Source organism: Saimiri boliviensis, chromosome 10 (assembly GCF_048565385.1).
Source record: "Saimiri boliviensis isolate mSaiBol1 chromosome 10, mSaiBol1.pri, whole genome shotgun sequence".
In the NCBI taxonomy this organism is placed as follows: Eukaryota; Metazoa; Chordata; class Mammalia; order Primates; family Cebidae; genus Saimiri; species Saimiri boliviensis.
The window spans coordinates 103,982,740-104,054,828 of record NC_133458.1 but is presented as its reverse complement, the minus strand read 5'-3'; the positions used below and the strand labels follow the sequence as shown (position 1 = coordinate 104,054,828).

The 72,089-nt window shown below is 38.4% G+C and overlaps 1 long non-coding RNA gene across 1 annotated transcript; it reads left to right on the top strand.

Moving 5' to 3' along the window:
• The first annotated feature begins 42,329 nt into the window (after window positions 1-42,329).
• On the top strand, window positions 42,330-64,929 carry LOC104650215 (uncharacterized). Its single transcript, XR_005577289.1, has 3 exons — window positions 42,330-42,449; window positions 62,986-63,057; window positions 63,982-64,929. It is a non-coding gene; the product is annotated as an uncharacterized LOC104650215 (long non-coding RNA).
• Window positions 64,930-72,089: the final 7,160 nt, after the last annotated feature.

Below are 72,089 nucleotides of genomic sequence, written 5' to 3'. Positions count from 1 at the left end.
AAAAGAAGTTTCATTGACTCACAGCTCCACAAGAAGCATGGCTGGGAGGCCTCAGGAAACAATCATGGTGGAAGGGAAAGAGGAAGCAAACGTGTCTTACCATGGCAAAGCAGGAGAGAGAGAGAGAGAGAGAGAGAGAGAGAGAGAGAGAGAGAGAGAGAGAGAGACATGACGGGGAAGTGCCACACTTTTAAACCATCAGATCTCATGAGAGCTCACTCACTATTATGAGAATAGCAAGGAGGATATCCATCCCCAGGATGGGTTCACCCTCCTACCAGGCCCCTCCTCCAATTCAACATGAAATTTTGGCAGGGACACAAATCCAAACCATATCGCTACTTTTCCTTAATCTCCATCAGTATTTGCTGTTGTCACGGTTTTTATTTTAACCAGGCTAAAAGTGATGTAACAGTATCTCATTGTGCTTTTAATTGTCATTTTTCTAATGGCTAATTATTCAACATCATTTCATGTGCCTATCATCTTCATATTCTTATCACTGAAATAGTTCTTCATGTGTTTTACCCATCTTCTAATTGGATTGTTTTATTGTTTAGTGTTGAGTTTAGGTCAGTTTTTATGTATATAGTCTAGATACTAGCTTGCTGTTAGAAATATTTGTGGTTCACAATATTTGTCTGTAGCTTGTCCTTCCATCCTTTAAACGCGATCTTTTATATAGTAAAACTTTTTAATTTTGAGTAAATTCGTTTTGTTAGTTTTTCTTTTATGAATCATTTTTTTGATGTTAAATCTAAAAATTCTATGCCAAGTAATAGATCCTGAAGACTTTCTCTCACGATTTTGTCCCTAAATGTTTTATAGTTTTACATTTTACACTTGTCTATGATTCATTTCAAGGTAGTTTTGTATAATAATTTTGTAAAGCATTAATTTTTATATAAGTTCTGATGTGATGTAGGTGGAGCTGCTGCTACTTCTTTATTTATTCATTTATTTGCCTTTGGATGTTCAATTACCCCAGGCCCATTTGTTGAAAAAGCTAATGTGCTTCCCTTGAATTGCTTTTGAATTTTTGCCAAACTCAGTTTGAGTATATTTTCTTGGGTCTACTTTGGGATTCTCTATTCTGTTCCCTTGATCTCTGTATATCTCTTTCCACAAATACACACAATCTTTATTACTGTACATTTTCCTATTGGGCAGGCTTATTCCTCTCACTTTATTTTACTTTTTAATTTTTTAGCTATTCTAGTAGCTTTTTCTGAATTGTTTTAGTTATGCTAGTTTCTTTGCTTCTTCATATATATTTCATAATAACTTGTCTTATAAAAACTATTTCTGGTATTTGGACAGGAACTGTATTAAATCTGTGTATATTTTTGTAATGAGTTGATATCTTTACTATGTTAAATCTTCCATTGTATAATCATGGAATAGTCTCCATTTATTTAAATCTTGAATTTCTTTCATCAGTGTTTTATAGTTTCAGAATATAATTGTGTGTAAGTGTTGTTAGATTTGCACCTTGTATTAGGCTGTTCTTCCATTATTATACGGCAAGACCTGAGACTGGGTAATTTATAACAAAATGGCTCACAGTTCTGCAGGCTGTAGAAGAAACCCAGCAGCACCTGCTTCTGGGGAGGCCTCAGGAAGCTCACGATTATGGCAGAAGATGAACCAGAAACAGGCATGTTACATGGCAGAAACAGAAGCAAAAGAGAGAGAGTACATGGGTGGGGTGGTGTCACACACTTGAGAACCACCAGATCTCATGTGAACAGAATGAAAAGCTCACTTCTCACCAAGCAGAAGGCCCAAGCCACTCATGAGGGACCCACCGCCATCATCCAAACACCTCCCACGAGGCCCACTTCCAACACTGAGGATTAGATTTCAACATGAGATTTGGACAGGGGCAAATAGCCAAACTGTAACACACCTATTTCATGTTTTAAACTATGGTGAATGCTATTATTATGATTTCAGGGTCCACATGGTCACAGCTACTCTACAGAAATGCTGTTGAACTTGTATTTTGTGGCTTTACTGAACTCAATAGTTCTAGGAGTTACTGTGCAGATTCCTTGATATTTTCTATGTGGACAACCACGTCATCTGCAGGGACAGTTTCTTTCTGTTGATTCCGTGTGACTTTATTCTCGTCCTACTGCCTGGGTTGGAACTCCAGTCTTGACTCTCCATAGATTCTCCCTTGGTAGCACCCAGCAAGAGGCTGAAAGGTATCTTCTTGTAGCCTCTTTAGGGTGAGAAACTATTCTCCCCATTCAGCCTTTGTGGCCCAGGTAGAAGTGGAGCCACTGTGTGTACTGTGATGTTTGGCAGGAGTAGCCATTATCATCTAAAAACATTCTGTCTTGCTAGGCTGCTCCTTTCTTCATCCGTTGGCTAAAGAGAACAGGTTTTGGTGAGGGGGTCGGGGTCAGGGATTTTCTCTCTGTGCCAGTTACCAGCTTGTTCAGCACAGAGGCAACAATACAATCCAGGGAACTCAGGCTCACGTCATTCTGAGTCCTGAGGTCCCTAGCCAGTATCAACCTTTCAGCATCTTCTTAGAAGCAGATTCCGTTGATTTGTATGCCATGACTCATTTTATAGATACCCCAGGGCTTCTGTGGGTACTTAGTGAGAAGGAATAACAAAACGTGTCTACTTAGTCTTGCAGGAAGGGAGGTCTCAGAGTGGAGGGTATTTTGAAGATACTATCAGATGCATATTTCCTCATTCCTTTTGTTCGAAGATGAGAGCAACTAAAATACTCATTTGGCAAATAATGTGGTGAGATCATTTTGTGCAAATGACAATTGACGAATGTTCTTTATCATCCATACCTATTGTATTTTGAGAGTAAAGCATTTGAGGAAGTGTTTAAAGACTAAAAGTCCATGAAATGTGTTTTTTACATAAATATTAAACTTTGTAACACTACATAAGAAAATGTTTGATAATTTGAATTTGTAAAACGCATAGATAAAAGGCAATTGGATTTAAAAACATAATAAAGCAGAATTTGGTCACTTTAGGGTTTATGCAAAACAGGAATAGGATTCTGGGTTAGTCTTTCAGTCAACATAACAACATATATCCTGATTCTTACTCAGTGTGGCTATTGAATCCTTACAGTATAAACCTGACATTATCAGGGAACTATATTACCTTTTAAAAAGTATCATTGTAATTGTAGATAACGTTATAGTTCTTCAACACAGATACTTATCTTTTAATGAAATTATGATTTGAGTATGTATGAAAAGATAAGGAAGTGCCTCTTAATACAAAATGGCATGTTAATATCCATGAATAAATATCAACACTTAACTAAGTTCTCTAAAGCATTAATATAAACAGAGATGCAGTGGCTTATATGTAATTGCAATTTGAATTAATTTTGACATGTATCCTTCTTACAGCACTTCAAGTTTTATTTTTGAAATGACTAAATGTGTCTATTAGAACCATTTCCCAAATCTTTAAATTCTGTGCCTTCTTTTTCACTTCTTACCTACATTAGAAATGGAAAAGCCAATTTTCTTCCAGGATTTTCTCCTAGTTCAGGTTTATCCAAGAGAGAAGAGAAATGATGTAATGATCAATAGACGCCACTGTTCCTATAGCGTAATTGTAAAAGTCTCCGATATTTATGTTCACATAAAGAGGGCAACCTTTGGAACGTGCCCTGAAGAAACATTAAAAATAGAGAGCCTGTGGGACAGGACGAGAAAGCTGCAGAGAAAAAGAGAAAGGGAAAGAGAAAAAAGAAGTAGGAGAAAGACAAGGGTGGGAGAGGGGAAGAGGCAGGAAGGGGTATTTGCACTCGCAAGCCTGGGAGTGGAACCAGGAACCCTGTCCCTGGAAGCTGAGGATTGAGAGGGAAAAGAGGAAGAGAGAGTGGTGTAGAGGTCGAAAATGCAAGAATGACAAGGACCACCAGCACCGAATCCTTCTTTACAACCTAGAATAACAGGCATGCAGCAATTTTTTTAAATATATATTTTATTGTCTTTTAGGTTTTGGGGCACATGTGAAGAACATGCAAGATTGTTGCCTAGGTACACACATGGCAGTGTGGTTTGCTGCCTTCCTCCCCTTCACCTATATGTGACATTTCTCCCCGTGTTATCCCTCCCCAACTCCCCACCCCCTGCCCCGCTGTCCTTCCCCTTGTTCCCTGCCACAGACCCCAGTGTGTAGTGCTCCCCTCCCTGTGTCCATGTGTTCTCATTGTTCAACACCTGCCTATGAGTGAGAACATGTGGTGTTTGATTTTCTGTTCTTGTGTCAGTTTGCTGAGAATGATGGTTTTCAGATTCATCCATGTCCCTACAAAGGACACGAACTCATCATTTTTTTATGGCTGCATAGTATTCCATGGTGTATATGTGCCACATTTTCCCTGTCCAGTCTATCATCGATGGGCATCTGGGTTGGTTCCAGGGCTTTGCTATTGTAAGCAGTGCTGCAATGAACATTCGTGTGCATGTGTCCTTATAGTAGAACGATTTATAATCCTTTGGATATATACCCAGTAATGGGATTGCTGGGTCAAATGGAATTTCTATTTCTAGGTCCTTGAGGAATTGCCACATTAGGGTGGCTTTCTTCTTGGAATCCCATCCTGGGGTGTGTCTGCATAAGTTACACTTCCTCCTGTTATTTCCCAAAAGAAGAACTGATATTTCAAATCCAAGACCCCCTGCAGGGCATTGCTAAAGGGATGGGTATTCCTGGCCAGGCTTTTCCTGATCTGACCCCGAATCTTCCTGCGTCCCCACACCACGCAGTGAGAGAGGGTTTTTCAACCCAAGGGGCCATGTGAAGAGAACTCAGCTGGTTCACAAATCTGGTCACAAAAACATTACACCTTCATTTTCACTAATTTAACTTTACAGGGTAACATCAGTAAAGGCTGATTTGGGAACCTAAACTTCCCTAAAAGAACCCTACGGCCCATCCTTGTTATCCTCAGCCCCCAACCCCATGTCAGTGAAGACCCTGTTAGGACTGGACCTCTACCCACCCCCCCGCCCCCACACACACACACAGCAGCCTCAAGGAGCACACACCCAAAACTGCAATGGAAAGTGAGAAGAAGAAGCCAGGATTTTCCAGAGTTGAGAGGATTTCTTTTTCCCTAACTGCAATACAAACAAGATTGTAAAAACCAAAATAATAACCAGTGGCCTGTATTTCTCATACTCTGAAATGCAGTAGCAACAGTGTGAGCATAAAGCAGGAAAATGCAGGAATATGTCATGCTACCTCATATTTCATCACAGCTCGGAAACCTCAGTTCTAAGCCACTCGAAGAACAGGCAGCCACCCGACAATTTAGGAATACCACCTCTTTCGTATCGTACTGGAAATGTCCTGTCCAGGCCTCAGGACACCAGAAAGAGAGACTGGTGGTGATTTAGTCCACCCTGAGTTCTATAGTCTAGAATAGACTGGGAGGAGTGCATACACATCGCAGATTTTCATGCACTGAATTTTGTCAATTACAGAACCCCTCATAGTTTGAATATATTAGCTTTATTTCTTATTGATGAAACAAGCGGTGAACGAGGGAAGATTTTTATCATAAGGTTGGGCAGAGCTGTATTCTACACCTGAGGCAAAAGGGGAGCTGGCCAGGTGCGGTGGCTCAGACCTCTAATCCCAGCACTTTGGAAGGCCAAGGCGGGTGGATCATTTGAGGTCAGAGGTTCGAGACCAGCCTAGCCAACATGGTGAAACCCCATCTCTACTAAAAACACGAAAGTTAGCCAGGTGTGGTGGCTTACACCTGTAATCCAGCTATTCAGGAGGCTGAGGCATGAGAATCGCTTGAACCTGGGTGATGGAGGTTGCAGTGAACCGCGATTGCACCACTGCACTCCAGCCTGGGGCAATAGAGCAAGACTCAGTCTCAGAAAACAAATAGGGAACTAACTTGTTACAGGCTGAAACAATGAGACAGAGAGCAGATGTCTGCAAGTGTGTAGTCCCTGTTCTCTTTGTGTTCTGTGGAGAGATGTGCTTGGCCACAGCCCTTCAGGACTCACTATGGATTTGTAACCCATCAGAGGGACACCTGGCCCCTGTGGCTTCTCTTTTGAAGAGGCATACCTGATAGTCACCTGCAGAGATATACCAGCCATTCTAGGCTCAGGCAGGAAGCCGTATGATTTTAGGTGTCCCCTAGTGGCAGAGGAAGTTATAGGAAGGGGGTCTGTCTCATCAAGCTCATTTCTATGCAACTCCAGATGAGTATTTTGATGTAATTGACCAGATACCACTTTCTACCATCAATCCGTATTGTCATCAAATTTGATTCTTTCTATTAAAGCCACACATTTGTTGACCTCTCTTTATCTAAAGTAAAAGACAGAGAACTAGTTGCTCAATCCACCTTTGTTTTCTGCATAAACTAAGTGGGCTGTAACTGAATTTGTGTCCAGTAATGCAAACAGCACTTCCCCAGCTGCTGAACAGGCTAGACTTAGGCCAACTCCTGCCTGAGCAAGTCAAAGGATAGGTTCCACCCAAAGGGCAGGAAGCTCCTGATGACGGGTTGGTGTGGATAAGTTCAGCCCTGCTGGGGAGCCACATCACCTCCTTTCCCTTGCCCTCAGGATGCTATGGTCCATGCAAAGAAATCTGAGCCCCAAGTACCCACATCATTCTCCACAATAACCAAAGTCAGTGCCCTAGCATGTAGGATCACACTAGAAGCAGAGGGTATGGTATTGGCCGGGGCACTCATTTCCACCCTACCTAAAAGGCACTTCACAACGTTGAAGGCCAGGATTCTAATAATGGAACAGGATTTTCCCCCATAAAAAGCCCCAGGAATTCAGGCAAATGCAAAGCAACTGAACTGTGAGGGACACCATCAGCTATGCCACAGGAGAACATAAGTTCTCCCATCTTGCCCTTGGAACCAGGGGCACGAGAGCTCTGCCAGGTCAGAGTGGGCTGGGCCCAGAACTGAAATCAAGGAGGGCAAAATCTCAAGGAATGAACAGTAGTCTGACCTGATGGGTTCCTTCCAGGCATTTTATGGCGTAGCAGGAATACATTTTAGGAGTATGGAGAAGATTCCTGCTTGCCTGATACCTGGGGAAGAAAGGAAGGACTGGCTAATCTCTAGGTGAGACTCATCATTCTGTTGCTGATTCTCTTTTGTCCTTCTTTACATCTCTCTTGATTTTGTCTTTTCATCCACCCGTGAAGAACTTGACCTAATGAGCATGGCTAGTGATTCATACTTGTAACAGCCCAGAGTGACGGAGCTCGAGGCACTACTAGACAGGTGTACTTCCATATCCCCAGGCTCTGCTAAGCCTGCTTTCCCATCTGGGATTTCTGTGTTTCTTCCATTGCTTTCTTTCGGAGCAAATCCTCCATTTAAGAACCAGAGGTACACTCTTCAATCTGGGAATTTGATCAGGCTCTTCCTTTGTCTTGCTTTGCCTCCTACTGTTTCCTCTGTCTCATTTTTTCCAGATGCTTGGAATTTTTAGACTTCCACACTCACACACAAAGTTGCCTCTTTGCAATCTCATCAAAATTACCTTATCAGAGCAGCCATGTCTGCCCCACCATGATTTCCAGTTAGATTATTCATTTTCAGTAGGCTCCCCTTTATTTACTCTGCACTAACCACTGACTGTTCACACTGTTTCCCAGGAGAAATGTTATAAACAAACAACTCAAGCCTTGATGTGACAACACAGGAGTGTGAGGGAGGCCAGTCCCTCTCCAGGTCTCCCCAAAGCCCAGCTGGTATCAAAAAAGGCTACTGCTTCAACCCCTTGCCTGGCATCCTAGAACTTGGAAGTCTTGTACCTTCTTCCTTTTTCTTAGTAGGAAAGTTTAATAATTGGGGGGGAGGGGGAGGTGGCGCTACAGACACATGAAAAGGCATTAACAGACAAGGACAGGAAGGCAATTCTGTGTCCTCCTTCCCAGTAAATGTATTGCTTTGGGATTTCTAAGGTCTGTTTCCTCAGGGACATAAGGGCTCAACAGAGAGAACTTGGAGCCAGATTGTCACCAACAATGCATCCATTCTCAGATTTAGTGACCTCTCATATGCCCCAGGGGTGCTGTCCCCCACTCCTGGGATAGCCCCTTCCTCAGGATGGTATTATGCACCCTGCATGTATCATGGCTCCCTCCAGCAGCTGGCTCAGGAAAACGCTATTAGAATCACTTGATACTGCATAGGCTTCTGACTCTAAGGTGCATGGAGACAGGGATCTCTGTCATGCCAGCTGCTTGTGAAGAGGTGAGTATGGTCTAGGACAAAGTGCAGGTGCTGTGCTGCAGCAGACAAACCCCATCTACACGGGATAAGCCTGGGAGTCACTATCATGATGAAATAAGCATGCGGGTCTCCATTACTGAGCACTCTGGGACCAGCACCATCTGTTTAAGATGTCTCCTTGAGCCGGACTCCCTTAGAAGCTGAGCCGTGGCACATGCATTCACCTTCATTCAATAGCTTATTTGGTAGGCATGGAAGATTGCCAGCAACATGGCTACCAATAATTATTTGAATCGCTGTGCGGACATGCCACTCTTATCACCAAAAGATGGAGGCTGTTTCTGCTGTCTTTGAATCTGGGCTGGCTCCGTGATCTGTTTTGACCAATAACAAATAGCAAAGATGGTGTTCTGAAGGCTTCTGGCTCAAGCTTGAAGAGAAGAACAAGAAGGATTTCTCATAGCATTTATTTTTTAAAAAACATTTTGTGGTTTTTTGTTTTTTAGTTGACAAAAATTCTATATATGTATAATGTACAGCATAATGTTCTAAAATATCTATACATGAAAATAATGCAATTAACATACACATTACCTCACATAGTTATCTTTTTTTCTGGTGAGAACCCTTAAAATCTCTCAGCATTTTTCAAAAATGAAATATATTAGTAATTATAGTCACCATGATGTATAAAGGATCTTTTGAATGAATTTCTCCTGTGTAAATGAAATTGTGTATCCATTGGTGAAGCCTCCTAACCTCTCTGCCCCCACCTGCTAATCATTCTTCTCCTTTCCACCTAAAGGAGGTTAAACTTTTTCAGATTTTACATTTAAGTGAGACGCTTTGTGTGAATTACATTATTTACTTTCTGTGCCTGGCTTAATTCACTTACTATAACGGCTGCACTTTCGTCCATGTTGTTGCAAATGACAGAGTTTCTTTCTTCTTTGTACTCTTGGGTCACTTACCTTCACATTGCATTCATTTGGGCTCAAGCTGCCAAGTAAAGATGCTTGGGTTAGACCACAATATACTAAGAGATCACAAGGAAAAGCCCCAGCCATTCCGGCTACCCAGTATTCCAGCCCTAGCCGAGCCCTCTATTAGAGATTGTTGTGTGACTGAAACTAATTCACGCTACATGTCCGGAAACACTGCCCAATAGAGCCCAGCAAACCCACCAATAGAAGAAATTGCTTAAGGCCATTAAGTACTGGAGTCATATGTTGCATAGTAAGAGTTCACAGATCCAGTAGGTGATATAAGGAAACAGTAGCAGGGTCCTGGGTGTGGGAAAGCAGAACTGGGGAGGGAAGGGGCCAAGGAAGTGGGCATTGGTGAGAACTCTCCTGCTGCATGCAACTGAAGCTTGGTCTTCTGGAGAACTCGAGCAGATAGAGCTGAATACACCTCAGTATTGTCTGACCTAGGGAAATAGCAAATAAAGCAATTATTCCATCAACTGCTATTGGTCATTGGGTGGGGATGCCATATGGAAGATTACCTCTCTAGGATGTTGGCTTGCCTTAGAAAGAAAAGAGTACTCATGGTCATAAGTGGCATAGTACGACTGGCATGAACAGGAAACACAGCTGCCGAGGAGATGTGAGTCGGAAGTGTCAGCTGATTCTCACCTGTAGATGTTAGGAATATTGTTCCATGGAAATAAGTGAAGACGGATTGTTCTCATCTCAGCTTGGTCATTGCTAAAGAAGCCAGGAAATATCTGGAGACTGTCTTGCTTGCTCCACAGTGACTCTGCTCCAGGAACCCAAAACTGGGCTGAGAATGATACAGTCCCACGAGAACTGAGAAATTTTGATGTGAAAGCATGACTTTTTCTACATCTAGATGGGCAGTGAGCAGCACCAGAAGAATTCCTCACAGCACTTCTTTGTACCTCTGAGTCACTTAGTTCTTATATCCACAGATGGCTGAAAACTGAAAAATAATAGCAACATAGCATGAGTAGCACAGGAGAAATCAAGCCCTGCCCAGGAGAATCACAGATACATATGCAGCTAAAGGGAATATCCAAGATAACTAAACTGCAAAGGGGCTACTCAGTGGCATAAGAATAATGAAGGGTCTGTCAGAAACAAGTTGGGTATTGCATGGTGAGACGTTGATCACCACCAGCAGAGGTCTGTCCTGCAAACCCTGACTCGGCGACAGATGAATAAAACACACTCTCATACATGGAGTTCAGTAAACAAGAGGGCTAGGGAGGTCGTCAGCTGCTCTCTGGGGGCGACTGAGGCCACCTAACCCCCACTCACTGTTCCTCCTTATATTTATTCAGTGTGGACTTAATAACAGCAGTTCTAAGTCAACAAGCTTATGGATAATTAACATGGTTAAAAAAGTGGTTTATGAATGATAAAAGCTTTGGCTCTGGAGGCCAGAGTAAACACCATTAATGGGTAATTCCCCTTTGACCTCCCCCTGAAAGGACTATCCAGCACAAAGTTTACATGAATAAATAAGTAGATGAGACAAAGGAATGTGGGGTAAACAGACTTAACTGGGGAAGCTTCTATTATTCCTAATCATTACCCTGTGGCCTAATGCTCTAAGGTAAAAACTGGCTGCCTTCAGCCGGTCCCATTGTTACAAGATAAGGAAAACCTTTTGGCCTTCCAAAAGGTTTAAGACTATAATTTTACAACTTTCCCTAATATTTCCCTCAGTATTTTGCCAACGACCCTGAGTGAATCCCAACACTACAGCAAGAAAGCAGACTGAAGTGCAAGCCAGAAAGACACATGGGGAGCTGAATTAAGAAGAAATAGTAGTAAAGTAAAAACATCATTTTAGAAAGTAAAATCCAAATTAGAAGTAGCTTACAACATGGAGTATCACTAATCAGTCTGTGACAGAAGACATGTGAATCAAAGTTCACAATGATAATAATTTTTAATGCAAAAATAATAGAGGACATAGAAAATATGAAACATACACAGTAGTAGCACTTTACAAAAAGAAACATGAATAAATACATTAGAAACAATAGCTCAATTTAAAATAAAACATTTTTTGAAACAGATAGGTCTGAATCTCCCAAGTGCTGTTCATCTGCTTGCTCTCTGCCTGCCAAGCTGTCCTGCCCCAGCTTCTTCTCAAGTTAGATGCACAGAAGCTTGATTCTGAGAAAATGTAGAGAACAAGGAGCTAAGGTGTGGTGGGGTGAGTGAATGCCTTCAAAAAGGCAGCACAGAGGAGAGGTGGACAATCAGGCTGTGGCTTCCAGGGTTTTAACTAAAGCTCCTGCAGTTATTATATGTGAAGACCTTGGGCTGGTTCCTTTTCCTCTTTGTCTGCATTTCCTCATTTGTACTTGATATGATGTCAGTTTTCTTAAATGCACTAAGACTTTACTTGTGGTCTAACATGATGTATCTAAGAGACTGTTCCATGTAAACTTCAGAAGCATGTGTATGTTGTTGCTATTGGATACAAAGTTCTATATATATCTGTTAGATATATTGATCTACAGTGTTCTTCAAGTCTAATGTTTCTTTGCTGATTTTCTACATATATGATCTGTTAACTACTGAAAGAGGAATATTGCAGTCCCCTAATATTATTGCATTGCAGTTTACCACCCTTTTCAGATCTTTTGATATTTTCTTTATATATTTAGATGCTTTAATGTTGGGTGCATGTGTATTTACAATTGTGATATCATCTTGATAAACTGACTCCTTTATTATTACATAATGATGTTCTTTGTCTCTTGTGCCAGTTTTTTACTTAAAGTCTCTTTTATATGGCGGAGGTATAAATACCTCTCTTCTCTTGGTTTCCATTTGCACTGAATGTCTTTTTTAATCACTTCACTTTCAGCTATGAGCAGCCTTAATGCTGAAGTTAGTCTCTTCTAGAAAGTATACAGTCAGGCCTTGTTTTCTAAGTCAGTCACTCTATATTTTTAATTGGAAAATTTAATGCGTTTATATTCAAGGTAATTATTGATAAACAGCTGTCATTTTCTAAATTGTTTTCTAATACTTTGCTTCTCTCTTCGTCTCTTGCTGTCTTCCTTTGTGGTTTGATGACTTTACGTAGTGATATGCTTTGAGTTTTTTCTATTTGTGCTTTGTGGTTATCATTAGTCTTACATGGAACATCTTTTAATAGTCTATTTTATGCTAATGACAACTTAACTTTGGTTGCATACAACTCTGCACTCCTCCTCCAATATTTTATGCTGTTGGTGTCAGGATTTACATTATGTTATAATATGTATATCTTGGCAACTTATTTAAGCTATCATTGTTATTAATAGTTCTATCTTTTAACCACACCACCATTTCAGTACTATAATGTTCTGAATATGGCTCTGTTTTACTTATACCATTGAGTTTTGTACTTCTGTAACTTTTATGTTACTGATCAGCAGCATTTTGTTTCATCTTAAAGAATTCCCTCTAGCAATTCCTTCAAGGCAGACCTAGTAAACTCCTTCAACTTTTATTTGTCTGGGAAAGTTTTTATTTCTCTTTCATTTCAAAAAGACAGCTTTGCTGAGTAAAATATTATTGGTTGGCAGGTTTTGTTCCTTCACCACATTAAATATATTATCCCACTGTCTCCTGCCCCACAGGAATTCTGTTAAGAAATCCGCTGACAGTCATTTTGGGATCACCTTTTTACGTAATGTGTGTATCATCTTTAGCTGCTTTCAGAATTGTTTCTTTGTCTTTGATAGTTTGATTATTTTATGTCTATCAAGCTTCTCTTTGGGTTGAATTTGAGAAAACCTCTGTGTTTTCTCTAGATTAGAGAAGTTTTGAGCCATTGCTTCCTTAAATATACTTTCTGGCTCTTTTTCTCTTTCTTCTCCTTCTTGAAGCTCCATTATGGGTTGGTAAGGTCTCTTGATGGTTTCTTATAATTCTCATAGGTTTTTTCATTCTTTTTTTCTTTTTGGTCCTCTGCCAGAATAATTTTAAATATTCTAATTTTTTCTTGAGCGTCATTAAAGCTGCTCTTGAAGCTTTCTATTATTACATTTTTCAGTTCAGTCACTGTATTTTTCATCTTTAGGGTTTTGATTTGTTATTTCTATCTCTGTCAGACTTCTCATTTTATAAATGCATTGTTTTCTAATTTTTATTTAATTTTTAACCCAGATATTCTTGTAGCTCACTGAACTTATTTATAAGGATTATTCAAATTATTTGTCTGTTGTTTCATAGGTCTCCCTTTCTTTAAAGTTCATTGTTGGATCTCTGTTAGTTTCTTTTAGAAGTGTCATGATTTTCTGAGTCTGTAACCCCTGTGATGTTGCACTGACATCTACACATTTGAGGAAGCTCCTTTTGCATCTTTTACAAGTGTTCTCTGTCAGGGATAGTTATTCACTATTTAGTCTAGCCTATGATTCTGGATAAGTCAGCTGGTAGCAGCCCTGGGCAGGAAGAGGTTGCTTTTAGTTTCTCTAGATGCCTAGGCTGCTGTCTTTGCCTTGGGTTTGGGTGGGAGACATGGCTGAGATCTGCTATTCAGCAAAACAACAGCTGAGCTCTGCAATCAGGCTGAAATGCTAGATGGGCCCTGCAATCACCTCTGATTAAGCTGGCCATAGAGTACATTCCCTGGCCAGGTGGCACCATTCTTTGAGTTCAGCAGCTGGACAGGATTACAAGGGGGCCCTGAGGTTAGGTGGAGTTACTGATCAGAATGGATGGGACCAGTTGCAGTAGAAATGCATGTTTGAGGTTTGCCTCTCTGTGTAGGCTGGACCACGGGGTGGGCTTTGAGGCTTATCTGAGTGTCATTGAAATGTCCATGTGTGGCAAATCTATCTCCTAATCCTTGCCAAAAATTGCTGCACTGGCCATCTCCCTCCCTGGCTAGGGCCCCAGGACAGGGTCAGAGCTGGTCCTGGAGACTAGCTATCTGAGATTTTAGGCCAGGTAGTATATCCCTCTACTTCTCAGAGTGACCAGCTCAGCTTTACACGTGGGCCATGCTGCTAACTGGTACCTCTGACCAGGAATCACTGCTACCAACTACACAGACTTACCACCAAGATCTGCATGCTGGTTGCTGTAGGCTCTACCTTCTCATTTTGTTTCTACTTGACCCCAGGTGACCTAGCTGTGCTGTTCCTCACTGTGTTTCCCCTCAGATGAGACTGAAGTGGGCCTCCTGGGAAGCATCTCTGAATGCTAGGGAGTCTGGATTTCCTCTTCCAGTTCTCCTTTTCCTCCATAGTAATCATGATCCTAGGAAATTCTCTCCGTGGTGCTTTTCTCAAAACATACTTTCCTTGGGAGAAATGCCTTCTTGGGGGGGAGAGAGGTGTAATTTGATCAAAGCGGAATTATTTCTCTTACCTTTTCCATGCATTTTTTTACACAACTCTATGGACCATGCGGTTGTCTCAGGTTTACTCCCAGTTTGGGAGGTTTTCACCAAGGTGTTTTCATCTGTGTGTCTTGCTGGTTGAAATTTATGCAATAAGTAGTAGAGCCTGAGACCTCCTATTTTTCGATCTTGTTGAGATCCTGGTTCCTAATATATATAGTACTGGTGATATACTGCTATGTACCTTATGGAATTCTATGTGTTAATGCTTGAAAAAATAATTACAACTGGTGCATAGTCAGTAGTAAATAGATGATTGGGAGGCATCAATATTCTGTTTCAGAGGGAAAAGCATATAGTTAGCAGTCTACTAATTTTAGTATTCTGTTAACCATCAGCGTTAAAGTTAGTGAATATTACAGGTGGGCTCTGGCCTAAAATATTCTCTATACATTTTGGTACTATTTTGGGGACTACCTTTACAGTAATGATAATGGTTATTATTGTACTTTTCATGAATATTGTAATGGAACATTTGGAAAATGGAAGTTAAAATATATTGTCTGATACTATATTCTGTTAATCCAAATCTTCCAAGTCAAGTTTTCAGCAAAACCATTAAGTAGAAAATACTTATCTTTATAACGTTCTTATACTACTCCCTCCTTTACATTTTTCCCCAAAACATCGTTCAGATAAATTATCTACTCTTAACAATAAAGAGCCTCTTGTTCTGCCAAGTAACAGTTAATCGGTTAAGCCAAGTCCTTTCCACATAAGTTCCAGATGACAAAGTCACCCATATAAACTAAGAAATGGCATCAAGAAAATAAACATTCCTAGCCTGGACGTCTAGGATAGGACACAGGTAAATGAACTTTCATAGGTTAATAAGCTGACACTCAGTGTAGCTGAAAGTGCATCTTAATCTCAAAACTGTCCCTTTGGTCTTGTTCAGGACCAAATGTCTTTTTGTGAATATATTGGCTTCTGTTTATATTTTTATCACAGCTCATGCATTACAATCTGTTTGCCAGCACTTTTATCAATGTGTTAGTTAAACCTTTATTATTACTCATAAAATTACCAAGACTAAATATTTATTTAGCTGTCTCACTGTGGCTATAAATTTTACAAGGTGACTATCTGTTGCATGAAGAAATATTTATCTTAGTATGCTCTAAATTTACTACGCTCTTAATTTCCTTCAGTGTCTCCATGAGAAACTTTATACCCAGGCGTTTGGAAACCCACACTCATTTATCCTGTTGTTCATAACTCATTTAAAAACCATAATAACATTTATGCTCTCACCAATCTGTGAGAGCTGCCCTAGACCTTAGCAGGATTAAATGACAAATTTTAAAATCACAATTAAAATATTTCATCAATTCATGAGGCTTATCTCTTTCTTTTTCGTAAGTGCTTGCAATATCAGGGATCTTTTTTTGTCATATTTTGAACATTTTGCTCAAGCATGCTAATAAACAAGATTATTCCAATAATTGCTCATTTAGATGTTCAGTTATGCTTAAAATAATGAAAGTAAACATATTTACACTGAATATTGAAAAATTGTATCTGTGCAATTTATATAAGATTTTCTCAACCTGTCTTCATTTAATAAATATCTTAGTAGAGAATAATAGTTATATGTGAACATTTGAACTATAGCTATTTCTTGGTGATATTTTTTTCTCAATGATTTCTACCTTTTTATCTGTCTTATCATTCTTTTAATTTGTACTGTGAATTTAAAATATTTATAAAGGAATAATATAATTGTGAATAACAGAAGTGAGTTTTGTGAAAACTATCAATTTATAGAAATTGATATTCATTTATATTTCTTGATCTGAAGATACTGTTCCTGCTTATGTCCTTATTTTTTTCTTTGTTTTTAATGGCATATTGAGATAAAATTTCACTTATCAAGCAAGTAATCCATTTAAAGTATACAATAGATTTTAGTATATCCACAGGGTTACATAATCATTGCCATAATCAATTTGAGAAAATTTGTGTCACTCTAAAAAGAAAACTCATGCTCAGGAATAATCACTCCTCATTTTCCAACAAACTCCTAGCAGGAGAGAAGGAGATGGGACAGTGGGAGCAGAGGCTGGAGTGAACCAAGGGAAAAGCCATTAGTCAAGGCTCACAGGCAACCCATACCATTGAAATATGCCAGGAAACAAATGATCCACAAGGCCTCCAGCAAGGCTGACAGCTCTGATGCCACTGTGATCTCAGCCTAGTGAAATTCATGCCGTACTTCTGACTACAGAACTAACAGATGGTAAGTATATGTAATGTTTTAGCCACCAAATGTGTAATAATTTGTTATAGCAATGGTAGGAAAGTAATACACTAGAGTAGAGGGGAAAACAGCTTTCGTACACTGATGTTGCAGCCTGCTGAACTCGTTTATAAACAATTTTTGGGGTAAATTTCTTAACATGTTCTATGAACACGATCATCAAAAAGGAGAAAGCATAACAGAAATATAAAAAGACATTTAATATACCCTGCATTCGGTTAATATAGTATACTACATTAGTTGATTTTTGAATATTAAATCAATTTTGCATTCCTAGGATAAATTCCACTTGATCATGTTTATAATGATTTTTATACGTTGCTGGAATTTATTTACTAGTAGTCTATTGAATATTTTTGCCTCTGTATTAATAAAAGATATTGGAGTATAGTTTTCTTTCTTCTTTTTATTTCATTTTTCTTATTTTCCTTTGCAATGTCTTTGGTTTCAGGGTGATGATGACCTGATAGAATGATTTGGGAAGTGTATAGTATTATTCTCTTTTTTTGAAGAGATTGTTAAGGACTGGTTTTCTTTAATCGTTCGGCAGAATTTACTCATGAAGCTATCTGAGTCCGCTTTTTTTTTAATGTGAAGTTTCTCCTCCTCTATCTCTTGATTGGCTTCCTCATGTCTAGAGCAGTGAGGGTCAGTCCCACTTTACCTATGTCTCAGGACAGCTGTAAACGTTAAATAAGAAGTTATGCATACTATCTTATGAACGAGGGAAGCCCTTCCAATATTAGGTGTTGAGACAGCCAAGTGAAAAGAGGTCCCTGGACAATCTCCAGCTGGCCTGCACACTAGGAGGACAGGTGGAGCATCGGGAAGTTCAGGCTGTTTCAATCAGATTCAATCTGCTAGGCAGGACAGGACTCTCTCACCTTGCCGAGACCCTGTTTCCAATTTTTTCCTTTTCACCCAGTAAACTCTGCCCTGTTCACCCTGAAGTGTGTTTAGGTGCCTAAATTATCCTGGTCTTGTGGCAAGAACCTGTTTTTCCTACAACGGCGTCATTATGTAGAATAAATGAATAAAAAGGAAAAGTAGGTCTTTAGTAAAGACAAAGTCAATCACACAGCAAGAAGAACATGCAGCTGTTAAAGATTATATGAGAAAAAGAAAACACCAAATGTTTTCTCTAGATTAAATATGAATTGCATTTTTAAACACCTTAAGCACCATTTAATCCTCCATATTTTAAATACACTGTTTCATTTTTTAAATAATTGTTCTTTGAAGAGAGCACAAAAGATTCAAACAGATTTACATAAGAAAATAAAAAGCGTTTATGACTTATACTGACTTAGCATATTGAAGCTGCCCACAACTATATGCGTATTTTTCACATGCACATACCATTTAGCTTCTTTTCTGGCTTTTTAAACATACACCTTCACATTGTGAAGATCCTATGCAAACGCTCACTTAATGGCCTTCTATGAGTCTTACAACTGGAACTGCCCGATGGCTTCACCTTGCCTGCTGCCTAGACAGGGCCTATTTATCAGGACGGGAATTGCAACAGAGAAACCGTAGTTCACACAGAGCCGGCTGCGCGGGAGACTGGAGTTTTATTTTTGCTCAAATCAGTCTCCCTGAAAACTCGAGGATCAGAATTTTTAAGGATAATTTGGTGGGTAGGGGTCCAGTGAATCTGGAGTGCTGACTGGTTGGCTGGGGATGAAATCTTAGGGAGTGGAAGCTGTTCTCCTCTGCTGAGTCAGTTGCCGGGTGGGGGAGCCACGGAACTGGTCAGCAGGCCAGGTAGGGCCATCCGATAGTTAGAAATTCAAAAACCCGAAAGACGTCTCAAAAGGCCGACCTTAGGTTAACAATGGTGATGTTACCTTCAAGAAGAATTAAGGAAGTTGCAAGTCTTATGACCTCTGGAATAACGGATGTTAATACTTGGAATTCCAGCCTCTCTCATCTTAATTTGGTTGCTGGTGGACTTTCCTTTGTTTCACAAGAACAGTTCAGCTTTAAACTCGAAACTGAATTCCTTTTCAAGGTTTATTAGGCCTCTGCCCAGAAATGAACAAGGTCAGTTTGGAGGTTAGAAGCAAGATGGGGTCAGTTAGGTCTGTTTCCATTCACTGTCATAATTTTCTCAGTTACAACTTTGCATATTTTACTCTTATTTTAATTAACTTTTTTTTTTTTTTTTTTTTTTTTTGAGATGGATTCTCACCTCTGTCGCCCAGGCTGGAGTCCAGCAGTGCGATCTTGCCTTACGGTAACCTCCGCCTCCCAGGCTCAGATCCTCCTGCCTCAGCCTCCCAAGTAGCTGGGATTACAGGCACGCGCCACCACGCCCAACTAATTTTTGTATCTTTGATACCAGTGCTCTCTCATTTTAGCTCAAATATCAGACACCTTTTTTTTTTTTTTTTTTTTTTTTTTTTTTTTTTTTTTTGGACCTTAGCCCCCTGTTTCTTATTCCAGCCTTTACTCTCCTTAGGGCTCCTGGTTACTGATTAACAGAAAAATACATCCCTATAAACAGCTGTTTCACCAGTTGTGTTGTTATGAAGGAACACCTGAGGCTGGGCCATGTATCAAGAAAACGCGTGTATTTTGTGCACGATTTTGCAGGCTGTACTGGACGGCACCAGCATCTGCTTCGGATGAGGGCCTCAGGATGCTTCCAGGCACCGAAGGACGGTAAAGCAGCACCCACGTGTGTGGAAATCACATCGTGAGACAGGAAGCGAGAGACACAGTGACAGTGGCAGGCCCTTTTTAAAAAGCAGCTCTCCAATAACTCTCTCAGAACTGATAGGGTAAGAGCTCACTCACCACTGCAGGGACAGCGCCAATGCATTCACGAGGAATCCCCCCCGTGAGCCCGACGCCTCTCACTAGGCCTCACCTCCAGTGGGGATCACGTTTCAACATGAGGTTTGGAGGATAAAATCTAAGCTACAGCAGACCCAGCTCCTGCCTGCTGCCTGGGCTCACTGCTGATGCGACTAGGAGACTTAAGTCAGTGGGAAAATGCGTCATGAAGACACATTCGCAAACACAACATCATTCTTCCTTGAATGGTAGCCTTGTGGGTCTCTATCCTGATCCTCCTTCCTTCCCACGTGACCCCAAACCCTCCGGCACTCAGTTTCCCCTATGAAGATTAACAGCAATGTCTCTGCTGCTGACTCACTTTCTAGGCAACCAGGCTGTTCTCTCCAGAAGCTCGCGTGATCTAAAACATTCGAGGAACTCCAGGAGGCCCCGCTCCGGATCCCAGAATCCAAGGGGGCAAGCCGATTTTTCTCTCTGTGTCCTCTGCTCTGTCCCTGAGCGTGGGTTCCTCAGAAATGTGGAATGCTGAGCCATGGTGGGTAACACGGGACTCAGGACTGTGGGCATCCCAAATGCAGAAAAGGTGTGGCTGCCTGGTTTGATGAATCTGTAAGCTGGAGTGCTGGAAACAGGGAGGACTAAATCCTGCCTGTGTAGGACTAGACACTTGCTTTGATGAGGCCTGAGTCCCCCAGCAACTGTGCGTTCACTTCCTCTTTCACTGGCCCCTCGTTTGGTAGACATCCTTTCCAAAATCTAGAAATGAGTGCACTGGTAACCTTTACCTTCTTTGTTGTGACTCTTCAGCTTTTTTTTTTTTTTTTTTCTGTCCCTTCCCAAGTGTGCAAGCACCTTTCTTTGAGATGGGGTCCCACTCTCTTGCCCAGGCTGCAGAGCAAGTGATGCAATCATAGTTCACTGCAGCCTGGAACTCACAGGCTCAAGCGACCCTCCCACCTCGGCCTCTGGAGTAGCTAAGAAAACTGATGCTGCATTTTGATGTTGTTGTAGAGATGGGGGTGGGGGTGCTCCCTACATTGCCCAGGCTGATCTGGAATTCCTGGCCTCAAACAGCCCTCTTGTCTCAGCCTCCCAAAGCACTGGGATTGCATGTACTTGCTAGCATGTCCAGCCCAGATGAAAGAATATTTTGAGAATCCACTGCCGTCTAGATCTATTTTATCCTGGAAGTTTAAGTCACGTTGTTTGTATGTGGGAAGAAAATATTCATTTGGCTAGGAGATGAGATGAACTGTGGCACCAAATTTTTAACATGGTGTGGTTTTTAGAAGTAAAATGGCAAATAACTTCCTATCATTACTTTTACTGTGTCACAAATAAATTGGCACAATGACAAAAAGAGCCATTCAAAATGATTTCTAAAAAATTGATTAATATAATAGTATTGCATTTTAATGAAAAGATAACTATCTGCCTTAAATACTTACTGATTTATTTTAAATATAAATTCATACAACATAATAATACATTCTTATCCTTGCTACTAATTCACCAAATACTATGCATTCAAGTATTTTGCTTCAAGCTACGCATTCAAGTATTTTGCTTCAAGTTCATATCAAGATCATAAGTATTCATTATCAAGTCAAAATAAAAATGACTTGGTACCAGAAAAAAAAATTCCACTGGCTTTCATAAAAGTTGCTTTAAAATTTAGCACTCAGAGGATAATCAAAAGACCTAGTGCTCTATATTCAGAAACCAATTCCCTATTTGAAATGTGGACAGATAAAATGACTTCAAGGGAATGTTTGTAATTATTGTACTAACATGCTTCAATATTCAGCATGTTAAGGGAAGGCAATCACATCTTAAGTAATAGAATTTCAAAACCAAAGTCACTCTTACACCATTATCAGCATTCCTATGGTCCCTTGCCGACAATATGCCAGGAAATTTTTAAAAGCTTCACACACCGAAACAATAAATGAATGCTTTTTATCATTACTAAACGAGAAAGCCACAGAAAAGCGTTTAAATATCCAAGTTAAAATATATAACAATCTCGACTTCCAAAATAACTCTATTACAAGAATTAATAAAAACAAGTATAATTGGTATTTCTAGAAGGAATAAAAAAGTTCAGACTGTCTTGGGAATTTGAACATTAAATACAGCTTTTATAGTCATATAACAATTTTTTGTTCTGAGATTTTTTTAACTTAAAATTCTTCAATATTTATTAAGGTGAATTTTCGTATGGCTAATATTTTTTGTTTATTATAATGGATTATTTAAATATTAAAATAATAATAAATAATAAATAAAATGGTTATTTTAATGTTAAACTATTTAAAAACCTATGTGAAAGTCCAGAAGTGAAATCAGGAATATCCAACACACTGTTGGAGCAAAAAAAAATCTAAGAATACATGTATTGAAGAGGATAATTAGAACAGTTTCACTTTGCTCCTGTCACCCCTCCCACAGGTGGCACAGCTTAGTGTCAACAAACGCTCTTGAACCGTAATTTCCTTCACACACAATCCTAAGCAAAAAAAGACAGAGCTGGAGGCAACATGCTACCTGACTTCAAACTATACTACAAGGCTACAGTAATCAAAACTGCATGGTATTGGTACCGAAATAGAGATATAGACCAATGGAGTAGAACAGAGGCCTCAGAAATAATGCCACACATCTACAACAATCTGATCTTTGACAAAGCTGACAAAAGCAAGCAATGATGAATGGATTCCCTATTTAATAAATGGTGTTGGGAAAACTGGCTAGCCATGTGTAGAAAGCAGAAACTGGACCCCTTCCTTACACCTTACACTAAAATTAACTCCAGATGGATTGAAGATTTAAACATGAGAACTAACACCATAAAAACCCTAGAAGAAAACCTACACAATGCCTTTCGGGACATAGGCATGGGCGAGGGCTTCATGACTAAAACACCAAAAGCAATGACAACAAAAGCCAAAATAGACAAGTGAAATCTAATTAAACTTAAGAGCTTCTGCACAGCAAAAGAAATTATCATTAGAGTGAACTGGCAACTAAGAGAATGGGAAAAAATTTCTGCAATTATCCATCTGAAAACAGTTAATGTCTAGAATCTATAAAGAACTTCAAGATAAAAGCAACCCCATCAGAAAGTGAGCAAAGGATATGAACGACATGTTTCAAAAGAAGACATTTATCCATCCAACAAACATATGTAAGAAAGCTCATCATCACCGGTCATCAGAGAAACGCAAATCAAAACCACATTGAAATACAATCTCATGCCAGTTAGAAGGGCGATCATAAAAGTCTCAGAAGACAGCAGATGCTGGAGAGAATGTGGAGAAATAGGAACACGTTTACACTGTTGGTGGGAGTGTAAATTAGTTCAACCATTGTAGAAGATGGTGTGGTGATTTCTCAATGATCTAGAAATAGAAATACTATTTGACCCAGCAATCCCATCACTGGTACATACCCAGAGGATTATAAATCATTCTATTATAAAGACACATGCACATATATGATTATCATGGCACTGTTCACAATAGCAAATACTTGGATCCAATCCAAATGCCCATCAATGACAGACTGGATAAAGAAAATGTAGCACATATACACCATGGAATACTATGCAGCCATGAAAAAGGATGAGTTCATGTCCTTCTCAGGGATATGGATGAATCTGGAAACTGTCATTCTCAACAAACTGACACAGGGACAGAAAACCAAACACCACATATTCTCACTCATAAGTGGGTGTTGGACAATGAGAACACATGGACACAGGGAAGGGAACATTATATGCCAGGGCTTGTTGGGAGGAGGGGGGATAGGGGAGGGATGGCAGAGAGTAGGGGGGATTGGGGAGGGATAACATTAGGAGAAATACCTAATGTAGATGACAGGGGGATGGATGCAGCAAACCATCATGGCATGTATATACCTAGGTAACAAACCTGCATGTTCTGCACATGTACCCCAGAACTTAAAGTATAATAAATAAATTTTAAAAAAGAAAAAGATGAAAACATTTTCAAAGCATAACTAATAAAGGGTTAATATCCAAAATGTATACGGAACTCATACAATTCAGTAGAAAAAGAGACAAATAATTGATTAAAATAAGCAAAGCTTCTGAATAGATATTTCTTAGGAGAAGACAAACAAATTGCCAAGAGATAATTAAAATGAAATATCACCTCACCTGTTAGAATGACTAAACTAAAGTTAACTGATCTCCATCAAGGTCTTTAAGAATTTACATTGGGGAAAAAACATCTCTTCAATAAACGCTGCTGGGGAAACTTGACAGCCATGTGGAGGAGAATGAAACTGGACCCCTGCCTCTCATATACAAAATCAACTCAAGATGATTGAGTTGATTTTGTATATGAGAGATTGACCATATAGAAAATCAACTCAAGATTTAGACATAAATCTAAAACTGTAAAACTAGTAGAAGAAAACACGTGAGAAATTATTCAGGATATTAGTCTAGGCAAGGGTTGTGTTGCTAAGACTTCAAAAGCACAGGAAGCAACAACAAAAAATAGACTAATGGGAAACAACAGAGTGAAGAGATGTTTTCAATGGGAGAAAATATTTTCAAACTACTCACTTGATGGGAAACTGATATTCAAAATATAAAAAAAAAAACTCAACAGCAAAAAGAAAAATTAAAAACAGGCAAAGGACTTGAATAGACATTTCTCAAAAGAAGGCATACAAGTCGCCAACAGGTGTGTGAGAAAATACTCAATATCACTAATCATAAGGGAAATGCAAATGAAAATCATGAGAAGATATTATCTTACCCAAGTTAGAATGACTATTTTCACAGGCAAAAACCATAACAGATATTGGCAAGGGTGGAGAGAAAAGAAAATTCTGGGAATTTAAATTAGTATAATCACTATGAAAAACGGTATGGAGACATCTCAAAAAATTAAAAATAGAAGTTCTATAGGATCCAGAAATCCCACTGTTGGATATTTATCCAAACAAAGAGGAATTACTATATCAAAGGGATACATGCACTCTCTTGTTTATGGTAGCACTAGTCATACTAGAAAAAATATTGAATCAATCTAAGTATCCAGCAGTGCATGAGTGAATAAATAAAATATGACATATATACCTGGTGAGATATCATTTGGCCATAAAAAAAAGAATGGATTTATGTCATTTATAGCAACATGGATGAAACTAGAGATTACTATGTTAAGTGAAATGAGCCAAACACAGACAAATATCCCATGTTCTCATTCATATATGGGGCCTAAAAAAACTTGATCACCTGGAGGCAGAGGGTAGAATGATAGATACAAAGGCTGGGAGGGGTGTATGATTGCAAAGGGAGGGGAGATGAAGAACCGTTGGTTTATGGGTACAAACAGAGTTGGATGAAAGAAAGAAGTTTTCATGTGTGATAGCAGATTAGGATAACTGTAGTTAGCAATAATGTAATGTATTCTTCAAAATAGCTAGAAGAGGGGTCTTGAAATGATTCCAACACATAGAAGTGATAAATACTCAGGTGACTGATGCCCTAAATACCCTGACTTGATTATTGTAAATTGTATACATGTAACAAAATTCCACATGTACTCCATAGATACATACAAGTGTAAGGCATCAAAAATACAAAAATAGGCCAGGTGCGGTGGCTCAAGCCTGTAATCCCAGCACTTTGGGAGGCTGAGGCGGGTGGATCACGAGGTCAAGAGATCAAGACCATCCTGGTCAACATGGTGAAACCCCATCTCTACTAAAAATACAAAAAATTGGCTGGGCATGGTGGTGTGCGCCTGTAGTCCCAGCTACTCAGGAGGCTGAGGCAGGAGAATTGCCTGAACCCAGGAGGCGGAGGTTGCGGTGAGCCGAGATCGCGCCATTGCACTCCAGCCTGGGTAACAAGAGCGAAACTCCGTCTCAAAAAAAATAAAATAAAATAAAATAAAATAAAATAAAATAAAAATAAAAAATAAATAAAAATAAAAATATTTTTTATGAAAGACAACAAGTGATAACAAGGATGTGAAGAAAAAGGAACTCTTACATGCTGCTGATGGGATTGTAAATGTGTGCAGCCATTATGGAAACAATAAGGCGGTTACCCAAAAAATTAAAAATAGGACCACCTTATAATCTCGTACCAGTTTGGGTAATTATTCAAGGGAAATAAATTCATTATGTTAAAGAGATATCTGAACTGCCATGGTCATTGTGGCATTTTTCACAATAGCCAAGATATGGCAACAACTTAAATATCCACTGATGAATGGATAAAGAAAATACGACATAAGAAGAAAATTCTGCAATTGTAACAATAGAGATGAATGTGGAGAACATTACGCTACGTGAAATAAGTTAGTCAGACATGGGTGATGGGGAAGAAGGCAGCAAATCACACTGCCACGTGTGTACCTATGCAACAATTTTGCATGTTCTTCACATGTACCCCAAAACCGAAAATGCAATAAAAAATAAATAAATAATAAAATAAAAATAAATTAAAAATTAAAAAAAGAAATAAGTTAGTCACAGAAAGACAAATACTGCAAGAAAAACAAATCACAGAAGAGGTTTAGCATTGTCTTGTTAAAGATATTGCATTGCTTCTCATATTTGGCTATTAAAAATTGTTCAATAGATAGCATTGTTTGTGATTTTTTGTAGTTGTATCTCTAGATATCAAGCTAGAAATTATATTTCAGAGAGAAATTATTTATTATTTCTTTCCTCTTGAGAGAGGTTGTACCAATTTAATCTCTCATAAATCAGAACTTAATACAATCAAAGTTTAAGCTGTCTTGTTTTTATCAGTGAAAAATGTTATTTTATTGTTCTAATTTTTATTCTACTTTCTGAGGTTGAGATTTTATATATAAATTTATCATTTATGTTTATTTTTTTTAATTTTTATAGCTCCATTGTTTATATTAGTGTTTATAAATTATTTATATAATTTGAATATTTACTGAAGAATACAATGAATGAAACAGAAAATGCAGTTTATATCACGCAGAGATATAAAATCATGGGGATAGAAAAAAATCTTTCTCCAATAGCAAAAATTCCAAAATGAAAACCAGTTATTATTATTAATTTCCCTAAATTAAGCAACAAATTTATGCAAAAAGGACTTCACAAAATTTAAAACAAATGAAATATTTTGAGAAGACATATGTGTGTATGTGTGCATATATATGTACTCAAAATATACAATATATGGTAAATACAAATTTTTGGCTATTAAATTTTGCTATATTTGTACTATGGAATACTTTTTTGCAGTTGGTAATAGATAGCTAGATCCATATAAACTTCCTTGGATAGCTTCCCAACATATAAAAAATATGTGTATGTTACAACATATAACATATCCTTCAAAAAGACACCTGAACACAGTAATATATATGAGTACACATATGCATAGATATGAATCTAAATGTATCACATGAAACAAACATATATGATCAGCTCCAGAAAATAAATATGGAACTGCAGTTACATTGGAAGCCAACAGAGAGAAGTAATCATCCTCTGTAATGAATTTTGTACTTATTTGCTTCTGTTTATGCATATGTTAATTGTGTAATTTAAAAACCTTTTTAAAATAAAATTTTATACTGTGAATTTAACTTAATGTGCCTTATTTGGATGTTGAACCAAATTTATTTATTTACTTAGAAAGATTATAGAGGTGAGGTCTATGTTTTCCACACTGGTCTCAAACCCCTGGGCTCAAGCGACACTCCCACCTCAGCCTCCCAAAATGTTGGGATTACAGATGGGGGCCACCACACCTGGACTGAAACAAAACTTATCTCCACCGGTTTTATTTTTATCATTATGGCAAAATTAAATGTAAAACTCTTGGCTTTGGGCTGTAAAATGTAGGCAATTCCTAGCTATGTTGTCAATAACATACCCACTTCATTAATACAATGACTATGACCTTGATAAGCATGGAGTGAGCTAATGAGAGAGATGGAAGGAGATGAAGATAGGTGGTAACACTATGCTATCAGGGAAGTCAGTCTTTCACTGCCCCAGCTGCTGACCTCAGCTTGAGGGAATGCATTCTCTTCCCGGGTCCACAAGGGTGGTGGTTTCAAAGGCAAGAACTTCCCAGCGCCATACCTTATTCCACATCTCCATCCTGGAGCTTAGAGGTCTTTGTTTAAATTTTGCACACACAGGAAAACGGAAAGATCAACCACTCCAGTAGAAGTTTACAGGAACTCCTTTCATAGGACAGAAAACTTGAATGGGGTAGGACTATCTCCCCGGTTAAAAGTTCCCTTCTCCCACATCCAAGTGGACTCCATTTCTGGATCCCCTGTCACTCTCTATTTCTTAATCCTTTTTTTCTCTCTCTCTATGCCTAAATAAGTTACTTTCTGCAAAACTCTTTGGGATTTGATATTTACTTATAAGCCCACTGTGCCCAGCGGGGTCCTCTCCCCCATTCTTGGGTGAGTGAGGGACCAAGAACCTGGAAGAACACATCCTATCAGGGAGCTGAGCCTCCCCCACATCCTGGAACCTGTTCTCAAGTTTATGTTCCAGTGACTTCTGTTAACAACATTTCTTTATTCTTTTTTCATTTTTTGAGTTGATACTTTGTAATTGTACATATTTATGTGGTATAATTTGATGTTTTGATACAGGTGTCCCATTATATAACATTTTTCTCTAGTCTGCACAAGGAGTTTGCAATTGCTTCCAGTCTGTGTGGTGACCCACTGAAAACTCAATTCTATGTGAGATGTACCGAGACTGATGCTTTGTCAGCGATGGTCATGAAGGCTTTCTGCTGAAACTTTGCTAAGGAGCCCCCTGGAGTCTCACAGATCCTTGTCAGTGCTTCAGGTGTCTCAAACACAGCCACTTAGTTGCATTGCTTTACATTTCAAAAGCAACTTGTAAACAGGTTGAAGGTAAAGGCACGTTTTCCAGCCTTTTTAAAGATTTTCAAAAACAACTTGTTCAAAAGCAAATTTTGTATCAATATGCCTACAATATTTCTTAAGAACTCCCTATAATTTGGCAAAGCGAGGAGAAAACACCATTCAACAAGTCCACTCGAAGAAAGGGGGTATCCTTTAAACATTCCTCCACAAACCACACATACCACATGGCTGATCCACGTGCTTCCCTTTCCCTGAAGGAGCACAGCTTTAATTTTCTCTCATGATCTATGTTGCTGCTAACCAAATTCAACTAGAAGCTAGACGGGAGTACACAGCGTACAGAAGTTAGCTTCCCAGGGCTGGGCTTGGGATAAAGTCTTTGGTAAAGACTGGACCAAAATGAATAAAATGAGAACACCCAATGCATATCCTCAGTGTGAGATTCCAACTTGATTCACATTTTAAGGTCAGATTGCCAGTGTGAAGGAAAAACCAAATTCTGCTGAAATATTTTAAGACTTCTACTCTGAGCCGATTTGAGTGACCATGGCTCAGGTAACATAATCTCAAGAGGTTCTGAGAAAGACCGCCCAAGTGGTGGGGTTACAGTTTACTTTCATACATTTCAGGAAGATGGGAATTGCAGGCAAAATCATTAATCGATACATGGAAGATAAACATTGGTTCAGCTTAAAAAGGTGGGACATCTTGAAGTGGGAAGTTACAAGTCGTAGGTGGGCTTTAGAATTCTTATTTGGCAATTGGTTGAAAGAGTTCAGCTTTAAAGACTTGGGCTTACTGGAAAGGAATGGGTAAGTTGAGTTAAGGGGGTCTGCTATCCATCATGTGCTACCATAGCAGAGTCAGATTGGAAAGTCATCCATAATATTCCAAGTCAAAAAACAAACATCAACAATAACAAAAAACCTGTTTAATGAGATTTTATGTTATATAAGGCATGACTCCCCAGGCCCCTTAGAAAGGCATTTGAGTAAGAAAAAAAAGATCAGAATTCAGTCCTCACCAAATTGCACTTTACTAGAATAGTTTATTCAGAAAACTGTATGGAAGGACTAATCTCAAGCCACTCTTGCAAAAATTTAATCTTGCACTTATAAAACTCTTCATTTATGGTATCTGCTAACACATCCACGCATATCAGCAGTGGCACAGGGGGTTCATGTGGCTCCTGTCACTTGTCCACATGATCTCAACTTCAGAGGAGGAGGTGTCCGGTTCTGTCTCACAGAGCATTCCCACTGCATGCGGACATTGCGTTCTGTCTAGTCTGCCTGTGATCCCAGAGGTTCCGTCTTCTCTCAGCATTTCTGCAATTTAGCCTATTTCCAAAGCACCTGTCACACTTTTTTTTATAAATGGAACTCTGATTATGAATGTTTCCTAGTTCCGGAATAAAAGGCGTTTACTGATTCTTGTGATCTGTGTTGCATGTGATTAGTTTGAGGGAACAAAGAGAAACAGAATTAGTATTTTCTTCTATTATTATCCAGGCAATCTACTGTATTTATATGTAGCCATAACCCATCTTTTACTTATGTAAATGGTTGAAGGAACAAATAATTTGTTGTGAATTATAATAATTTGGAAAAACATTTTATAATTGAGATCCTGGGTTTAAGATGTACATATCCTATATGTTATGTAATTAAATAAGTGCTCAAATGTAACTGTATATGCTAATATACATGTGTGTATACTGTGTGACAATTACAGAACAAAAAGCCAATAATTATCTACAGTAGACAAATACACTTAATTTTGAATTTCTGAAGTCTTTTATTATTTGAAACTCAGACTTACATCTTAATTTCTGAATTTTTTAGGCAAATTGTTAAAAGTATTATATACAATTAGTCATTTAATTTTACTACCTTCCTCTACAAAAGTCAGATTCATTCTTTGACTAAGAATACCAAGCTTTATTCACTATAACACTAATAATAAAATGAAAGTATTGCACATTAAAGGGTCTTACCTATTTTTACCTTTTAATGAGTATTTGTGCACTTTAGTGATTACTAGTGTTCCTCTGAATCAAGAACTGTATAGTCACAGACATTCCAAGTTTGCCTCTCAACAGAAATTTTTTTTTTTTTAAAGATGGGGTTTCAGCATGTTGGTCAGGCTGGTCTTGAACTCCCTATCTCAGGTGATCCACCCGCCTTGGCCTCCAAAGTGCTTGGATTACAGGCGTGAGCCACCATGCCTGGCCTAACAGAAAATTTTAATTAATAGAATCCAAAAAAAAAATTTTGCTTCTAAATATAAAATAATACTGAATATTATAACACAAGTTTTAGAATCAGACTATTATTTTAGAACACTCAATGTAACGGATAATCTACATACTTTAGAAAGTACAATTTCCAATTACAATGTGCACTTTGATGTGAAGGTGAATAATCAGGCTTCTCCAGTGCGTAGTCAGTGCATATCACCTTCCACCTGGGCTCCAGATTTCCAGTATTAACTCTGACTGGGAAATTTGGGCTGTGTCATTAAACAACCACCGTTGTTCGTATCTAGATAACTTTAAGGTTGATCTGGGCCTTGAGGCAAGTTATCCAAGATTTCCAGAGTAGGGTCTTACTCGCACACAAAACCCTTTTGTACCACAGAAAACTATGGACCCTGAATTCTTCCGTGATCTCAGTGAGGTTTACCCAGGAATGCCATCTTATTTTGAAGCCGGACAAAATGGCCAGAATCATTTTCTGCACGGTTTGCTACTCTTACTCCCTACGTAAGGTTAGATTGAATTGCAGGTCCTATATCTTGTTTAAATTTCTATGATTTGTTCTTCTTTATTTTGTATTCTCCTTAACTTTATTTATTTTTCTCTCTTTAAGCTTTAGGCTTGTTGACAGTATGTGCTGTCACTGACCTCTGCTTTACAATGAAGAGAGAAAAATCACAGAAATGGGAGTTCTCTTGATGATTTCTTGCTTTAAACATTAAAAACATGCAAGCTTGAATATAAAAGAGCTAATTTAGTTAATCCAATTAACTTCATAATGCAAGTGCAACATATCATTAATGCTATTTCCTCCCATTTGTTTAATGGATTATCTAATTGGTTTAATATAAAAATGTAGAACAGAATTAGAGTCAGATGTTAGGGGATTTTATTGAGAAAGTGTGGGATAGAAAAGAAACAACCCAGGATTTTGTAATGACAAAGCTAAGATGTGAAACAAGTCTGATATTTCACAGAACTTTAATTAGATTTAATTCTAACAGAACTGAGTGGTGCCATTTACAGAAATTGCATGGAAGGCTGGTTCTGATGTGCCAGGTGCTCCTTACACATAGGTTTACAGGGCCTTAAGATCATCTTTCCTCAAAGCTCAGGATTTTAGCAAATTTAGCTCCAAATTATGTGGCTAGACATTACAGCAGTTGGCTGTCTTTGCTCCATTTCTCTTGCTCCTTTGATCTACCATTAAATTATTTCTGAATTTTGAAAACTAGGCTCTTGGGAATGCTTCTCCCCCCACACACTAGGGTAATTGAGACATTCCTGCACTCTCTCCCTCACTCTCTCTTCTCTTCTTTTTCTCTTTATTTTCTTCATTTTGCAAATGAAAATACATACTTATGCAGGTGAACTTTAAGTTTTCAGAGTACAAAATATTTTAAGTGAAAATAAACGTATTTCTATATTCTGACAAAACAGAAAACTTCTCCCAAAACTTTGGACCTAAACTGTAGTGATTCATTTTGTTTTGATTTGTTTCCCTTTTAATTTTATGAAAAAAAAATAATATAGGTGTTTTATTTTCTAGGTCATTACATCCTAAATATGTCTTTTGCATATAATCATTTTTTGCTATATATAAAGAAATACCTGAGGCTGAGTAATTTACCTTTAAAAAAAGGTTGATCACCACTCATATTCAACATAATACTGGAAGTCTTAGCCAGAGAAAACAGGCAAGAAAATGAAATAAAAGACATCCAAATAGGAAGAAAAGAAGTTAAACTATTTCTGTTTGCAGACCATATGATTTTATACCTAGAAAACGGCATAGTCTCTGTCTAAAAACTACTAGAACTGAACAACTTCAGCAAAGTTTCGTGATATAAAATCAGTGTACAAAAATCAGTACAATGACAACATCCAAGCTGAAAGCCAAATCAAGAACACACTGCCATTCACAATAGCTACAAAATAATAAAATACAGAGGAATACAGCTAACTGGCGAGGTGAAAGATCTCTACAACAAGAATTTTAAAACACTGCTGAAAGAAATTAGAGATGGCATAAAAAAATGAAAAAACATTGCATGTTCATGGATAGAAACAATCAATATTGACAAACGGCCATACTGCCCAAAGCGCTTTACAGAGTTAGTCCCGTTCTTATCAGACTACACATGACATTCCCCACAGAATGAGAAAAAAAAATCTGTTTTAAAATTTATACGAAACATAAAAATAGCCCAAATACCCAATTCTAAGCAAAAAAATAATAATAATAAAACCTGGAGGCATCACGTCACTCAACTTCAAATTATACTCTTGATACAAGGCTACAGTTACCAAAACAGCATAGTATCAGTACAAAAACAGACACATAGACCAATGGAACACCATAGAGAATCCAGAAATAAAGCCACATTTAGAACTATCTTATGTTTGAAAAATAAGCAATAGAGAAAAAACTCCCTTTCAGTAGATGGTGCTGGTATAACTGTCTAGCCGTATGCAGAAGATTGAAACTGGGCATCGTCCTTATATCATCTACAAAAATCAACTCAATATCTATTAAAGACTTAAATGTAAAACCTAAAACTATAAGGTTGGTGCAAAAGTAATTGCCAGGCCAGGTGTGGTAGCTCACACTTGTAATCTCAGCACTTTGGGAGGCCAAGGCAGGTGGAATCGCGGGGTCAGGCGTTCAAGACCAGCCTGGTTTAAACTGAACTACAAAACTCTACTAAAACTACAAAAATTAGCCAGGCACGTTGGCAGGTGCCTGTAATCCAAGCTGCTCAAGAAGTTGAGGCAGGGGAATCACTTGAACTTGGGTAGCAGAGGTTGCAGTGAGCTGAGATTGTGCCACCGCAATCCAGCCTGGGCAACAGAGTGAAATGGCAAAACAGCGATTGCTTTTGCACCAGCCTAATTCAGATACACTGGAAAATAACCCAGAAAATACCATTCTGGAAATAGGAACCGGCAAAGATTTCATGATGAAGATGCCAAAAGCAATTGCAAGATAATAAAATTTGACAAATGGGATCTTTTAAAACTAAAGAGCTTCTGCACAGAAAAAAAAAACAAAAAACATCGACATAGTAAACAGCCTACAGAATGGGAGAGTTGGCAGTTTCTCACAAAAATTACATACTCTTCCTATAAAACCAAGCAGTCATGCTCCTTGGTATTTACCAAACTTAGCTGCAATTTATGTCCAGGCAAAAACCTGCATATGAATATTTATAGCAGCTTTATTCATAAGTACCAAAACATGCAAGCAACCTAGATACCCTTCAGTAGGTGAACGGATGAATAAAGCGTTGTACATCCAGACAATGGAATATTATTCCATGCTAAGGAGATATGAAGCCATGCAAACACATGGAGGAAACTTAAATACATAGTGTTAAGTGAAAGAAGCAAATCTGAAAGGGCTGCATATTGTATAATTTCAATAATATGCAACCGTGGAAGAGTCAAAACTACGGAGATCATACAAGGATCATTGGTGTCAGGTGCTGGGTGGGGATGTGTAGGTGAAACACTGAGAATTTATAGAGCAATGAAATGCTCTGTGTGATAGTACAATGGTGGATACACGTCATTATACATTTGTCCAGACCTCCAGAATGTACATTACCAAGAGTGAATCCTAAAGTATGGTACAGAGTTCAGGCACTGATTGTGTCAGTGTAGGCTCATCAGTTCTGACAAATGCACCACTCTGATGGGGGATGTTGATAATGCAATAGGCTATGCATATAGACAAGTTAGAGGGCATATGGGAAATCTCTGTACCTTCTGCTCAATTTTGCTGTGAACCAAAAACTGGGCTAAAAAGCTAAGATCTATAAGATACAATACCAATAATTTTAAAAGAAGCAAGTCATGAAAAGACATGGATGGTTCTTAAATGCATATTGCCTAATGAAAAAGCCAGTCTGAAAAGGCTATACACTGTGTGATTATAACTCTATGACATCCTAGAAAATGCAAAATTATAGAGACAGTCAACAGATCAGTTGTTTCAAGGAATTTGGGAGGGTGGGATTGAGCATGTGAAGGACAGGAGATGCTTTGAGGTGGTACATTATTCTACATGATGATATAGTGACGAATATAATACATTAAGCATGTGTCAAAGTCTATAAATCTTTGTTTTCTTCACTAACATTTGTTTTTATTTATTTATATTTAAATACAGACATATTTAAATATTTTATTTATTTGTATTATTTCATTTTTTGTTGTGGTGTAAACACATAACATGAGCTCTATATACTTAATAAATTTTTAAGTACACAATATAGTATTGTTGAATCTAAGCACAGTGCCATACGGTCCTCTAGAACTTATTTATCTTCATACCTGTCAAACATCGACTCCCCTTTTATGTCGTATCTTATCAGTTCCTGGCTACTACCATCCTACTCTGTTTCTGTGGGTCTGACTATTTAAGATACCTCACAGAAGTTAAATCACGTAGTGTGTGTCCTTCTGTACCTGGCTTATTTCACTTGGAATGAAGTCTTCCAGGGTCATCCACGTCATTGCAAATGGCAGAATTTCTTTCTAAGACTGAATATTATTCCATTGTATGTGTGTATGACATTTTCTTTCTCCATTCATACATCAGGGGACATTTATGTTCCTGATGTATTTATGTATTAATATATTTATTATGTTCCTGGCAACATTTATGTTGCCATTTCTAGGCTATTGTGAATAATTCGGCAGTGAACCTGGGAGTAGAGGTATCTTTTCAAGATATATGTTTGTATACATCTTTTCAGATATGCATACACACATACGTTTCTTTATTCTGTCAGCATAGAAACAACACCCTGGAGACAGTCTAGTGCTTGATCTTGGTTTCTAGCAGTTCTCCAGTGAAAAGTATCAGGATTCCTTGGAGAAATGGCTGATTATATTCCTGTGTTAGGAAATTCACAAGATGAATCTGGAGTATCTTGTTGTGCCAGAAAGTAAAAGGGTGCTAAAAAACAAATAGAAAAGACCCACGATGATACAAGCATATCGAAGGAGCTCAGAACCAAACTGAAGAACTCCAATGGGCCAAATCTGGAACAATTTGAGCAAGAAAACAAAGCAGCATTTGGAGTATAATGTTAAGTATAAAAGAGATATCCATAAATCAATATAGAAAAAAACAAACGGCTGAATAATTAAAAACAAACAAAATGGAGAAAGGAGAAATCTTCTATGCAGAAAAATTCCAAATGACATACTCTGCCTTCTTCTTTCTAAGAATACAGTATAGAAAATTTATTGGTTTAAAAACATAACTATGCAGAGAAGAGAGCTGAAAAGAGCTACTTCAAGCTAGGTGACAAAGTTTAGCACCAGCAATTGTGGGTCTTACTGATCAAAGGTGTTATTGATACAATGTGATGAGGATGACATGGTTTCTCTGTTCTTCCTCCAATAAACACATTAGCCCAGTGTAATCATGAGAAAAACATCAGACAAATCTCATTGTAGGGACACTCTGCAAAATACCTGACCATTACTCCTCAAAACTGTCGTGGTAATGAAACACAAGGAAAGTGAGAAATTGTCATAGTCAAGAGAAGCTTAAATGTCATGTGGCACCCTAGATGGGACCCTATAACAGAAAAAGGACATTATGAAAAAAGCTGAGGAAATCTGAATAAAGTAAGGAATTTAATTAAAATTCAATAGTAGTCCTTTAGTTGCGACAAACGTATCATCCATACATAAGATGTTTCTACTGGGGGACGTTGGTATAGGGTGTATGAAAATTCTGTTATCTTTACAATAATTTTGCCCATCAAAAGTTTTCTTTAAAAATTAATTTAAAAAAAAAGGACCTGGAAGAATGAGCAATAGGACACACTATTAATAGTGAGTCATCAAGAGGGTCCTTGCTGATAGGATGGCGTTTGAACAAAGCACTTCGAGGAGCTGATGAACGGTTGTTAGTGAAAAAGCACACAAAATCTGGGTTACATTTCAGGAGGTCACTCCCACAACCGATGGGAGAGGGTGGAGAAAGGGTTAGGACTGCAGGGTTCACAGAAGGGCACCCAGTGAGGAGATCGCTTGGATAATCCAAACAAGAGACAGCATCAGCCTGCCCCAAGGTAGTGACTTTAGTGGTAAGAAGAAATTCTAAGACTTTTGGTGTATGTGAATGTAAAACCAACAGGCTTTGCTTATGTTTTGGATATAGAATGTGAGGGAAAAGAGTCAAGGATGACTCAATAACAGATAACTGACCCAAACAACTGGTGGACAAGTGTTGTCTGGCCTGAGATGAGCAGCACGCCCATAGAAGCTCTTTGGAACGGAGATTATAAGAATATAAGAGGAAGGCTGATTTGCAGCAGAAGTTGAGGAGCCTTTCTGATCATGAATATAAGGAATGAACCATAAAGTAAAATGTTAATATCATTGACTAGTTAAATTAAAAACCAATATTTGACCCCCCAAATTGAAAGATAAACAAATTGTAAAACATTTGTAACACTTTTATAGAAACAACATCTTGCATTCCCCTGTAATCCATGTTTCATGTTTGTTTTTTTTTTTTTTTCATATGCCTTTGTTTTCTCAGGACTGCATTATTTCACCCAGTGCTGACAAATGAGATTTTGTACAGAGCCTTGAGACCACAGGCTCTTCTAATTAGCAGCTGCTTGTAAGAGAATCTCAGAACAGACAAGACGGAAAAAAGAATTGTTGATTCTGCTGGATGAAATAGAATTTTAAATAATGAAAGCACACTGAAAGAAATAATTTAACAGAGTTTAAAAAATGAAACATTACATATATAAGACTATTCTTTTTCAGCATATAATAATCATAAAATACTTATCCTTGAATCTTTAATCTTTAAGGGTATTTTCCCCGTTAATCATGATAAGTAATATTCAAATTTATAAATTTGTGTATATACTATTATAAGATATATAAATAACAATTTCTCTTTTCTAATTAAGAGAATCTTACCTTTTCTTCTCTCCCATTATGCCAAGAAAAGAAATAAATTGATGCTGTCTTGTTTTAAAATAATAGGTATGCATGAATGATTGTCACATCATCTGTGACACAGAAGAAATTTACAACTTCAGACACATTGTTCTACTTCAGAGAATTGTATTTGAAATGAATAACCTTAAAGGATCTGTAACATTGCTGGCTTTTTATTGACCTTTGATTCCACAGCAAGTAATCCCAATAACATTTCCATACATATGGAATCTATACTATGGGAGTAATCTGTGGACAAGTCAATTAAACCTTTCTGCTGAGATAAAATATTTGCTGATATTCTGGTAGCATCCTCTTCTCACTGTAATTTGTTTCTAAATCACCTAATAATGTTTTGAATGAAGGCCTGCTGCAATGTTAAAAGATTTGTGAATTGTAAACATAAATGACAGAGAAAGCCCAGGATGATTGAGTCTGAGAATTGTACACACTTGCTGTTTTGTTCTTGAGTTCTTCTCCTATTCTACAACACTTGTAACACACGAGCATTGTAAGAGAAAAGATTGAGGTCAGTAGAGCACGAGGAAAAACAAATGACCATCTAGTTATCTGGTTGCTAGACTCTTAGGGCAGCTCTATCTTGGCAAAAAGCTGTGTCCACTTGAGCTGTGTAATTCACAAGCTCTATATTGGAATCTGCAGCTAAATCCCAGCTGTGTTTTTTAAAAAGGGTCATGTTCTTGTCTTTACCTTGTGTACATGCATTTTCTTTCTGGGAATGAAGATAATGAAATTCATGTGTTCTTGAGTTGTAAAACGATTTTATTACCTCGCACCTCTCTTTGACGTAAAAAAAAAAAAAAGCCCTATGCATAAATTGACTCTGTGATTCCATTGAAAAATACAGTATATAATCTCTGACTTACCATCACTCATTATTTAAGAGAAGCTCAGCTGAGACATGCTTTTCGAAGACAAGATTTTGACAGAAAACAACCCACTTGCCCTATATCCTAAAATTTCCTTTTCCATATATCTGACTTTAGAGATGAAAAGCAATATGAGCAATTTGAAAAAATCACATAGACCTTCTGGAAAATTAATTTTATGGAATTACACTTTAACTTGTTTCCAACACTTCATATTCATAATTATTAAACCACCCAATAAATACTGCTTCTATCAATAATAAATATGCATAATCAATTTAGCTTCTTCCAAAAGATTTCCTTTTAAGAATTCCTATTGAATTTCTGGTCGTGGTATCACGAATTATATCATCATAAGTTTTCCCTGTGCCATTTGTTGCTTGCAAGTTTAGAACCAAATTAATGCCCATTTGCTTAATGGGCTCATTAGGCCTAATTTCTAAATTCACTTTGCCCTTTCACTCTTAGTATAGAGTAGAGGTCATTTTTAGTGTTCAGTAGAGGTTAAGGAAATGACCCATTTCTTGATGAAATTATATGCTATTATGTGTAGGTGTGCACACATGTAAGACAACATGTTAATATGTGTAAAAATTCTTAAAATGTTCATGTACTTTGACTCAATAATTTAATATCTCAAAACATAGCCTAAGTGTGTAATTGAATATGCACAGGATGATTTATGAACCATGATTAATTTCATATTATTGAAAGTAGTTAAAACTATAAAATAGTATCATGATCCAGCAGTAGTAGAATTCTTAATTAAATCCTGTGCAAAATTAGCTCTTATGATATATATAAAGACAGGAGCAAGTTCTCATGCTATGTTGTTGGTTGAACAAAGCCAAATATAGACATGAAACTACAAGGTACTATGAGAGCCATGTATATTTTAAAGGAAGAAAAACAAAGCATTCTACACAAAATGTTCTCAGAGGTTCTCTGAGTGAAGGGATTTTGGATAAAAATGGTGGCTTATTAGATTGTCTTTATTTTCTAACCTTTCCAAAATAAATGTGCATTATATTTTATAAACAGAAATGAGTATATTTAAATGATAATTTTGCTGGGACAAAGGAAAAGAAAGAGAATAAAAGAGTGAAACAAGTATTGGCAGCCATTGCACGTATTGAATGACTACTTTGTTACAAAACAGTCATAAATTATTTATGAATTTTTAGGATATTTTACAAATTGCCCACTTGCTAAAACATTTTCTGGGAGCTGCACATATATTCAAAATATAAAATCAATCATAATTAGAAAAATAACCAAGACAAGACATTGGATTGAAACATTAGCATTTGGACAACTGATCAGGCAGGGCAAGTACAGCTAAAATACTATGTTTTTGAACATTAAGAATTGACTTTAATGACATCAGTGAAAAACAGTAAGAATGAGAACCTCTTAAATGTCTCACTCAACTTCAGAAAGTCAACATTCTGCACATAAATTGATTTGTCTTGAGGTTATGGTGAAAGGCAGTGTCCACCAGCCCAGCCTTTCCGCTATGTACTCCTGGCCTTAGCCACTTCCAGGTCCCAGGATCCTGAGTCATGCACTCCAGTCTGCAAAGCCTGCTCTCAGCATTTAAGAGGCTACACAAAAGAATGTGAAAACCAAACAACAGAATACACCACATCCTGTATTTTAGCCTTAATGGCAAAAGCAACCACAAATATACAATCAAAAGCTTATGATACCATTCTTGTTAAAACAAAGGAGTGCATATCCACTCCTGCAAATTCAAAACAGTTTTTAAAATAATGCCTTTTCTTTGATATCTATTTTCATGTGTTTCAGAAATAAATAAGCAAAGATGAAAATAGAATAAACATATAAAGCCTCTTTAGAAGTACATAATACTTTTAAAAAGGCATTTTACAAGCAAGATTCAGAGAATTCACTTTATCATTTATAAATTCACAAAAACAACTTCAAAATACAGGAAAGAAGAAGGGTAACTAAAGTAAAACAAAAATTATTTTGCTTTTTGTTTTCATTTTAAAACCCATACATTTTGTTTTTCATTTTTAAAGAAATATTTATTATTCACATGGTAAAATTACTTTATTACACATCACTAAACCAAGAGTTATAAATATAATAATAGGTGAATACAAATTTATTTAGACATAAAATTTGCTTTAGTATAACTAAAAACCATATTTGTATACTTATTTATTTGTACAAGGCAAACTACAAATAATTAAAATGAGATCTCTATTACAAGGCTGAATGATGGTTAGAGCTCACTTATAATAAACGCAATCTAAAATACTTGAGTCACTGACACTTAGTATTTCAAATAATGCTAAACATTTCAGCCGAGGGGTTAGTTAAGTTTGACAGTATAGGAAATACATCCAAAATTAGAAATCACTTTAAGTGTATTTCTGTGTGATGATAGCATGCCCAGCTCTGTTAAGGGAGTCTAATTAGGCGTCAGCAATATGCTCTCCTGAAAATTGGGGACATCAGTGTCCTATGTCCCAAACCCGCCTGGCAGTGTTTTTATTATTAAAATCATTGCTTGGTGAAAAGAACAGATTCTACATGTCCTGTTTTTTAACCACAGATTCCTCTAAAACTAGTAGACATGGTTTTAGATGGCCTTAAAATTATACAAAACAGAAACTTAGGGAAATGCTCACAAGGCATGGTTCTCATAGTACCAGTCTAAAGTTTCCTGAGGGATGGCAGGATCAATTATCTGAGACAGCAGGCAGGCAGAAGAAATGCTGGATGGCACTTGACTCTTTAACATATATCTGGTCTATATAGTTGATATTAAATTTAATTTAGGGCTTCAGAAGAAACTTACGTGAAAGATTTCAATGATATAACACATCTGCACATTCATAGTAATTTAAAGAAAAAACAAACAAAAAAACCTGTTTCTCTCCCTACATTCTTACACAGTCAATCACACTCAACGTAATACTTCACCTCTGGTCACCAAAATGCATGTGAAGGTTTCTCCCATCAGCACAGGCAGTGCTTCCATGAACACCAGCGGGGTGTCCTGTGATTCAGTTCAATTCCGACTCTATCTGGAGGAAGCACCGGACCCCGCACGTGAGGACTCAGTCCCAGAAGGTTGCCCCCACTTCAGGTGACAGTCCTAAGCTTCTGACTGACCAGCTATACACCAGGGTTTCCAGCATCCCTCCTTGGGTTCCATCAGTTTGCCAGAGCAACTCAAAGAACTCCGCTATGCACTTACTTATATTTTCCTATTTATCATGCAGGACATTGCAAAGGATTCAGGTCCCAGCCAGACAGAGGAGATGAACAGGGCAAGACATGTGGGGAGAAGCAGAGCTCCATGCCATCTCCAGTCATCCCCACCTAGTCAGTGATCTGGAAGCTTTCTGAACTCAGCCTTTCAGGATTTTCTGGAGGCTTCATTATGCAGTCATAATTGATTAAATCATTGTCCATTGATGATCAACTCAACCTTCAGTTTCTCTCCCCTTCCTGGAAGTTAGAAAGTAGGGCTGAAACTTCCAACCCCCTCATCACACAGGTGGTTTCCTGGGAGACCAGCCTCCATCCTAAGGCTACCCAGGAGCCCACTGAGAGCCACCCTGTTAGAACAAAAGACTCGCCTGTTACTCAGGACTTGACAAAGGAGCTCTTTCAGAAACCAGGGTTAAACAACAAACACAGAACAAATGATTCCTCCAGCACCCCTACTGTAAGGATTTTAATAACTCTATCTCAGAATAAAGACCTGAGGGTAAAGACCACTGTAAGTATTTTGTATTACAGTTACCAGAAATATAACACCTTAATGGTAAATTAGTACTCAAAAATTATGTAAAAATAGTAAAGGATGGTCACTTCTTTTTTTTTTATTTTTTTTTATTTTTTTTTATTTTTTTGAGACAGAGTTTCGCTCTTGTTACCCAGGCTGGAGTGCAATGGCGCGATCTCGGCTCACCGCAACCTCCGCCTCGTGGGCTCAGGCAATTCTACTGTCTCAGCCTCCTGAGTAGCTGGGATTACAGGCATGTGCCACCCATGCCCAGCTAATTTTTTGTATTTTTAGTAGAGACGGGGTTTCACCATGTTGACCAGGATGGTCTCGATCTCTCGACCTCGTGATCCACCCGCCTCGGCCTCCCAAAGTGCTGGGATTACAGGCTTGAGCCACCGCGCCCGGCCTTGGTCACTTCTAATATATTAAAGTTAGAAATCTAGAAATATAAATATAAATACTCACATGAAACCTTTAGCCTGATGCAAAATCTTTTTAAGGTATTTTAAATGTAAAAAATACTTTTATTTATGTGTATTTATATGTTTTATATGTATATGTCATATTTATATGTTTGTGTATATATGTTTGATATATATCTATGTTACATTTTACATTTAAATTACTTTACTCTGTCATTATGTGTATAAATATATTCATATTCAGAAATACACATACAGAAATCTACCTACAATATTTAAACATTTACTAATTAAAGTTTTACAAGCAGTAGAGTTTAGTCATTGTAAATCAATGAAAAAGAATTTTCTTCTACTAAAGGTCATCATTTCCATATAAAAAGGATCAAAATCCTTATTTGTTTCTAAATACAGCTAGGAAAAAAAAAATATTGTTTAATAGCTAAGCATTTTGAAAGTTTGTGATGTTAAGCAGACTTAGAAGCTACATTAGTACATCAGCTTAGGCTATAATGAGCTGACTATGCCTGTCTCCTTTGACTGATGGTAGTCATTTGAACAAACAAACAAACTTAGCCTCAAGGCAGCTGTTGAAGTAGATACAATAACCCTTTAAATTATGTTAAGATAAAACCATATTAAATGTTTCAGACCGTAGATTGTTCACGTAAGATTTCTCTTATTTTGTTTTAACCAGAGTAAAATTACATACTTCAAACCATCATGTTAAGAACATAGTTTTCATTAAATCTTGGTTTTATTTTGAACCAATTAGCAAGCTGGAAAGCAGAAAACAGAGCTGGTGCTTATCATTGAAAAATTAATATATATGAAAATGAATGAATTATGAAACTAATAGTTTAATTGTTAATACAAATAGTTTGTGATTCTATAAGCATATGATGTCAAAATACAAAACAAAATATTCATTCAAAATCTGCATCACATTGTTGGCTGGTAACCCAAAAAGGGCACAATATTTTTCTTAGTAACTTGACATGAGATTCTATTCTAGGAAACTCTGAGATCCTGCCCTTTTAATTACGGGTGCAAGAGAAAGTGCTCCTTCTCCTGTCCCACCTTAATCTAAGTTGAAGCACACATATAAAGCCAGATGATTACTTGGAACATTTCAAACTAAACTGCCTTCATTTCAGGCTCTCTCTCAGGAATACCTCATTTACTACTCCGTATCTCTAAAATCATTTTAGAAATTGTCTTTGGGGCAGTAAGAATAAAAAGGGAATGAAGGCCCATAAGCTGCAGATATTTAACATATAAATATGCTATTTATAAGCAACAAATTTTTGCACTCCAGAATTTTAAGGTAGGTAATGGTTTATGAGGAGTGATATGCATTTAAGCTAAAGGACCCAAATGCTTTGAGGGATATAATACTCCAGAATGTTCTGCTTCAGAGAACACTGTTTCTAAAAATCACTTTCAGGGAAAGGGCCTATTTTGGCTCAGTGTTTAAGTGATTGCATTTCCAGTTCATTCATTTGACATCCACGGGAATTCTCTGTAGAGTCAGAGACTGAAGCAAGCTGCAGTTAGTATCTCAGAAGACACATAAGACGTGTACGTCAATTGGGTCCATTCAAATCTACAAATATGATCAGGAATATTTGGAAATTGTCTATCACACCAAGAAAGATAATAGCTTTCTGAAAGCAAATGGTTTAAATGCTTAGAGTACAACATGGCAGAAATAAAGGCCGTATTTATCTGTGAGAGAGGACACAGTTAATCCACTGAATCTGAATTTGAATTAAAACCACTCTGCAAAGGTATTCCAAATTATTCAGCCAATCGTAAAAGCAAAACTTTTTTTATTTTTCTCTATTTTTGAATAAATTAAAAATGCTTTGAATTTCAGAACACGAATGACTAATGAGCCATGGTAATAATATCATAACGACATTATGGAATAATGGGCAAAATTGCCTCCTTCAAATGTCCTCTACCTTTTATTATTTTTAAATTATTAAATATATCAAAATTACAAAATATTTTATCTAGATGTTTTAAGCTTAAAAAATGATGCTAAAAGTAATGTATCCATTTTAAGAAATGATGTCAGCAGCTCCTTTAAAATCTGCCCTGCGCACCTCACATCACATCACCTCCCTATCCCCACCCTGGGGCAAATGACTGCTAGCCTAGATTCCTCTGAAATACTCCCTTGAATTTCTTTAAAGCATTCCAGAATGAATGATTCTTGAGTGATTCTCTAACCCACATGTTAGATTCTCTAAACACCTATGAGTTATTCTCTAAACAATATGTTGTTCCGATTTGCCTGATTTGACCTTACAATAAAGTAGTCATTTTGTGTATTTTCTTTTCAAGTCAGGATCTTGCTCTGTCACCTAGGCCAGGTTGGAGTGCAGTGGCACAATCAGGACTCCCTGCAGCTTTGACCTCCTGGGCTCAAACAGCCTCCTGAATAGCTAGGACTGCAGATGCATGCTACTACGCCCCGCTAATTTTTGTATTTTTTTTTTTTTTTTTTTTTTTTTTTTGGTAAAGAAGAGATTTTACTATGTTGCCCAAGATAGTCTTGAACTTTTGAACTCAAGCAGTCTGCCCGCCTCAGTCTCCCAAAGTGCTGGGACTACCACGCTCAGCCTTTCTGTGACCTTTTTTTTCTGTTCCCCAACATTAGATTTCTGAGTTTGTCCAGGCTGATGTCTAGCTGTGACTTACCATTTTCCCCTCTGGATTTATTATGTCAATAAGCCAAAATGTATTCATCAGTTGTTAGGCATTTGAACTGTTTCCACTTGAGGCATGACAACCAGTGTTGCCGCAAATATTATTTTATATTTCTACTGGGACACAAATGCAATAAATGCCTTACACTATGTATATAAGGGTAGCATCTTTCATATTCATAAAATTGGCATAAAATTCTAAGCATTTGTGTGCTGAATGTTTGGTAAAAATCACCTATAAAACTGTCTGGACAGGGTATTTGTTTGGGGAAGAATTTTAACTATGTTTTTTTTTATTTTGATAATTATACTGCTTAAATGTAAAGTTGGGGTTCTTGAAAAGCAGATTCGGTTACGTTCCCTGTGGATATGAGGTGTCTGGCCCCTGTTTCTAATGTCCAGCACAGCTGAAATGAGCCCAACAACAACAGTCGCAGTGTTGAGGCCCATTTCCCAGCTCAAGTGTGGAGGATGCATTTCTCACTTGACTTCTCACCCTACTCTGGGGCCCCTGGCTGTCATCACTACTGCATAACAAACCTCTTTCCCAGAACCCACAGAGGGACGAGCTACCTCAATATGGGACTGTGAGCAGTCACAACAATAGCTTGATTTAGCATGTATTATTGATTTCCCGTCTACATTTTGCAGATATTCTCACACTTTAATAAAGTGTAATTTTTTTTGTCATACAGCTTTTTCTAAAAATTTCAATTTCATTTTTTCTGCAGTAATTAGCTAGTCACAATTTGACTTCATTGTTCCTCTGTTAGTGATTTGTTACACACTTATTATTTCTAAAGGCTAACAGAGCCAATGAGCCATTGTTGGAGAAATCTGTAGCTTTTAAATGAGATTTTTTTAAAAAGAGCTTTCTATCAGTTGTTGATTCTTTTTCCTATTTCCTTTTGCAAATATATTTTCTATTTCCTGTCTTCTATTCTGAATACTGAATATATGTTTGCAAGTTAATCATCACCACATTCTTTGGAGATAGAAATTAATACTGTCTTATACAGATATTAAAACTGAGACTCAGAATGATCAAGGAATTGTTCAAAATCACCTCACCAGTAAGTGGAAGGGTCAGAATTTAATTCTGTGGGCAGAAGTTGTGCGCAGGACTTTCCTCTAAGGCAACTATAAGGATATTCTATTTTCAGTGAATCTACGGGTTTTTCTTTGTGGTTGAGCATCACAGAAGGTTTTTGAGTGATCAGTTATAGAATATGCAGTAAGATTCCTTAATACTATTTTTAAATAAACAAAGGTTTTGACTAAAAATGAAAAGATAGACTAGGAATTCAGCATAGCAGAATGTGTAGCAATATAATAAACAGCTAAACAGTATCTGAGACAGTTACTAAATTGGAAGATAGAGTTAAAGAAATTATGTAGAAGGCAACCCCAAAAATAAGGAAATAAACATATAAAAGAGACACAGAAAGCTATAGGGGAGAAAATGAAAAGATCAAGCATACTACTGATCAGAGTTTTAGGAGAAAATAAAGATAGGGGTGGGGTCGGGTCATAGTCTAAGAGGTAACACGTGAGAATTGTTTAGAATTAATGAGCAAAATGAATTCTTAAATTCAGTAAAGCTAAAAAACATTACACCAGGTACACAGAAAGAGTAAACTACAAAACAAGAAAAGTGAAGAAAATAATTTAAAACAGCCAAGAAAACAGAGATTTCCCGTAAAAAAGTGGCGATTAGGCCAATGGGTTTCTCAACATACTAACGAAAGCCAGAGACAGCAGAATAATATTTCCTGAAATCCTGGAGCACGTGGCTTCCAGCTGGGAATGGCTCAAGGAGATATCCTAAATATGTTTTGCACAAGTATATCAGAGGGCATATGTACCGGGGGTTTATTGTAGCCTGGACTTAAGTAAGAGACTATATGATTTAAAATGCATTGAAGGCATGTGGGAGTAGCTATGTATGAAGATAAAAGTAAATGGTTAAATTTGGAAGATGACAAATAGGAAAGATTCAAAGATATTGGCAGGGATTCAAGAAATTTCATGGTTCCTTGTCAGACAATGAGGCTGTGTCACCAGTGGGAGAAAATGAGAGGGAACCTTAAAACAGAGTTTTGAAAGACAGATTCTTAAAGAAACAAAAGACTATTTCAGGGATTATCTAGAAAGAAACATTTTACTTAGAACCTAGGCTATGGAATTACAACGGAACTGAAAGACCCAGTTATTTTGTTAGAGAATGAAGCATTCTTCACCATTACTTTATGATAGGGCTTGGGCATGCCCTAGATTCTTCAAATTTCATCTTTGTCACCTGATTCTTTCATGCCAATGTTATAGTAAAACTAATATGGCTAGAAATTTAGAAGCCAAGAAATAGCAATTCTGTTTATATGTCAGGTGTATGTGTGTGTAAATCTATTCACTTTTTCCATACCACTTCTAAGTACCTAGACCAAACAGCTACTAACTTTTCCAGAAACTACATAGTAGCTTCTTAATTGTTCTCTGTACTTTCAATTTTGCTTTGTGACAATTAATCAATCCTCTACATAGAAAACATAATTATCTTATAATATAACTAAGATCACATCATACCCCAGGTCAGCATGTCTCATAAAATCCAACACATCAGCATCCCAACACCTAAAAGTCCTCTTGGAAAGTGAATCGACCTCCTTCTCCAGCCTGCCCTGGGCTCCTTTTCTCTATCTCACAGCTTCATTCTATTTCAGTGTCTCATGAGGCAAAATGCATGGTACTTGATAGTTCTCTTACTTCTGCTCACAACACTCTCCGTAGCTCTCTATCTGGCTAACTGATGCATCCTTCAAGTCTCATCCTAAATACCCTTTCCTGGAGAGGCTCTCCCTAGCCACCCAATTTAAATTACTTCTTGCTGTTTAACTCTCTTATAGCACCTTGCACATTTTCTTGTGTTAAAGGAATGTTATAATATAGATATTCTACTTTATATCTTTTATATGCATATTAGAGTATTATACTAATTTGTCCTTCTCATGCCATGAATCATTGCTCTCATTCATTTCACTTTCTCATAAGTTATAACCATAGAAAGCATTGTTATTATCTTGAACAAACTGTTGTCTGTTGGCTCAATTGAGAATAAGGAAATAGAAGATTTTATTTTATTTTCACTTATTTCTTCCCTAATCCTTCTCTTTCCTGATGCAGCTCCAAGTTTCTGATCTGTATAATTTTTTTTCTCTCTAAAGAACTATTTTTAAAAAACACTTTCTACAAAGCAGGTCTACTGACAATACAGTCCATCAATTTTTGTTTGTCTATGAGAGTTTTATTTCTCTTTCACTTTTGAAGGGTAATTTTGCATGGTACCGAATTAAAGGCTGGTGGATCATTTTTCCTCCAACACTCTGAATTGCTCACTCTCTTCTTGCTTGCCTGGTTTCTGAGAAGGCAGATGTCATTCTTATAATTACTCCTCTGTAAATAAGATGTTATTCCCTCTGGCTTCAGTCAACATTTTGTCTTTATTTTCGATTGTCCACGTTTTGGATGTTATATGCCTGAATATAAGTGTGGGACTTTTTCCTTCTCTCTTCTGGCCCTTACTTTTCTTTGTGGCATTCATACTGCTTGGTGTTTTCTCTGCTTCCTGAGATTGCGGTTTGGTGTCACATTCATTGGTGAAGTTCTTAGTCATTCTGATTTCAAATATTTCTTCTGTTCCTTTTTCTTTCCTTTCTCCTTCTTGCTTTCCCTATGTTTATACACTATGCATTTGTAACTGTCTCAAATCTCTTAATATTCTATTTTAACATTTTCAGTCTTTTTTTTTTTTTTGCTTTGTTTTTCAATTTTGGAAGTTTTTCTTAACATTTCTTCAACTATGAAGATTCCTTTCTCAGCCACGTCCAGCTCATTAAAAACATTTAAAATTTTTCTGTGATGGTGTTTTTGATTCTAGAATGTGTTTAATTCTTTCCTGGAATGGCCAGCTCACTGCTTACATTGCCCATCTGTCCTTGGATATACTTTTGCTATCAAAGCCTTTATTGAATTCTTATATGAATTCTTTCATATTCCTGATCTTATAATTCCCACATCCCTGCCATATCTGAGTCAGGCTCTGATGCTTGTTCTGTCTTTTCAAATTTATGTTTTGACTTTCAGTATGCCTTGTAATTTTCATTGAAAGTATAACATGAAGTACCTGGTACTGTTTCCTGCACAGATTTCTGCTTTGCTATATTGTCATTCTCATTACCTGTCTGCCTGTTTCTCCACTTTTAGAGGTAGTGGTTTGTCCTGAGTCTTTACTTTTCTGTGGGTCTGAAAAGGGTGGTTGATTTTCCATCCCTGCAGCTTTTCACTTGTTAGGATGACGTAACAACTTCCCAGCTTAATATATGCCAGGCCGAAGGCCAGAATCACATTTCCTTTTAAGTACACAGTTTATACAGTTATTTTTGTGAGTTTGTTTCTGTTCTTTTTAGCGTTCTAGGGGAGACGTTTGAAAAATAATCACCATTCTACTTAGCAACTTGTGTGTAATACTACTCTCAGTTCCAAGTACATCGTAGAAAATCTGTCAGTATTTCAGATTTAAGGAAAAAAATAATAAAGTCCCATATCTATGTAGTCACTGCAGCAAATATGTGCTACTACTTTTGTGATCATCATTCTGCTTAAACATTCTCTATTGAGCTGCAGCTTAAAAAATACTCCTAACTACTAGTTAAAACTAAGAAACTTTTGTTTGTGCTTAAATACACTTTCATCTCCACTGGGTGTTCACATGAGTAACAGTCGCTTTTGAAATTTGCATGCCAAACTACTCTCTCCTAAATGGCGTTGACTTGTAAGAATACCAGGCTGTGTTACAGTCATTGCCTTAAGGTTTACAGTGGATTTGACTCCTGTAAAGATTAATGAGAATCACTTTGCTTTTTCTATGCATAAAGTACTAAAATCTGCTCCACAGGTTATGTTACTTTTGCATTTGTGTGGCTAATATATGTCATTAAACCGTAACGGTAAAGATAACTACTTGGAAATCACGTTTCACCTTTTCCTCCTGTGGATCCCAAATTAAATTGCAAACAATTATTTGCGGTTACACTACTGTAGAGTAATTTTGAACAAAAATATATTAAGAGAGCCCACGCCACTTCTGAAGTTTCAGCTGAGAAGAAGTGACAACTCCTATAAAGGCAATCTTTATAAATCTACCATATCCAATGGTAGGAAAAGTAAATATGATCTTCAATATAATTAGACAAAGAAATTGGCAGATATATTGAACTCTTAAAAGTTCTGCCAGGACCGTATGCTTCAAAACTGCAGAGTAATTTAAAGCATTCCAGTACAGTTTGGATTCCATTTTTGTGGCTGGTCATCAGCAGGCACATTTCCCCCAAATAAAGAAATAATATTTGTAGAACATTAAAATCTCATCTCATCTCTCCTGACTTTCATGTGCTCTATGAGGACTCTATTAGCCCAGGGAGGAAGAAGAGATATTTGAGTGGCCTGGACGTGACATGTAAAAATGGCTCAGCCAACAGCTGGAGAGAAGCCACCACCCTGCAGCTCAGTATTTACTGGGGTGTGGTGAATTAAACCAGATGTACCATCACAGGCAGCTGAAGAAATCCTTCTCAGTGCTATTTGCCAGCCGCGTTCCACAAAGTGGAGACGAAAGCAGTGGCAGTCAGGCGAGCTCCTCGTTCTCATGATCCTTGCCTTCTAATGGGAAGAGACAGAAAGCATATTTGGCTAGTGAGCACTGCTCCAGCTCCTTGGACCGAGGACCACTTTGTACTCTTAAAAACTGAGATCTCGTCAAAACTTTTGTTTGTGTGTGTTATATCCACTGATATTTACTGTAGTCAAAATCAACACTGAGGCATTTTTTAAGATTTTATTTATTTCTAAATAATAGTAAAGTCATGACACATTCATGGGAAAATGTTTTTATGAAAAAATAACCCCATTTAAAAAATAGAAACAATGAAAAGAGTGTTATTGTTTTACATTTGTGCAAATCTTTGTAATATCCACTTTCATAGGAGTTTGCTAGATTCTTGTATCTGTCTGCATTAAATATTGTGATATGTTTTTTTCGATGAAGTATATAAAGAAAATCTACCTTGTAAAAGGTAGGCATATATATATATATATATATATTTATTGTACTTTGGGCTCTGGGGTACATGTGCACATCCTGCATCCTGCAGCATTGTTGCATAGGTACATACATGCCATAGTGGTTTGCTGTCTCCATCCGCCCTGTTGCCTGCATCAGGCTTTCTCACAGTGTTATCCCCCATCCTCCTCATCCCCCATCTGTCCCCTCCCCTCCACCTCTGCCACCTACCTCAGTGAGCGTTGTTCCCTTCCCTGTGCCCGTGTTCTCATTCTTCATCACCCACCTATGAGTGAAAACGTGGTGTTTGGTTTTCTGTTCTTGTGTCAGTTTGCTGACAATTATGGTTTCTGGATTCATCCGTGTCTCTACAAATGACACAAATTCATTGTTTTTTATGGCTGCATAGTATTCCATGGTGTATATGTGCCACATTTTCCAACTGACGTGAGATGGTATCTCAATGTGGTTTTGATTTGCATTTCTCTAATGACCAATGAGGACGAGCATTTTTTTCATATGTTTGTTGGCCACATAAATGTCTTCTTTTGAAAAGTGTCTTTTCATTTTTTGAATGGGTTCATTTGTTCGTTTCCTGTAAATCTGCCTTAGTTCTTTGTAGATTCTGGATATTAGCCCTTTGTGAGATGGGGAGATTGCAAAAATTTTTTCCCATTCTGTTGGCTGAACTTTCACTCTAATGATTGTTTCTTTTGCTGTGAAAAAGTTCTTAAGTTTCATTTGATCTCATTTGTCTATTTTGGCTTTTGTTGCCATTGCTTTTGGTGTTTTAGTCATGAAGTCCTTGCCTATGCCTATGTCCTGAAGGGTTTTGCCTAGGTTTTCTTCTAGGGTTTTTATGACATCAGTTCTTATGTTTAAATCTTTAATCCATCTGGAGTGCATTTATGTATAAGGTATATGGAAGGAGTCCAGTTTCAGCTTCCTGTATATGGCTAGCTAGTTTTCGCAACACCATTTATTAAACAGGGAATCCTTTCCCTATTGCTTGTTTTTATCCGGTTTGTCAAAGATCAGATGGTTGTAGATGTGTGGCATTGTTTCTGAGGCCTCTGTCTTGTTCCATTGGTCTATATCTCTGTTTTGATACCAGTACCATGCTGTTTTAATTACTGCAGCCTTGTAGTATAGTTTGAAATCAGGTAGTGTGATGCCTCCAGCTTTGTTCTTTTTGCTTAGGATTGTCTTGGCTATGTGGGCTCTCTTTTGGTTCCATATGAAGTTTAAAGCAGTTTTTTCCAGTTCTGTGAAGAAGGTTAATGGTAGTTTGATGGGGATGGCATTGAATCTATTAATTGCTCTGGGCAGTATGGCCGTTTTCTCAATATTGATTCTTCCTAACCGTGAGCATAGAATGTTTTTCCATCTCTTTGTGTCCTCTCTTATTTCCTTGATCAGTAATAGCCTTTCAGATATTCTTTGATATTACACTGAAGGGAGGCAGCTTCATAAAGATGAATTCCAATGTGTGATCTGAAGTCATATCAATGAACTTTCCAGACTCCATTATATAAACATCCTTTCATCTTACACTTTGAATGGATATTTTACCCATTCATGATTCTGTAAAATCATGTATTAGTCATTTGAAAAATAATGAATCACAGATTTATGAAAAACTTCCAAATGTTGACACATTTGATTACATTATACAAAATCACATTTGTTAGTATCATCCCAAATGTCATCCAAAAGACTTTAAATCTTGGCAAGCTGACAACAGTAGCAGATACAAAGCTTTAGTTTTATTATTGGCAACAAAATACCATCAGTTTTATAATAGGCTCACTTTATTCATTTTCAGGAAAATAAAAAGTCTTCAGTCATTTATTCAAGTAAAGATAATTCTTTAGGAAAAAGTCTCTAGTACAGCTCACTGATTAATTTCACGAGCACTTTTCCTCAAAAATTGCATCATATTCTGGTATGTTGTGGAAGTGCTTAACACAGAATTCCTATTTCATAGCACGGTACATTAATAATACATGTACCAATAGCTCAAAATACAGTGAAATTAACTTTTTGTACTTCATCAAGAGACATTCTTTTTTTTTTTTTTCTTTGAGACATTGTCTCGCTCTGTCCTCCTGGCTATAGTGCAGTGGTGCAATCTCATCTCACCGCAATCTCCACCTCGTGGGTTCAGGCAATTCTGCTTCGACCTCCTGAGTAGCTCGGATTACAGGCATGTGCCACCATGCCCATCTAATTTTTGTATTTGTAGTAGAGACAGAGTTTTGCCATGCTGGACAGGCTGGTCTTGAACTCCTGACCTCAGGTGATTCTCCTGTCTTGGTCTCTCAGAGTGGTGGGATTACAAGCATAAGTCACCGCCCACGGCCAAGAGACATTCTTAAGTGAAAAGTGGCTTTATGTATTTATTTGTTTGTTTTATTTCAAGTATTGCCAATGAAGAGTTCAATGGCCTGCTAGTACAGCTTGCTGCCACTGCACCAGTGTGTACTGAGCCATCGCAGAGTGCGACGGCTTAGTCTAACTAAAAATTATTTTTGATTTTTGTAAACCTGGTGAAACTGTTGTGAATCCATGGGACACACTTCGGGAACCACTGGAGTAAACAAATAAATTATCAAATAATCACAGACATGATAAGGGCTATAATTATAATAAAATACAATATGATGGCGGACAATTGCTCACTGGAATCCAACTTACTGAAGAGATCCTTCTTCACTTCCCAATCAAAGCTAGTAATATGTCTGCTAAGTAACCTGGATGACTATTTTCTGTCTTGATTAAAACTCTCCATAATTCAAAGTATTTATCACAATAGCACCTGAAAATTCAGTTTTGTGTGTAAAAAATTATAAGCTCCATGAATGCATATTTTGTTCTGTTAAACTTTTATTTTTAATAACTGATTCTGGATCTGACTTAAGTTATATATGTGTCCATGCATGCATGCATTTGTGTGTGTGTGTGTGTGTGTGTAAAGAATGAATAAATGATTGAGACCAAAGAGGGCATAAATTTGAGAGAATGAATTGGGCATGATGAGTTTTGTTTTCCTCATTATGAACATGAAAGGGGTCTAAGCTGTCTACTTGGCAGATGGCTAATGCAAGGTGGAATACATGGGGCTGGCCCTTAGCAGAGAATCTGGGCTGCGAACAGAGATGTGGACATTCTCAGCTTACAGCTGCCAATTAAGACCAATCTCACACAAGTCTTTTTTATTTTTGTTTTTGTTTTGTTTTGTTTTTGAGACAGAGTCTCGTTTTCTCACCAAGCGCCAGGCTAGAATGCAGTGGCACAATCTGGGCTCACTTCAACCTCCACCTCCTGGGTTCAAGCAATTCTCCTGCCTTAGCCTCCCAAGTAGCTGGGACTACAGGCGTGCGCCACCATGCCCAGCTAATTTTTGTATTTTCAGTAGAGACGGGGTTTCACCATGTTGGCCAGGATGGTCTCGATCTCTTGACCTTGTGATCTGCCTGCCTCGGCCTCCCAAAGTGCTGGGATTACATGCCTGAGCCCTCGCGCCCAGCCAAGACTTTCTAGTAGTCTGTAAAGAGGAAATGGGCAGGTAGAAAATACTGAGGCACAGTGACATTTCGAGAGTAAGTGAAAAAACCTAGAGAAGCAATTGAGAAGTGCTTCCCTATACACCTGACCTAACTCAAGGCTATCACTTTCCCTATAGCATAATTATTTTGCTTATATATCTAACTCTGAAGATCAGATTTTAATTATTTTACAGGTTTAACAGATTTTAATATGAGTTTATTTTAATCATCTTTGTATCCCTAGCAACTAGCACATAATACCCATCAACTTCAATCTATTTTTTGAGTTATTATTTCAATGAATGTAAGTTTATCATTTAAATTTTGGGGATTTTTTTCCACCCAGATTTTCTTTCATTCCTGTTAGGAAATAACCAAGATAAGATTGTTGTTGAAATAGGATTACCTCCAATCTTCAGATAAATTAAATGTTCTTTAAACTGTAACTTGCAGTGTTTCCTGAAAAATATCCTTTCTTAGTCCTTGGCTTTTTGAAAAAAAAAAAAAAAAAGAAAAAGAAAAGGATTTTAGTTGGTGAGCAACAGGAGTTGAGGAAGATGAGTTCCCCTTTGGCTGACAAGTCTATGGGATTCTGCCGCTTCCTTTTTTTTAATATCTCTAAAACATTCATTCTCAAAATGCATGGGAATAAGCCATTTAGAAAGTGTCTCAATAACACAACTGTATAGGGCTGTGTATATACATACTTGGTAAAATTTACCTATAATTTTCAGAAATGTTTATTAAATTCCAAAACCCAATTCTCTAAAGATATATGGTCAATATTAATAATTTTTGTTTGATATCAAGAAACACTTTATATCGAAGTTGATAAAGGAGTTACTCTCTGAACTAGGAAAATCAAGTCTAATTTTCAGTGATCTAAAATTTGGAAAAAATAGATCACCATTAGCACTAAGTTTGTGTAAAATACAAAATATCAAATGTATGAATCAGCCTGATAGAGTTAAGACCTCTGCTCCATGGAACTATTAAAATAGAAACAAACATAGGTCAACAAACAAATTATACAATGTAAACTATACACACCCATGCATGCCTGGGTATATACATAAAACAATGTTCCAGAGAAAAATACATGCTTCAAAAAACAGCAAATCATAATATTTAGTTTGCTTTTTCAGTAGCAGATGAAAATATATAGAACTTCAGGAAATGAGAAAGTTAGAAGATTCTTGAAAAGGCCTTGAGCTGCCTTTTAGGGATAAATCATCTCCCAAATGCATGAATACAGAAATACCCTGTGGATTTTCACTGGAAGGCTTCTGACCACACTAGGGAAAGAGGAGATATGAGCTTGTAGGATAGTAGCAGGTACAAAGCTGGTACAGGTTGAAAATCCAAAAACCCCAAATACGAAATCTTACAAAATTCAAGCCTTTTTTTTTTTTTTTTTTTTTTTTTTGAGACGGAGTTTCGCTCTTGTTACCCAGGCTGGAGTGCAATGGCGCGATCTCGGCTCACCGCAACCTCCGCCTCCTGGGTTCAGGCAATTCTCCTGCCTCAGCCTCCGGAGTAGCTGGGATTACAGGCACGCGCCACCATGCTCAGCTAATTTTTTGCACCATTAGTAGAGACGGGGTTTCACCATGTTGACCAGGATGGTCTCGATCTCTTTGACCTCGTGATCCACCCGCCTCGGCCTCCCAAAGTGCTGGGATTACAGGCTTGAGCCACCGCGCCCGGCCAATTCAAACCTTTTTGAGTACTGACAAGACGCTCTCAAAGAAAATACTCATTGAAACAATTCAGATTTTAGATTTTTGGATTCAAAATGCCCAACCAGGAAGTATAATGGAAACATAACAAAATTTTAAAAAATATATGCAAATTTCAAAATACTTCTGGTCTTAAGCATTTTGGATAAAGAACATTCAACCTGTCCTTTAAATTTAATACTGGAAAGTAAAATGTTTCATCTAAATTGCCCATCATTGTATGTTATTTTAAATTTCCCATTTCACTGTGGCCTAAAGTCCCCAAGCCAAGGTTGATAAAAATGCTAAACATTAACTTAAATTACAAAATACATTACAGATACAGTCGACGTTCACATCACGTCTCCATAGAAGCAAAGTGTTAACAGGCACAGGTGGGATGCTGTGTCCTCAAGAGGCTATTGTCTGATGTGAGTTGCTGTATACAAATCCCACAAACATCCAGTACACTCCAGACACATATACTCAGGGCTGTGTCTAGGTGTAGGAGGTCTGAAACTTACACAATTTAGAGAAAACAGCTTAAAACAGGTCGACAGAATTATACCACATCTGAAAATACATCGCCTTTTGAAACCTAGCTTCTGGCTGCGTGCATTTCAGGCCTTGCGACTCCTCTACGCAACATCCATCCAGCCCTGGCCCTTCAGGACACATCCTCACTGCCATGCCATCTTCAGCTCCTGACCTGTCGACAGCAGCTTACCCACTCTTGGTCATTTGGTGTCTTTGTCACCCTTGCCTCAAACTTATGCAGACAATTCTGGACTTCCAGATATTTGGATTTTAGAATTTTTTGTATTGGAACCCACTTTCTATCTTTTGTTGCCAATTTCACACAACTTCCTGGGGACCTGGCGGCCAGATAGAAAGCATCTGACCTCAATTGACTCAGCAGGAATGCCTGCACCTGGCAGGGAAGAGCCTGCAGCCCAATACTGAGCACGTCCTTTGCATGCGTCTTATGAACCACGATGTTTGGGATCTCATCTATTGACTAGTTGTTCCTTGTGAGTATATACAGCTCTCCTTTTCTGAACCTGAGGTCATTACTTCATAGCCATGGCTTTACCTGACTGGCTGTCTCCTGTCACACTACCCCATGCATTGGTCACAGAAATATATTTGTAATAGAAAAAAATCAAAGCCCTGAGTAAGCAATTTCCCCATTGGCTAAATCTTGGGCAAGGCTTTCTCCTGGGACTTATTGCTGGAAAACTGCACCAAACCTTTTCTACTTATGTTTGAAAACATTCTTTTGATTATCATTTTTGCCACTATTATATATATATATATATATATATATATATATATATATATGTGTGTGTGTGTGTGTGTGTGTGTGTGTATGTGTGTGTATATATATATATATATATATGTATTTTATTACACTTTAGGTTCTGGGGTACATGTGCAAAACATGCAGGATTGTTGCATAGGTACATACATGGCAATGTGGTTTGCTGCCTCCATCCCCATCACCTATATCTGGCATTTCTCCCCATGCTATCCCTCCCCAACCTCCCTATGCCCCACTGTCCCTCCCTTATTCCCCACAACAGACCCCAGTGTGTGATGCTCCCCTCCCTGTGTCCATGTGTTCTCATTGTTCAACACCCACCTATGAGTGAGAACATGCGGTGTTTGATTTTCTGCTCTTGTGTCAGTTTGCTGAGAATGATGGTTTCCAGGTTCATCCGTGTCCCTACAAAGGACACAAACATCGTTTTTTATGGTTGCATGTTATTCCATGGTGTATATGTGCCACATTTTCCTTGTCTGGTCTGTCATCGATGGGCATTTGGGTTGGTTCCAGGTCTTTACTATTGTAAACAGTGCCACAGTGAACATACGTGTGCATGTGTCTTTATAATAGAATGATTTATAATCCTTTGGATATATACCCAGTAATGGGATTGCTGGGTCAAATGGAATTTCTATTTTTAGGTCCTTGAGGAATCGCCACACTGTCTTCCACAATGGCTGAACCAGTTTACACTCCCACCAACAGTGTAAAAGTCTTCCTATTTCTCCACACCCTCTCCATCATCTGTTTCTCCAGATGTTTTAATGATCGCCATTCTAACTGGTATGAGATGGTATCTCAATGTGGTTTTGATTTGTATTTCTCTAATGACCAGTGTTGAGCATTTTTTTCATATATTTGTTAGCCTCATAAATGTCTTCTTTTGGAAAGTAGTGACTTTCCTCTGCCCACTTTTGAATGGGTTGTTTTGTTTGTTTTTCTTGTAAATTTGTTTTAGTTCTAAAATCTCTGCTCCAAACCAAAGGAACTCTGTTTTAACAATCTGTTAGTACTGAAAACACACATACATTTTTTTTAAAAAATTTATTTTACTTTAGGTGCATACTATACCTGGCATTTCTCCTCAGGTTATCCCTCCCCACCCTCGGCACCCTCCCCACCCCCCGCTGTCTCTCCCCTAATCCCCCCAACTGCCCGCAGTAGTGCGATGCTCCTCTCCCTGAGTCCATGTGTTCTCATTGTTCTCACGCTTTTAAAATGTCCAAATGTAACTTTGTTGTGAGTCAGGCAATATCAAAAAGTGTATATCTCAATATAATCAAATATGTTCTTTAAAGAATTTTAGAAAAGTTAGTGGAACAAACAAACGAATGCTGCTTTCAATAACATCGTAATGGAAGGTTGAACATTTTTATAGTTTCTTTTTTTCTAAGAGTGATTCCGTCGATAGCATCCGTGTATATCATCTAACTTAATCTTCATCTCAACTCTGGGAGTCAGCGAAGGATAATACAACCTCCAATAGCATCATTCTCTTGATAGTTCGACAATAATATTTTGGAGGTATTATCTGTGCAGTTCAACAGCTTGAGCAAAAGATTTACCTCTTTCGGCAGAGCAGAAATTTAGCCTGACAAAAGTGGGGAGGTGGAGAATTGGTGTCAAAAATGTTTCCCCTTTCCTTTCTCAGTTTAAAGAAAGGGTCACAGAATATGGGTCTGAATGAGAGTCAGTTTTGAATTTCATGTGGAGCCCCAAATACCACAAGCCGTATACCCTTCAATCAAAATGAAAATTATAGCTCTGAGCTGCATTTCTATCAGAGAAAAGCAAATGTTGTGATTTCTGCACTGAAATCAAATTTAACTGGAATGATTCAATAAAATGATGGTGTCATTATGAACGTTGCACTCTTTCTTAAAGTTTGATTAGTCTAGACACCTGAGTTGAAAAATGACTGTTGCCTGATGCTTCAAAGCACACTTGGCAACTTTGATTAAATATTTATGTTAAATGTAGACTACTTAAAATGAAATGTGTTCCAATCAAGACACCAGCAAACAGAACATACGCAACTTGTCAGCATTAGAGCTCTGGTTTCAGGCAGTTTGATTTGAGGTTCAGCCAGCTCCAGAGGCTCAGCTCTCCACCTTCCACTACTTAAATGGGGGTCACGGCAGGTCTGCGTTTCACGTGGTAGCATCCAAGCAACTCAATTCCAGTAATTCCCTGGAACTGTCGAAAAGAATTAAAAGTAAGCAAGGAGCAGCTTGTTGTATTTTCTCTTCCCTCCTTGTGTTACAACCATAAACCCCTATATATGTTCTCTTGTAAACAAAATTTTAGAACACTGTCTAGGGCAACTCTCTTAATCTTTTAAAACATTTTTTAAAGCGTTTGTAATTCTAGTTCTTATTCTTCATTACTTGAGAATTTACATGTGTGTGTTTAATTCAAAACAACCCTATTGCATTTTCTTTTGATGTAGGCTATCCGTAACATATCTGCATTTACGTTCTGAGGCAATGTATTAATTAATATCAGCCTAATCGCTGAAGTCGAGAACTTAGAAGCCATATTTAGCTTTCCTTTGTCATGCCTCCCACACTCTAGCTGATGGAAAGCATCATCAAGCCTACCTGACATGCATTGTATCCGTTATTCTCCTTCCAGCCCTGAACCTGGACTGGCTCCCCATGGCCCTGCATCAGCCTGGACTGTGGTGCCAACTCTAACTCATGCCTCGGCTTGAGTGCTTCTCTGCACTGCCACAATCTAGTCACACATTCCAGAAAGATCTTAAGTAAATCACAGCTGACATTTTGGTTGCTTTGAATCTCAACTCATTAATTCTAAAGGCATTTCTTACATTTTTACTAGTCAACTTTTTTGCTTTTCACATTTGTATCGTATTTGACAGAGACAACTACATAATTTTTATTTTCATTGTATTTACTGAAACAACACATGCTTACTTTACAGAAACCCCAATGACATATATTTTTTATATATATTATTGCATTTTAGGTTTGGAGGTACATGTGAAGAACATGCAAGATTGTTGCATAGGTACACACGTGGCAGTGTGATTTGCTGCCTTCCTTCCCATCACCTATATCTGGCATTTCTCCCCATGCTCTCTCTCCCCAACTCCCACCCACCACTGTCCCTCCCCTATTTCCCCCCAACAGACCCCGGTGTGTGATGCTCCCCTCCCTGTGTCCATACGTTCTCACTGTTCAACACCCGCCTATGAGTGAGAACATGCGGTGTTTGATTTTCCGTTCTTGTGTCAGTTTGCTGAGAATGATGGTTTCCAGCTTCATCCATGTCCCTACAAAGGACACGAACTCATCGTTTTTGATGGCTGCAGAGTATTCCATGGTGTGTATGTGCCACATTTGCCCTGTCCAGTCTATCATTGATGGGCATCATGTCTTTGCTATTGTAAACAGTGCTGCAATGAACATTCGTGTGCATGTGTCCTTATAGTAGAACAATTTATAATCCTTTGGATATATACCCAGTAATGGGATTGCTGGGTCAGATGGCATTTCTATTTCTAGGTACTTGAGGAATCACCACACTGTATTCCACTGTTGGTGGGAGTGTAAATTAGTTCAACCATTGTGGAACACATATTTTTAAAAGTGAAAACTGGGCCGGGCACAGTGGCTCACATGTGAAATACCAGCACTTTGGGAGGCCAAGGCAGGTGAATCGCTTGAGGTCAGGAGTTTGAGCCCAGCCTGGCCAACAGGGGGAAACCCCATCACTATTAAAAATACAAAAAATTAGCTGAGTGTGGTGGCGCGTGCCTGTAATCTCACCTACTTAGGAAGCTGAGGCAGAAGAATCGCTTGAATCCAGAAGGCAGAGGTTGCAGTGAGCTGAGGTTTTGCCATTGCACTCCAGCCTGGGCGACAAGAGTGAAACTCTGTCTCAAAATAATTAATAATAATAATAAAACAATTTTTTGAGTGAAAACTGAATGACGTTTACGCCGTAGTCACTCAAGATTGATCAGTGTTAACAGAGTACTGTCTGTCTCCCAGGGATTAAAATTTATTCAGTGGCTTCCCACTGCTGACAGCCTAAATTACACTCTCCTCAGAATTCTTTTTTTTGACCTTCCCTCTCTTTTTCCTCGCAAAGTGGAGCACAAGCAGGAATGGGAGGATAATACACAACATGTCTGAACTTCCGCCCCGTTTACTGCACCCATTTCTCTCTCAAACTCGAGATTAAACAACACTTCCCCTAGCAAAGTGTTCCTATTGGTTTCTCTTTCAGTGAGCGCATTTTGTTTAAAAGAAAAGCAGATACTCATGCCATCTCAAGTTGGGCAGTAGCAGTTGCTTCCAGGATATACAGGTTATTTGAAAATAAACCTTCAATTATGATAGATTTCATGGAAGCTGCAATTAGCATTGAGACAGCATCCTCATTCTTTCTCCTGGTGTCTCCGTTTTTATCTTACGTCATCTCTGGTGCTCTCTGAAGCCAGGCCCTGTTCAGCAGTTGAACACCCTTTATTTGCTGCTTCCTCATGATGCTGATCTGTACGTAAGTTTGATTGTCTTGACCCTGGCTTCAAGTTACAAAGACTTCTGCCTTTTGCCTTCCTAGTCGTTTACCTGGCTTTCATATTTCCCAATTGAAAATTACTGCAAAAAATACTCTGGGTACAATATAGATTTTTCCCTTTAGGTCACAAGATGTAAATCAAAGGCCCTAGCTGGATTTTCCCAAGGTCAGGTGTGCATTCCTACTTAATCAGAGGTAAGGATGGAGTTGGTCCTCAATGTTAGCCAGTGGAGTGGGGGGAGGTAGATGGTTAATTTCATGCATCAACTTGTCTAGGTTATGGTGTCAAGTTCTTTGGTCAAATGTTAATCCAAATGCTGCTCTGAAAGTATTTTATAGAAGTTACAATCAATTGACTTTAAGTAAAAAAATAAAATAAAATAAAATAAAAAAAGCATCCTTGATAATACAGGTGAGCTTCATTCAGTCAGTCAAAGACCTTAAGATCAAAAACTGAGGTTTCCAAAGAAGAAGGATTTCTGCCTAAAGACCTTACCACAGAAATCCTGCTGAGCTCTCAGATGCCAGCAGATGCCAGCTCTCAGATACCCTACAGATGTGGGACTTGCCAGTCTCACAACCGCATTGGCCAATCTGATGCTTAAAACATCTATCTATCTATCATCTACGTACCTACCTGTTTGTCTATCTATCTGTGTCTATCTGTCGTCTATCTATCTATCTATCCATCTATCTATATGTGCAGATCACATTTATCCTACTATGGCTGTTTCTCTGAAGAGCTCTGCAAAGTAATCCGTATTTCAAGGCAGTGGTGGGTTGGCACGATAAAGCGTTCCTTTGACAGTGTTCTGTTTTGTTACCAGAGTAATGTTAACTGCCATTACAAAATTACCCTGAAGGTCAGGTCCAACGGTGGAGGTAAATGCCTTGCACACATAGGGCCACTGCATGTGTTCCTGGTGAGAAGCCGGCTTCCATGCACTGTGAGGTGCTCAGGCCTCTCTCATCACAGGACTTTGTCTTCACCTAAAGCCTTCGTATCCTTCCATCCAGCTATCGGATGAGGAAAGAGAGTGGATGGGCACCTCTTCCATTAGGCTCACTGGCACAGATGTGACATAACTCCATTCTCTTCATGTTCCATTGATGTAACAGATCACGAGTCCTCACACATTTTCAAGAGTTTGGAAAATGATCTCCCTTGCCAGGTTGCCCGTCTTCAAAGAGAGGTCTATACTGTGGAAGAAAAAGGAAAACTTTCCGTGCACTTACCGTGTTTAATACACTCATCATATACAGTATTTTTGCAGCAGCAACAATAACACTCTTGATTTAGTATATAATGATATATGTCATATATTTAATATATAAAATATTTTTCTTGCTAACCTATATGATTTCAAATGCCTGGAACACCATTGTGTCATTACTTGAGAGTATGTAATTTTTAATATATTAAATTTTTGCCAGATATACTGGCAAAGTTTTAAAAGTTGTGATTTTATTGGAGGCCAGGTGATGTACATAGCAGTTTGTCTGATGACTTGAGCCAAGAGGAAACTGATACATTTTTGAGCTCCAATACGGACATAATGTCATGAAGCAGGAACATGACGCTCCATGTCAGGACACTTCTGCTGACCTTCAAGTAGCATCCCTGCTCTGTGCTGATGACTCAGATGTAAGAATGACCAGGTGCATCGGTTGGAATGCAGAGAACGATGAGCAAAAGAACTGAGTTGTGGGAAGACGTGAAGGATGGACGTGAGGCTCTGAATAGCAGCTGCCAAGTACTGCTGTCGGGAATCCGAGGCGAAGTGATTCAATCCTGACCACAGCCTGTGATTAAACGGGATTTCATTTTTCAATCCTTTTGTTTAACAGTACCTCCTTCATTACGTGTGAACAGCACTCCAGGATAGTAAATCATGAAATGGGAATAAAGCCTGTAATTTTAATTAACATATTTTAAAATGTGTCTAATTTGTATGCGTTTGATCAAATTTTCATTTGCATTGAGCTCTATTTTCTTTCTCATGTAATGTTTGCCATTCCCATTTCTTTCTTTAATGAAATACTAATATTTAATAAAATATATTACATTCTTAATATGACTTTGCAGGAATTTTTCTCCCTCAAACATTTGTGGGATGAAAACCAAACCTCACTGCAGGTGGAATCTCAGCTGACAAGTAAAAAGAAGGATTTTTGTTATTAGCGACATCTTGGTCCCCGTTGCAACGTTTCCTTCCTCTCACCTCCATGTGACCAAAATAAATGATCAGAGCGGCTCATCCTCACTCATGTCGCCCTTGCAGTGCCGCCTCTGTAACTGCTCTGGGCAAGCAGTTACTCACCTGGGGACAGGCTCCCGTAATGGGACATGCAATGCAAAAACTGACATTAAAACGGTATCAGTCGCGGTGGCTCACGCCTGTAATCCCAGCACTTTACGAGGCTGAGAGGGGTGGATTACCTGAGGTCAGGTATTCGAGATCAGCCTGGCCAACATGGTAAAACCCCATCTCTACTAAAAACACAAAATTAGCTGGGCGTGGTTACAGGCGCCGGTAATCCCAGCTACTCAAGAGGCTGAGGCAGGAGAATCACTTGAAGCTGAGAGTTGGAGGTTGCAGTGAGCCGAGATGGCACCTATGCACTTCGGCCTGGGCAACAAGAGCGAAACTCTGTCTCAAGCAAACAAACAAACCAAAAAAACTACATCAGCTACAGAAATGCTTTCTAAATATTCTTTTTTTTTTTTTTTTTTGGTCAGATACAGAACATATGTATCGGCTCATTTCTTTGCAAATAGAGGTTCTAATTTGTCTTGACTCTGTGCTCGATGCCCAGAAAGCCACTCTGTACTGTTCTGTGCACAGACATCAACTCCTCATTCAGTAAGCCAGCTAGGCACGTGAACAGGTAACTCACGAAACAGTGCAGCACACTGCCCCACCAGCAGAACTCTGTGAGCAAGGATCATGTTGAACTTTTATTCCTTGCACTTCATGTGTGCTCAATTAATGCCTTTTTGCTGTAAGTGGTAGTTAATAAATGCACTTGAAATTTCAGTATAGAAAAACTATGATTCTTACGCTTTTAGTCGTGAGCTTCCTCATCAAAACTTCCCTCCCATCTGTGAGTTCTTCCCTTTGATCCCCACCTCCCGGTCATGAAAGGTAAAAGAAACTGATTGCCCCCACTGAAGAGTCTCCCCTCATTTCATCTCACCTAACATTTTCTGCAGTTTACCAAAGGCAACTATTCCTTTTCCCAAAGCGGGATGGGGGAGAGGATGTAAACAGAGATTAAAAAGAAGAAAAATATTTCTGTCATGTTTGGGGGCTGGATTTATGTGAAAACCGAAGTGAATCAGTCGTCACAGGGCTCGGCACACAGTGATTTTTCAAAAAATGTTACCACTCTTAGGGTTTTGTGATATTAAAGATGCCAAAAACAGGTATGCCTCCCTGCTTTTAACCATGCAGTTATTAGCACCTGAGATGTACTTTTGCTTACATTTTACGTGTCAAAAAAGGTGCTTCTCTTTAAAGGAACAATCGAAATGTCACTTCCTTTGATTACTTCCTTGATCCCCGTTATGGAGAAAATTCTTAACTCTTAACTCTTAACTCTTGTTTCCAGGGAAATAATAATGCTGAACCCGCAGCAATGAAAAGTGAGGTGTAAAGTCAGGGTGATTTACAGCACCTGTCTTCTCTATGAGCGTGAACTGCAGTGGGGAGCAGCCTCGCAGAGAGGCAGGCTTGGTCTCCCAGCCGCTGAAACACAAAAAGATTTTGTTTTTCAAACGTCAGAATTTTGCTTTGTTTTTACATTACATGATACCATATGTTCAATGCATAAATTTGAAAATACAAAATTTTAAGCTTCAATTTTTTAATGTCAGATTAATTTTTAATCTCACTGCAATTGTAGGCATATGAATATGTACATGTATTAGGTATGCACATGTATAATACATGTTATACATTAATGTTGATGTATGCATATGCAATTTATATGTACATATACTATATATGAGGTATGTATATATTTGTGTACAATATTTATTGTACATACCTTGTACATGAATAGTACATGTATATGTGCATACCTACTTGTAGGTATACCAACAGCATATTCTCTACATGACTGCATGAGCTTTTAAAAATACTTATGGCATAAATTTGTTTTGTATCTATTTCTTTAATCAGCAATATATTATAAACATTTTCACCAGTTAGTAAATATTACTTTAAGAGATGTATTTCCGTGACTTCACTGTGCGATCTTCTATGTTCAAGATGTACCGAGTATACTGGGTTGGACAGGACAGCAAGGTTTAAAATCGCATTTGCTCGGGTGTCATCGCCATCATCCCTGGATGGGCAGGTGCACTTCGTATTGAAGGTGAAAATGGTGGAAACACAGGTTAAAAAGAGATAATAAATATTTAAATTAATATATCCTTCTCTCGCCCATCACATATACATGTATGTGCCATTTTATTTATAGACTATAATTTAAAGTTATTAGCATTGTTTTGCTTGTAAACAATGCCAAGCCATATATTTTATATATAAAGTTATAGAAAATTACTGGGAGAAGAATTGTTTCATCAAAGCCTCTGAAACATTTTCAGCTGTTTTAAATATACATTTTAAAACATCTCTATCACACTAAATGGGTACAAATGTACCCATTTAGTCCCAGGAGTTCCTGCCCCTCAGTCTACACAGCACAGTCTTTCAATCTTGGAAACGATTATTTTGCAGAGTAAAGGGAGCAGGGTATGGAGTAGAATCTGTCTTTTTTTTTTTTTTTTTTTTTTTTTTTTGACAGAGTTTTGCTCTGATACCAGGCACCAGGCTGGAGTGCAGTGGTGCAATCTCTGCTCACTGTAACCTCCGCCTCCTGGGTTCAAGCAATTCTCCTGCCTCAGCCTCCCGAGTAGCTGGGACTACAGGCACACGCCACCATGCCCAGCTAATTTCTGTATTTTTTTTTTTAGCAGAGACGGGGTTTCACCATGTTGACCAGGATGGTCTCGATCTCTTGACCTTGTGATCCACCCGCCTCGGCCTCCTAAAGTGCTGGGATTACAGGCGTGAGCCACCGCGCCCAGCTGGAGTAGAATCTATCTTTCATTTTTCAACTAAATTTTTTTAATGGCTACTTAGCTCAAACATTTAAATACCATTTCATTTGGGGCTCTGTGGTGGTATGTAACTAACCTTTGAGAGTGTAAAATTATGGATACCAATTATTTGGCTTAGTTAACCTGACATATAATTTATCCAGTGCTCATCAGAATTGTAAAAGTTTGTCTGCATACCACAATTTTAAACATACATATCTTTACTAATTTTAAATTTATTAGTTTAAACTTCGTTCTCAGTAAGAGGAATGACTACACATAATATTTTTTTCAGGAATATTATTTGATAGAAGTCAAGATTAGTGCTCTCAGAAAGAATTTGGACATCTGTTTAAATTATTTGTTCACAGATGAAGAGAAAGGAAGAAAGTTTAGAGTGCAATATGGGCATACCATACAGGATCACGTTATCAGAAAAGTGAAAGTTAATCAACATGGTGAAACCCCATCTCCACTAAAAATATAAAAATGAGCTGGAGATGGTGGCGCGTGCTGGTAGTCCCAGCTACTCAGGAAGCTGAGACAGGAGAGTCTCTTGAGTCCAGGAGGTGGAGGCTGAGATTGCATCACTGCACTCCAGCCTGGGCAACAGAATGCGACTCCATCTCAAGAAAAAACAACAAAAAAAAAACTAAACTAAGCAAAACAAAGATGTCACATGAGCACCATATCTGACGACACTATCTCTGAGTGTGCTCCGGGAGTAAGTCGGCATTAGCAGGAAAAAAGTCTGCCATTCATTTCATTAAGAACGAACAGTGTCCCCTTTGCAGAATCTCCGAGCATTCTTCTCCCAGTATATGACTTGAGATCATTAGAAGGAATGCTGTTTTCTCTTTATTCGCTTCTGAACTGTCTCCTCCTCCCACCTTTCTTTTGCTGAGCCAGGAGGAGGTGGTAGAGTTTCTCTGCTGACTCCTTTAGCCTTGACAACAAGTCCTCGCCAGAGGTGGACAAGCTTCACTGTCTCCTTTCTAATCTGGTCCTCTGTAACCCCCACAGGCGACCAAAGCTCCAGGACATGGAAGTCACCCTTCCTAGACCCTGAGCCCAAAGCCTTTGCTCTGCCTGAAGTCTGGTATTCACTCACTTGTTTTAAATTTTAGGAAAGTCACTCACAGTTCACTCCCCGCTCTGTCCTGCAAAAGCGTCTGCTCGGCTTCTCATGGGCACCTCTCCTGTGCCCTCTGGGTTCTTTTAAGGGCTCCATGCTGTTTCATTTTTCCACTTTTGCTTCGTCTCAGAGGTACTTGAATTCTACGTTGGCTTTATGGCTGAATCAAAAGCAGGATATACGGATTCTTCTTCCCAATCTTGGTCCTCTTTTTCCCACCTCCACATGGGAGTTGTGTGAGTCTCCTTCTGGTTTTTGGTGGCTGGGTTTGCGGTAGGCATACTGGGTGAGAGGACAACAGGCAGGTCGACCAGCCACCCGGGGACACTCATCTCCCTGTGGTTTCCCAGTGGAAGTCAATGTATTTGCCAATGAATCTCCTGCTGATCTATTGATACATCTTTGTTGAATTCTGTTCTCTATGCTAAAAAATTAGCTGTGAATATGACAAAAAGTCCCTTCTTTCAGAGAATTGGAGAATTAAGTCAAGTGAGTATTGTGAATAAAAGTAAATACAAACGAGCAAGATGATTTCAGACAGAAGAAAGGCCGTGAAGAAAACGGTTTAGGGCTCATTATCACTCCACGGTGATAAGGTTAGAACTAAAATGCATTGAGAAAGAATGTGTGTGTTTTGAATAACATATTTTTAAATAATTTTTAAAGGCGAATTCTACCTGCTAGGTTACAGCTTATCATGAAAATTGGATGAAAATAACAGAAGAGAACTCAAAGAATATGGCCAATACAGAAAGCAAATGGTGTTGAGCCTTGTGGGTTGTCATCAGGATGTCTGGTTGAGTGGGCCTTGTGTCCTCTGGACAGTGCACCAACAGAAGATAGGACTTGTGAGCTGCAAATAAAACCCTTATCCCCTACCCATTGAATGGGCTCCCACTCGAACAAAGGGACCTCATAGAAACCTTAAAAACTGAGTTCCCAGCCATGATGGGAAGGGAAGTTGGACACAGCTCATTATACCCTTTTCCCTAAGGAGTTTAGACAAAACTGCACAGAATTAATATAAAATAGATATTAGAAGAGAAATGGAATGGATTTCATGTAACAATAAGATGTCAAATTATAACCAAGAGGTCAGGCGATGCCGGAGCAGGCTATGGTCCTGCCTGCAGGCCGTCAACCTGGTAAGCAGGGCATTCCCACCCAGCATCTGGTGGCTGACTCTGACAGAGCATCCTAATCTTAGAGACTCCTTTCTGCTGACAGCACCTTTGAGAGAGCCCTACCCCTTTCACCAGCTGAAATTTAAAGAGTTTCTGAATCCACCTGCGGCCTGTAAGCCCCCACTTTAAGACATCCGACATTTTTAGGCCAAGCCAATGTCTACGGTTCACATACTGACTGACGTCCTTGCCTGTCGCTGCTGCGGCTTCCCTGAAATGTGTAAAATCAGACCGTAATCTGACTGCTGTATTTTAAATATGTGTATTTAAAAGAGGTTTGAAATAAACTTTTCTGAAATATTTTAGAGTGCAGTTTTTCTGTTACCAGATCTCACCAAGGAGGAAAACTAAGATCAACATTGCAATGATAATGCGATCACTTCAAGTTCCTAAATGCAGCTCTGTGAATGTCGAAGCTGACAAAATTCTATCAGCCCCTCCACGGCTTAGTGCAGGCAATAAGCGCTTCATTTTCGGTTTGAACTTGTTCTGGGAAAATGTACGTATTCAGCTGACCTTACGAAGTCTTCGTTACCGTAGGTCGAAATCAGCCCGATATTGGTCACTTCATGCGACTCGACCCCATGCAGTTTGCATTTAAATGGCTCCACTGCCTACTCAGAATGGTGACCCCTATCCAAGGGCGAGTCCCTCGGCTTCTTCATCAGCAAGGCCCCTATTTCCTAGTTACTCCCTCTTTTTATTTTATTTTTTATTTTTATTTATTTATTTATTTATTTATTTTTTGAGGCAGAGTTTCACTCTTGTTACCCAGGCTGGAGTGCAATAGCGCAATCTCCGCTCACTGCAACCTCCGCCTCCTGGGCTCAGACAATTCTCCTGCCTCAGCCTCCCGAGTAGCTGGGATTACAGGCACGTGCCACCATGCCCAGCTAATTTTTTGTATTTTTAGTAGAAAAGGGGTTTCACCATGTTGACCAGGATGGTCTCGATCTCTTGACCTCGTGATCCACCCGCCTCGGCCTCCCAAAGTGCTGGGATTACAGGCTTGAGCCACCGCGCCGGCCTTACTCCCTCTTTTTAAAGACATCACTAAGTAGGGCTGGAAGAATGCAACGTTTAGAGCTGGAAACGAAAACACAGTTTAAATTGCCCTTCTTTGGAGAGGACAAGAGTATCTGTGTGGAGTTAGCGAGGGAAGATTAGGCATCGAAAGAGAAAGGTCTAGAAGACTTTGATGGCTTTTCCCTGAACCCAGAGGGAGAAAGATGACAGAGTGGGCAGCTAAGAAGCCGAAAGAAGCAACAGTGGAGAAGAAGGTCTCCTGCCGGGTGCAGTGGCCCACGCCTGTAATCCTAGCACTTTGGGAGGCCGAGGTGGGTGGATCACCTGAGGTCAGGAGTTCAAGACCAGCCTGGCCATCATGATGAAACCCCATCTTTATATATATAAAGACTCCTAAAGGAAATGCGAGGGTAACGCCCCTCCTTCCTCCCTTTGAGATCCGCACTCCGTTCTGCAGGGTCAGGGCTGCTCCTGTGCAAGCCGAGCCTGGTTAGGAGCAACGGAAAGAGAAGGTGGCGTGGCCTGTGCGGGGAAACGCACGTAGAAAGAGGGACTCAGGGCGGATCATGAGGTCAGGGGATCGAGACCACCCTGGCCGTGGTGAAACCCCGTCTCTACCAAAATCAAAAAATTAGCCAGGCTTGGTGGCGCGCGCCTGTAGTCCCAGCTCCTCAGGAGGCTGAGGCAGGGGAAGCGCTTGAACCCGGGAGCCTGGGGTTGCAGTGAGCCGAGATCGCGCCGCTGCACTCCAGCCTGGAGAAAGAGCAAGACTCCG